Source organism: Mchenga conophoros, linkage group LG4 (genome assembly GCF_057382185.1).
Source record: "Mchenga conophoros isolate Kocher_MC1m ecotype Shallow Benthic linkage group LG4, M_conophoros_male_GT1.1, whole genome shotgun sequence".
In the NCBI taxonomy this organism is placed as follows: Eukaryota; Metazoa; Chordata; class Actinopteri; order Cichliformes; family Cichlidae; genus Mchenga; species Mchenga conophoros.
In genome coordinates, this window is record NC_140529.1 from 8,416,988 (window position 1) to 8,489,076 (window position 72,089).

A 72,089-nucleotide genomic window follows, 5' to 3' on the forward strand; every position below is an offset into this window, starting at 1 on the left:
CTGAGGTCAAGCTGAACAGCATGTCGATTGGCAATCGTGGGGAGCGTCCATATAACAAGTAAAAAGGGGAAAATCCAGTTACCTCGCTGCGGGTACAATTATAGGCATAAATCAGTTTGTTAAGAGAGTCCTTCCAGTTAGTTTTCTGACTCTCTGAGAGTGTTTTCAGCATCTGGAGTAGTGTCCTATTAAACCGCTCCACTTGTCCATTCCCTTGGGGATGGTAGGGAGTAGTCCTGGACCCAGCAACTCCACAGTAGTTTTTTAGTTGTGCAAACAGATGATTTTCAAATTCAGCACCTTGATCATGATGTATTCGTGCTGGAAAGCCAAATCTTAAAGCATAGTCATTAAAGATTTTGTCTGCAGCCGTTTTACCTGATTTGGAAGTTGTGGCATACGCTTGGGCGAAGCGTGTGAAATGGTCAATGACTACAAGGATGTATTCATAACCCCCTTTGCACTTGTCAAGGTGCAGGAAATCAATTGAGACAAGTTCAAATGGGTGAGTAGTGACAATATTAGTCAGTGGTGCTCTGCTCTCATGACACGGCTTCTTCTGTTTTATGCAAACACACCTTCTGGTCACATAATCCTCTACTTCCCGTTGCATATAGGGCCAGTAAAACCGGTCCCGTATCAGTGACAATGTTCTCTCTACACCTTGATGGCCCATTTCATCATGTAGCTCCTTTAGTACAGTACTTTTGTGTATTTCTGGTAGGACCAACTGTTTTCTGTTTGCTGTTTTTCTGTGCAAGATCCCATTCTCATCCATCTCCAATTTGTCCCACTCCCTCAGGAGACATATGACCTGTGGGCTGAGTTTTCTTAGTTCTGAACGTGATGGTTTTTCCTGTGTTAGTTTACACTGAATTACAGGTCCAATAGTCGGATCACTTCTCTGGTCCTGTTTGATCTGGCCTTTTGTCAGTGGAATGATGGAAACATCTGTGGCCATGGCTGAACACCTGACTGAGACACCCATGGACCATGACACATTGGAGTCATCCTGCCTTTCCACTGCCTGTGTGGTTGCTCCAATTACATCGTATGCCATTTCCTCTGTGCATTCATTCATAAACGTTTCCATGTCTACCGGCATCCTGGAGAGGCTGTCTGCATCCACATTTTCTTTACCAGGGCGATATTTAATTGTGAAGTGAAAATCTGCCAGTTCTGCTACCCATCGACACCCTGTTGCATTCAGTTTGGCAGTGGACAGTACATAGGTAAGTGGATTATTGTCGGTGTACACGGTGAAGAATGGTGCATAATATAGGTAATCACGGAATTTTTCTGTGATAGCCCACTTGAGAGCAAGAAACTCTAACTTGCCTGAATGCAGATGGTAATTCTTCTCAGCTGCAGTTAAAGTGCGGGAACCATAAGCAATCACACGAAGCTTTCCATTCTGCTTTTGGTACAACACGGCACCTAATCCCTGGTTTGACGCATCAGTGTGAAGGGTGAATGGCTGTGAAAATTCTGGAAAGCCTAGAACAGGGGGCTGAGTTAGACAGTCTATCAGCTGCTCTAGTGCTAACTGGTGCATGTCGGTCCACTCAATAGGTGTACTCGAAGGGACACTACACCTGTTTCGCTTTGTTTGCCACTTTAATCTTGTGTTTCGCTGGGTCTCAGCATCTGCAGGTCCCTTGAGCAAGTCATACAGAGGATTTGCAATTCTGGCAAAATCCTTGATGTATTGTCTGTAATAACTTAGTAGGCCCAACATTGCTCTTAGTTCACCAACAGTACCTGGCTGTTTGTTTTTCAAAGCTGTTACAGCAGCAGTGTTTGCGGAGTCTATCCTGCTTCCCTCTGCTGACACAATCCTGCCAAGGTACCTCACTTCTGTCCTAAACAGGTCACACTTCCTTGGTTTGAGTTTGATTCCGTACTCCCTGAGTCGGCGCAGCACTTTCCTGACATCCTCAACATGATCCTCAAACGTTCTGCTAAAGACAAGGACATCATCGAGGTAAGGCACACATATTTCATCCCTTAACCCTTCTAAGCACTCCTCCATGCAGCGTTGGAATGCTGCCGGAGCATTCATCAGTCCAAATGGGATTCTGACCCACTCATACAGGCCCCAGGGGGTCACAAAAGCTGTTAGGTGTTTACTGTCTTTGCCCATGAACCCCTGGTGGTATGCTTTACCCTGGTCCAGTAGAGAAAAGAGAGTGTTGCCACCTAAGTTGTCCATGATGTCTTGTACTCTGGGAATGGGGTGGCGGTCTGGGTGAGTCTTCCTATTCAGCTCTCGGTAGTCAATACACAAGCGCAATGTACCGTCTTTTTTTCTCACACAGACTACTGGAGAGGAGTAAGATGAGTTTGATTTTTCCACCCACCCCTGAGCTATTAGGTCCTGTAGGTAGTTTTTCATTTCCTGATACAAGGGTTTTGGTACAGAGAGATAAGTCCGTGTGACTGGCTCATTATCTTTCAACGAAATGTTCATTTGCAAGTTTTCAACACAGCCTATGTCACCTTAGATTTAGAGAATGACTCTGACTCTTCTCTTAACATCTGACTAACAGCTTGTCTCTGGTGGTCATTCAGGTGAGTCAAGTCAACAGGTGGGTCCCATTGTTCACTTTTAGGTGTGTTCTCACCTGAGCTCTTAGCCTGGATGGGACGGACTGATGCAGTAGGGAGGCAGTCAGTTTTGAATACATTAGTAGGATATATTGATGCAACAGACTGCACAGTTCCAATAACAGTCCTACTTGGCAGTGTGATGTCATGGCTGGTGGGATTTTGTACACTAATGACAATTTTTGGTGTCATACCAGTCTTTACTAAAACAAGGGTATCACAGAACTCGAGTCCTTCAGGCCACTGTGGGTTCTCATGAGGCTCGAAGATCAGGGTTCTATCTTCTTTGAAAGGCGGGGCTTGCACACGACACTCTATTTGGACGGAACTCTGTTTAGGCACTTCAACTCTCTCATTTGTGGTTCTTACACTGTGCTCACATGGCTGTCCCACTGTCACTGCATTAACAAAAGCTCTTGCCCTACTCTTTCTGAGGTGAGGAAAAGCTACTTTTACTGTTTTCATGAGTTTCTCTTTATTCTTAGTGTTTGTCTTATCCTGTACTCTGTTTGCAACTAGGTGTGAAATCACATTGAAGCCAATTATGGGGCATGACTGTTGGTTGCCTTTTAACACTAACACAGGTATTAGCAGATCTTTATCATTAGCAGTAAGTCTGAAGCTTACCTCGAGCCAACCAATATATGGTATTTCCGTCCCATTGGCTGCTTCAAGTTGCAGTTGTTCAAGTGGGTCTACTAGTTCTGCTATATCTCTTAGTTGGACATCAGGCAAATGGGTCTGTTTCCAGGCCGCATCTACAGCACAAATTTGTGAACCTGTGTCCCAAAGTGCCTGGATTCTTTGGTTGTGCAGAAAGCACTGAATGAGACATTTCTCTCCTACAAGCTCTTTTACAGTAGGCATCTTCACTGGATTACTTCTTTTCCTACACTTTGGTTTGCAACTTGACTGTGTTTCCCGTTTCTTAATAGATGAACATGTATGTGGCTTACAGTACCTTCTGTGCACAGACCAGTGTGTCTCTTGACAGTCTTTTGAGCAGTACAATGTTATTTTACAAACAGAACAACATTTTAACTTCATACTCTCTTCCTTTCCCTCACAGTTAGCACAATATTGGGACTTTTCAATGCTGTCGGTTGCCCCATGTCCCGTGGGAGCAACCTCCCTTAGTTTAAAGGGCTCCCTTTATCTGATTTTGTCAGTCTAGGTGCTTTACAACCTGCACGGAAATGCTCACTACTCCCACACCTAAAACAATGCTGGCAATGTGCCTCACCTGCCTGCACACATGCAAAACATCTGGGACGGTGACTTGGTGAGGGATAATATCGCTGTGGTGCGAATCTTTGTTGAAACTGTGCTGTCCCATGCACATGCCCAGGTCCATATGCTGAGTGGTATTCCTGTGCTGCTGCAGGAGGGTGCTGGTGGTAAAATGGCATGCAGTTTTGTTCAGCCTTAATGGGGAAAGGCTGCTGAGGTGCTGGGGTTGTCTTTTGAATGGTTTCTCTGATTTGGGAAACTTCAGCCCTCAAGTCTTTCAGCAGCACCATGTCAGCACGCATTTCCTTTATTTCTGTTAGAAGATCAGGGGGTGGAGGGGCTGGTTTCTCTTGAGCTGTGCTTCTCTTTCCCACTGGGGAATCATTAGACTGGACAGTATTTACAGCTGTTACTCGTGATGGAGCGGCATGTTTCTTTTTGTCCTGTCTTTCCTTTTCATTTGCGACTGCAATATTTACCTTCTCGAGCAACAACTCATCTGAAGTATTTGTTTGCAGGAGGTAAGGTTGCAGGTCACTTTTAATATTGTCATTCTGAAGGCCAGTCAGGACAGTATGCATAAAAAGGCTCTGGACTAGTGCTGGATCATACTTTAGACTGGACTCAACTTCCTGAGAAGCAAACAGGATTTTCTGTCTCAAGTCCATTGTCCTGATCAAGAAATTTTGGGGTGTCTCTTTACTACTCTGAACCTCAGAGGTAAGTTGTTTGTATAACTCTGTGGCACCTTTCTCCTGGTAATGAGACCTGAGGATTCTCCTAAGAGCAGGTAATGTGAGGTTTTCTTTTCCTTCAAGATAACTCCTTAGCTGCAAGCCTGGCGTGATAGCACGAATTACAGCAGCAGTGATTTCTGATTCTGGGTAGCCTCTATTAAGCCCGCTTTCAATTTGTCTGGCCAGACTGGAGAATGTTAGCCTGTCTTTTTGCCCCGGCTCTCCTATTTGGCCTGATATCTTAAAATCTTTGCGCCACATGGAACTGTTTGGTGCTGTTGGAACAATGTTTCTCACTGGGGTGCGAGGACTTAAGGCAGGATTCATGCTATTCCTCATCAAGTCATGCATTTCACCCTCTTTTTGTTGTAAGAGCAGTCTTAATGTCTCTAACTCCTCCTGGCTACTTTCCTGGTCCTGAACAGCTGGATCCACTGTTTCATTCACACCTTGTTTTTTATCCATTTGTATGTCACTTATAATGTCCTGGACATTAAGAAGTTCTGACATACCTTCATCCTCTCGGGTAGCCAGCTCGGTGCGTTCAAGGTGCTTAACTAAATGCGAGACTAGCTGACTGTGCGTTCTATTAATCACAAACTCTTTTCCGGGTCCTGAGATTTGAAGTACATCACATAATTTAGTCAGCTGCTCTAAAGTCAGTTGATACAGTGTTCCTTTAATCTCCAGCTGAAGCTTTTCTAATTCAGACCCCATGTTGTCAGAGGAGTTAGCACAAGCAGTCAGTTGAGAAATGATCAGACTTAGTTGGCTTTTACTGCCCCCTAGTGGCCACGTTTTCACTTCAGGATACAGATACCAACGTAGGTCTAGCGATGTCTCTGCTGCTTTACTATGCTCCTTTCTGATACCTGGGTCGTCTGGGGGGGATGATCAACGAGAGGATTTCTCTTACAGGTCAGGGATGGTCCTCGAATCAATCATCCCAGCGGTGCCTCCAAATGTTGTGCCCTTAAACAGGGGAAATAGTGAGGAGAGGTGAAAGAACGGCACAGACACGCAGCTCTCACTCTCACTCGTCTGTAATGAGTTTCAGAAGCAATACAACCAAAACAATATTCTTATGGATGCACTCAGTCTCAGGACAACTGTATCCAAACTAAGTCACTATTGTTCGCTGCATTAGCTGATGAGAATACTTTAGATAACATGAACTGTAGCATTAGACAAAAACATCTTTTTAACTCGCACATGTTAGCTGACACAGTCACTAACTTTTCACAGCAATGAAATAATACTTTAAGTACTGCATGTCTTTCAGTAGTTAACTTATACAGATCGTAACAGAAAAATCTTCACACAATATGGCGGAGTAATAGCGAAAACTAGCATACGCAGCAACAGAGATTAACTGGAACTTCTCAGCAAAATAGTCTGCAATTCACATCTTTCACTACAATGAACAATGATAACAATGTAATAATCAACAGTAACACACATTTATACAGATTTGTGCATGACAGTTACCTTAAACAGGGGAAATAGTGAGGAGAGGTGAAAGAACGGCACAGACACGCAGCTCTCACTCTCACTTGTCTGTATTGAGTGAAGGAGGAAGCGCGCGAACCCACCTACTGGAGCCCTGAGGCATTAACAATAGATCGACGCACAATCAACCCAGGCAAAACTTTCACTACTTATTTCCCTCTATATTCCCACTGCATATTCTATTCGAAAACAGTCAAAGCAACAAATAAAACATTAATAAGGGCATGACATGAAATGTAAGGAACAGAGATGTACAACTTCAAAACTAATCAAATTTATGATCCACCACATTTGCGATGCATGGCGCTCCCTTCACCCCACCAGTAAGGAATATACTTTTTTCTCACATGTCCATCACTCCTACTCTTGTCTGGATTATTTTTTGGTCAGCAGCTCACTGCTGAGCGACATTTCAGACACTGAGATTCATCCTGTAGCTGTCAGCGATCATGCTCCTGTATCTTTAACACTAATGCACAAGAATAATACTACGCCAAGAAAAAACTGGAGATTTAATATATCACTACTTAAAGATGAAGACTTTATTAAATATTTTAAAAAAGAGTGGACTTCATATTTGGACTATAATGACACTCCTGAAACATCAGCTTCTGTTCTATGGGAAGCAGGGAAAGCTGTGATGAGAGGTAAAATAATTTCTTTCTCATCACATAAAAAGAAAAAAGAAAACAAAAATATTCAGGAATTAGAAAAAAACATCAAATCACTAGAAGAAGCCTACGCGTCCCACCAAGATCAGGAAACATTGAACAAAATACGCAAAACAAAACTAGAATTAAATGAGATAATTGATAAAAAAAAACAAAACAGAATTCTTAGTACAAAGACTACGCTTACAAAATTATGAACATGGTAATAAATCCGGTCAATTTCTAGCAAACCAGCTAAAAATAAATAAAGAAAAAACAACTATATGTGCTGTTCAAGATTCATCTGGGAACACAATATATGATCCGATACAAATAAACAACATTTTCAGGGATTTCTATAAAACGTTGTATTCACCACAAATAAACCCATCTAAAAAAGAAATTGATCAGTTTTTGGACAACATAACTCTTCCAAAATTATTGGACACTCAAGCAATGGCACTGGATTCACCACTGACACCAGGTGAACTCCAGGAAGCCCTGATAAGTTTGCCCAATAATAAGGCTCCAGGTCCAGACGGCTTTCCTGCAGAATTCTACAAAGAATTCTGGTCGATTCTGGCACCAGTTTTCTACAGAGCATTGTTGGAAATCAAAGAAAAGGGCAGACTTCCATCAAATATGAATTCTGCAAACATTAATCTCCTGCTAAAACAAGGCAAAGACCCTGTATATCCCTCAAGCTATCGTCCAATATCCCTTATAAATGTAGACCTTAAAATAATCTGCAAAGCTCTCTCAAAGAGACTGGAGAAAATAACCCCCCTCTTAATTCATCCTGACCAAACTGGTTTCATAAAAGGTAGGCACTCATCAACAAATACACGTAGATTACTTAATTTGATAGACTACTCATACAGTAAAAACCTAGAAACTACAATATTCTCTTTAGACGCAGAAAAAGCATTTGACAGAGTAAATTTCTATTTGCAACTTTACACAAATTTGGTTTTGGATCCTCTTTCATTAACTGGTTAAAAATATTATATAACTCCCCAACAGCTTGTGTCAAAACAAATGACCAAACATCCTCCAGCTTCTGTCTCTTGAGGGGCACCAGGCAGGGATGCCCACTCTCCCCTTCACTGTTTGCAATTTTTATTGAACCACTAGCAGCAGCAATTAGACAGAATTCAGTAATTAAGGGCATAAAATGCAAGAACGTGGAACATAAAATCAGCCTTTATGCGGATGATGTGTTACTCTTTCTCCAAAATTCACAAACGAATATCTCTGGGGTGATTGAATTGATAAACTCTTTTGCAAGAATATCAGATTACTCAATTAACTGGTCAAAATCTACAGTCCTACCGATTAATTGCTCCCTCCATAATTCCTCTTCTACACCACTGCAATCGGGAAATATAAAATATTTAGGTATTAATGTTTCTCCCAAGCTTGCAGATCTAACTAAATTAAACCATATCCCACTTTTAAAGAAGGTAGAAGGTGATCTGGCTAGGTGGAAATGTCTACCCATATCACTCATGGCCGCTATAAAAATGATGGTCTTACCAAAAATAAATTATTTATTCTCAATGATCCCAACTAAACCGCCACAAGATTGGTTCAGATCTCTAGATTCATGTATGTCCAAATTCCTTTGGAAAAATAAACCCCCACGTATAAGCTTAAAAACACTACAAAAGACCAAGGATAAAGGAGGATTAGAACTACCTAACTTTCAGTACTACTTCTTAGCCAACAGGCTTCAGTTTATCTCAGGATGGCTAAAACATACCCTCTTAGATGAACCTTGGCTAGATGTAGAACAGGCACTTTGCAATAATCTAGAGATTTCAGATCTACCATTTATCAGCTCAAACATCCAACGACATGAATGCTTCAAAAGCGTCAACATCAGCTCTTCTCTGACAGCATGGTGGGAGTTTCTAAAATTGACGGACTCTTCATTAATCCCATGCAAACGTACACCTATCTGGAACAACCCTGACATATTAAAAAAACAATAATATGATAAAGTGGTAAAGGAATCAAATATTTAGAACATATACTAGAAGGAACAGAATTTATTTCATTTGACGGACTAGTTACACAATATGGGATCAACAAGAAAAGATTTTTAGAATATCAACAAATTAAATCCATAGTAAAAAAGAAATTTAAACCGGGTCAAGTTGAACTACAAACACCACCAAGTGTGGTTCAATTTCTTACTCTTAAAACCCCCAAATTACTATCCAAAATATACAGAATGCTTTCTAAAACAGATGAATCAATATCACTTCCTATTGCAAAATGGGAAGCGGATTTATCAGTTAACTTAGACCAAAACTTTTGGTCTCAGACTTGCTTAAAAACCTTTCATCTAATTAGAAATCCCAGTCTTCAATTAATTCAATACAAAATATTACATAGAGTGCACTATACAGGTCATCGGATGTTCAAGATGGGCTTTACGTCTACCAACAACTGCTCACACTGCCAAACCAATTAACCGGACAATTATATCCACGCTCTTTGGTTCTGTCCACCAGTTCAGAAGTTTTGGCGCGAGATATGTGAAGACTTATCAAAGTGTCTGAAATGTAACATTCCAACTTCCCCCTTAGTGTGTTTGTTGGGCAGCTTAGATAATGTCACTTCAGAAAAGAATATCGCCCATATGGTTTTCACTGCCCTATGTATAACCAAGAAAACAGTCCTCATGAACTGGAAAAATAAAAATAATCTTAATTCTAACCAATATAGAAATTATCTATTAGATTACATTAGTCTTGATACAGCCTCTGCCACCACATCAGATCAATTGCTCTGGGCTCCTTTGATCAGCTCAATCACCTAGTGGGGGTGGGGGGGTCATAGTTTGGTCCCGCCTTCACTGTTGTGATTGGTGTGGGGGTAGGGACAGGCTTAGGGCGTCGGGGGGTTCCCCGGAGGCATCTTTCTTGGGGGGCTGAACCCGGGGTAGCGGTCATGTCCAATTAGGGGCTCTGTTGGCTCTCAGGTGACGGTTTCCTCGTGGCTGCGTGCAGCGGGGCTAGGGGAGGCTCTGTGCTGATGGACGTGGGTTTACTGACCTGGTAGCCTGGTTGCCCCTGGGTGGGTCCGGGATGGGCGTGAGGTTCTGGGGGCGCTCCGTCTCTGGGCTGGGGCCCTGGCTGGGCCTCGGGGGCTTGGGTCCTGGTTGGTGTGTTGCCGGGGTTGTGGGCGGGTGGGTGCACGGGGGCCCAGCCCTGGCGCAGGGTGCCGCCGGTGCGTCGAGCCACCTGGGGGGCTCTTCAACTGGTGGGGGAGGTTGTCACATCTTGCAGGAGCTTTCCTCTCTTCAGGAACTCTCTCTGCAGGAGGGGGAGATACAGGAGAGGTGGAGGAAGATCTCAGCCTGGGCGTCTATTGTCTTATGTAGTCTGGAAGATGAGTGGATGGTGGGGTGGGTGCAGTTTTCTCTGTGGTGGGGTTGGGTGGACTGTCCCGGGCTCTGTGGGGCCGGGCGGCGCTGCTGCACTGGGCCCCGGTCCGGATGGGCCTGGGCCCCCTTTCCCTGGCGGGTTGCAGAGTATGGGGGTGCCTACTGGGGTCAGCAGGGGAGCTGGCCCCAGGGAGGGGTCACTTGCCCCTCTCTTCCTTCCCTCCCCATCTCCTGCTGCCTCCCTCTTCCCGCTCCACCACAACCACCCACACGTGCAGGGCCTTGGAGTAGGGGTGTGTCACCAGGGTGCAGAGGAGGCTACCCCCCCCCCCCCCCCCCCCCCCCCCCCGTCCCCTTCTGGCTGCCTCTGCCTCAATTTTATCCCACAACTTAGACATTCACATTACTCACACTCTCATTACACATACATATAGGATCTTGGGGGTGGGCACGCTACACGGATTCCAAAAGACCATCAGGGTGTACACCTCACCCCTGGCGTCGTTGCCCACCTCTCAATTTTGAATACACGTAGACATTGAGGGCTAACAGGAGGGACTATGCGCTTACCTGCTGCTCTCTGGCAGGTAGCTCCATGCCCTCCTGGGTTTTAAATGGACCTTAGAACACACATGCATCAACACTACAATGAGCGGGTGGAGGGAGGTTTGGAGTCTTCTCTCACCCCCGTTCTCTGCGGCCTGCTGGAGCGGGGGGGCTAGAAGGAGGAGTTGGCCGTCCGACTGCGGTCTGGAGTGTGGGGCCTCCCTGCTGCTGCGGAGTCGGGGCGGTCTGCCTCTCCCCACCGCAGGGAAAAGGGTAACACCACCTGGGTCTGGATGCAGTTCCCCCCTCCAGGGGCAAGGGTACCTAGACCCGGTTCGTAGAGTACGCTTGGGGAGTGTGATTGTGTGTACAGCGTCTCTTTATGTTTGTCTCCACGTTGGTTGAGTGTGGAGTAAGTGCATATGAGAGTATGAGGGTGGGAATGGATGTTTGTATCTGTGTGTGCCTGTATGTCTGTGTCTATATGTCAGGTTGGGTATCAGACGCCACCTCTCTGGGGACATCTCAGGCCCTCCAAGGTTTGGAGGCCTATCTCCCCCCACCACCACTTCCCCTGCCAGTGGCGGACACCCTCAGACATCGGTGCGTTGGTGGTTCTTTGTGTCTGGGGATGGGCATCCAGGTACACACCGGCTCACTCCTTGGCGGCTGCTTATCGGGGCCTGGAGCCTGGGGCTCGCTCGGGCCACTTTGGAGGTGGGGTGCCCCCGGCCTCTTGGCCTGGGGCTTGGTCACTCAGGCACGGCTGGCTGCCGGCGGAGCTCACGGGCGCGTCACTGCAACCCCCCTGGCTTCTGCTCCGCGGCTGCTGAGTGAGCCCTCATCTGGGACTCACCTCAGCTCTTTCTGGGACAGTGGCGCGGCTGCCCCTCTGTTGGTTTTCCTTGGTCTCTTGTGTTCTGGGGGCCTCTGGATGTCTGGAGTTTTGATCTCCTCCATAACTGCTTCATGCCCTGGAGGACGGGGCTGTGGCCCCCCCACACCCTCTAGCAGATCATTACATGAAGGAACCTTTTAAAAAAAACAAAAAACAACCGCGTCCATGCTCACAGGTGTACACACAGGTGATCACACCCACAAACTACACCCTTTTTGGCTCCTACCTCAAAGCACACTGTGTTCTGTTGATCTTATGTGCTGCACAATAATGTTTAATATTTAGTATTTACTGTCATATTCCCATATATCATTGTGATGTTGTTTATTCTATTACTCTTGTTCTCTTCTGCTTGTTTTCTTTTTTCTTTCTCAACAGGTGATCCAGGTGATCGATAGATGCATTTTTCTTCTTTTTTTTTTCTGCCCATTCTGTTGGTTTTTGTTTTTTGCCCTTCTCCCCCGTCCCTCTTCTCAGCTGTTTCTCTTTCCCTCTTTCTTTCTCCCCTTCTTTCCCCCAGTCAAGTCTGTCCCGTATTCAGTAAGTGAAAATAAAATAAACAATAAAAGGTGAATCAAATGGACCATTACGGCAAGGCTGGGATGGTCAATTTGGTAAAGTAAATCCGTTGGCCATCTTTCTTTGCCTTTAGACAATAATTCTGATGGCAAAAGAGCCAAAAGGGACAGGCAAAAAAAACAAAGAAACAAAAAAAAAAAGAGTTACCTGTAGGCATATCTTTGACCGACAGGTGTTACTTTCAATATGCTGAATATTCGTTCACACGTGCTGCATGTTAATATTTGCAAGAGCATCCGTGGAATTTCAACTTGTGTTTTAAATCCATCCAGCTCGCAGCTGCGTTATTTGATACAGGCACAGTTGAGCAAATAATTGGAAAGAAATTGGGTCTCGCTGGTTCCCACCAAGTATTTCTTACTGACCACTTAAACAAAAGTAGCTGGTTGTGCTAGGCCTAATGATGAATCAAATCAGTGAGAGCAGTAACCCTTTAATCCAATTCAGAAAACTTTCATAACAACCCGACAAGTTCTTAGTAACTAACCAATGAATCGAATGCTTGAGCAGCTTTCATTAGGCAGTGGTGCACTACTTCTATCCATAAATTTTGATTCAGTGAGCTAATTATTTTATCACTACTCCCCCACTTGTATCAACTGAACAAGCTTCAAGCTGAAACAACTGGGACAGGAGTCTCTTGTTTTTGTGTTGGTACAGTAGGTAGGTGCTTTTGTGCTGCAATGTTATATTGCAATATTTTTTTTTATTGAAATTACATTTTAAAGGGTTTATATAGACTGTGAGCAAATTAATTGTTGCAAGGAAGTTAAAGTAATGGTGCTATATTTAAACTGTTACACTGTTGTTGTTGTTGTTTTTATTAGCAGGAATAAACAAAGATTATTTTTATTCCCTTTAATGGTACACAGAGAAAAGACTCACCAGTGGGGTGAATAAAGTCTTCTGCTTTCGGCTGCCTCCTTCAGGAGATGCCACAGCGCATCATCTTTCTCCACATCACCCTATCCTGGGCATCCTCCTCTGTCACACCAAGTGAATAAAGTCATCTCAAAAAAGCAGACAACAACAATACCTGTGCTCTAAGCTCTTAGTACTAACTGTTCAACATGTATTGTTTCATCAGTGTGTATAAGTTAATAAGAACTCATATAGGTATATACACTGCTCAAAAAAATAATAGTAAAGGAACCATTTTAATCAGAGCATCGAGTCAGTTAAACTGCTGTGATATTGATCTGTTCAGTTAGGTAGCAGAGGGGGGTTGTTAATCAGTTTCAGCTGCTATAAAAAAAAGTGTATTGTGCCAACGTGTTTATTAAGTAGTCATAGTGTTATGAAAGCGTGTAAACTGCACACCCTCACACACCAGAGTGCATCTGTCACGGTTCTGGGTCAGTTTTGACCCAGTATTTTGAGTTCTTCTGTTTTGGTTTATTTTTGAATGATGGATTGTTTTCTATTTCTCTGGATTATGATTTATGTTCTGATTACTTAGTGATACTGTGTTGTTGGTCATTATTATTATTATTATTATTATTATTATTATTATTATTATTATAGTAGGTTTAGTTCAGTGTCAAGTCTGTCTCTCTGTGTCTAGTCCGTGCCTAGTAAAGGGTGTCTTGTTTCCTGTTTTACTTTGAAGAGTCAGGTTCATGTGTGATGTCAGCGTGTTCATTTTACTTCTCCCCTTGTCTCGTTAGCCCTTATTACTTCCAGCTGTGTTCCCCACCTGTGTGTAATCTCCCTGTGTTCTCTGAGTGTATTTAAGTTGTGTCTTCTGTTGTTGCAGTTGCTGGTCCTTCTGTGAATTTACTGTGCTTCATTCTGTGTGTTCTCCCTGCTATCAACCTCCATATGCCTCTGCTGACTCTCCTTCATGTTTGCTGTTCTATAGTTTAGTTTGTGTCAGTATAGATTCGTTTTGTTCCATTTTGCCATTTCCACCTTTGTTCTACAATAAACCACCTTCAGCGAGTGCCTGCGCGTGGATCCTCATTTATCTTTCCCCACATGGCTCACTCTATTCGCCGTGACAGCATCTTAGTTATGGTCAGAAATAGAGACACAGACTGTTCTTTCATTCCAAGACATTTTTGAAGCATGTTGTCTGATGTGGACTCCACACTTTTATCTAATTGTCACAATTCTCCCCAACATGAGTTACAGTGGAGTAGGTTGTAACAAGAAACACAGTGTATTTAACATTAACACACAAGGTCTGTGTTATTCTTCCAGGGCTTTGAATAGATGCCATTTATGAGATGTAAAAGTGGGAACTCTAACCAAAAAATTGAGTTACAGGTGCGGAAGCAAAAAGTGTTATAAACATAGTCAGTCTCTCCTATACTGCAGTAGTAATTTTAGCATTTTATTTTGAGGTAGGGTTTGCTAAACATAATGATCTGTGCTCTAACCTTGCTTGTCCCCAAATAAATACTACTGTCAAATTAATAAGTGGGTTTATAATCATTATAAAAGCTACTGAAGCAAAAACAAAATGTGCAGCCTCATTACCATCTGCGATACACTGTGTATTCTGACACCTGTCTGCCACAACCAGCATTACATTTTTCAGCAGTTTGAGCTACAGTAGCTCATCTGCTGGATCAGACCACATGGGCCAGCCTTCGCTTCCCATCACTAAGGCTTTGCTGTCCATGACCCTGTTGCAAGTTCACCACTGTTCCTTCCTTGGACCACTTTTGATAGATACTGAACACTGCAGACTGAGAACAGCAGATCTACAGTTTCAGAGATGCTCTAGCCCAGTCATTGAGCGTAAACAATTATGCCCTTGTAAGACTTGCTGAAATCCTTATGCTTGCCCACTTTCCTGCTTCTAACACACCAACTTTAAGGACAAAATATTAACTTGCTCTCCACTAACAAGTGGAATAATAAAGAGATAATCAATATGATTCCCTTCAGGTATAATGGAAAATATTATGACATATGTATGACTGGGCAAATCCAAGTTACACTTGATGATGATTTAAAATTAACAGTAGCTTCTTAAAAATTACTAGTTTGACGGCATTATTTATTCAAGGACAAGCAAGGGTGATGGCATCAGTAAAGAACAGCTCACTATTTTGTAAACATTATGTTGCATGCATAAACATACGCAAACTATACTTTATTTTCCATTAAGTTGCCAAAATTAAAACTCCACTGTACAGAAAAAAATAACATGATTCAGAAAATGCAGATGCAATATAATCTGAATTGTTATTCCAGCTGCCATAAGCAGAAAAGATTTAAAAAGGTTTTTACATAAGTTTAGTAGTATCTCTTTCAACAAAGAGTTCAACACAGTTTTAGAGTCAAAAACAGATAACTGCACTTTTAAATGAGGATATCAAGTGAGATCTATTCATTTAAATGTTGTCCTTACTAATAAAAGGATATATTTTACTAAACAAATTAACTAGCTTAAATAAATTTGTATTTGATTGATAATTAACTGAAATAATGTTAAAAAAATATTTCCTGGACACTTTTCAAACAATAAAGCCATTATAAACCCTACAACAGTATTTATTCAGAGACAAGCAAGAGTGATGACATCAGTAGATCATGGATTATTATGTTTAGATCAGCCTACTTCAGACCAACATGCCAAATCTACAACAGCAATATACTGAAAACAAATTATGATGTAGAAAACATACAAGAAACCTTGCACATGGTTTGTTATTCCACCTGCCACAAAGAGCTGGAATAATGGAGAAAATTGTAAACTAAGATTTTATTTTATCTCAGTTTAGCAGTAACATTTTCAAAACAACACAGTTCAAAGCAACACAGAGTCAAAAACACATGTCATGACTGTGCTTTCAAATGAGGATTTCAAATGGGATCTGTTTATTTAAATATTGGCCTTCCCAAAGAAAAAGGGATTTATTTTACTAAACAAATTAAGCTGGAACACTCATATCCAGACTGGATTCAGGGAAAAAACTAACTAGGCTGAGAATGCACAACCTTTACACACACACACACGCACTACAGCACATACCATCCAGGCTTTGAATCTTTTTGTGTTTTATTTTACTGTAATAAAAAACAAAACAAAAACAATTATTTACAATCATGGTTTTACATCTTCATCTTAATAGACGCGGACTAAAGCTTTCTTGGCTGCTGCCTCAAAGCACACTGTGCGCTGTCTATCTTGCGTGCTGCACAATATCGTTTATTATTTAGTAAATATTGATATCTATGACTAGCTAGTTTATTGTGATGGTGCTTTGTTTTCTCTATTATTATGTTGCTCTTTGTTGTTTGCTGTCTCCTCTGTTTGTTTTTTTTGTTTGTTTGTTTTTTTTCTCCATACAGGTGACCCAGGAGTTCTTTTTTTTTTTCTCTCTCTTCCCCCCCCTTCTCACCGTCTCTTCTCCCCTTTGGTTTTCTTTCTTTCTCTCCCCCTCTTTCTCTCATTCATTCCCCCTGTCCTATTTATTAAAAAAAAAAAAAAAAAAAAAAAAAAAAAGAGACAAAGGATGAACTGAAGCAAAAAAAAAAAAAAAAAAAAAAGAAAGTGTTCAGCTCGTCTGCCAGAGTCACGGCCACGTTGTCATACCGGTTGTTGGTGCTTTATAGTCCGTTATTGTCCTTAGTCCCCGCCACAGGCTCCTAGAGTCACTCTGTTGGAGTTGTGACTCTAGTTTCCTCCCGTAGCGCTGCTTCGCCTCTTTCACCGCCCTCCGCACGTTATATGATGCGGCTTTGTACGGGTCCATGTCCCCCGTCGTGAGTCCCGTGTTGTAGGCAGCGGTGCGGGATCTCAGAGTGTCGCGGATGGTTTTATCCACCCACGGCTTCTTGTTGGGAAACGTTGTGATAGTCTTTGTCTCCACGGTATCATCCGCTAGTTTCCCGATGAATCCCACAACCGCTTCCGTAAACATGTTGACATCATCATCGGAGCTGTTTCTGAACATGCCCCAGTCTGCGTCATCGAGTGCGTCCTGTAATGCGGCCACCGATTGATCCGACCAGCGCGCGACCTTCCTCTGAACCGGAACTTCCTGTTTCAGCCTTTGTTTGTATTTTGGGATGAGGAAGATGGCGGCGTGATCAGATTTGCCAAAAGGAGGGCGGGATTGTGCCTTGTAGCCGTCCTTGACCGTAGTGTAGCAGTGGTCCAGTGTCCTTTTACCTCTGGTGGGGCAGGTGATGTGTTGATAAAAGTTCGGCGCTGCGCGTTTGAGGTTGGCGCTATTAAAGTCCCCCGTCACAATAAGCGCAGCGTCCCGGTGTTGTGTCTGGTGCTGTGTGAGTGCCTCATGCAGCTCGCATAAGGCGGTGACCGTGTCCGCTTGTGGTGGAATATAAACGGCACTTACAATGACCGATGTAAATTCCCGAGGTACACAGTAAAAAACCAAGTGTCAATTTTACACTTACAGAGTTGATTTTAACTCTGCTTCAGATAACATTTGGTCCCACTCAAAATTAGAGTTAAATTTACTCTATGGCCAGTGTTAACTTTTCAGTGTTAATTGTACTCAATTTAGTGTCAAAATTAACAACAAAATGTGTAAAAATATTTAACACTGAGGGTTATTCACACTGTTCAGAGTAATTTGATTACACTTTATAGAGCTATTTTACTCCAAATTTAGTTTAATAATAACCCTCTGATGTGTAATAATATATCATTTTTATTTCTCTGTAGTGTGATTTTTTTCATATTCATCTTATGATGCTACATTACTAAATAACTGTGATCTATCCTACATTATGGAAATAACAACAAATATACAGGTTAAAGTAACAGCATTTATTATGTTTCTCAATTCAGTGTCATTTAATTAACGTAACAAACCTTTACAATTCACAGTTCTATGATGCTCACTAGAGAAAGCAATATGACATTTCCCCAATGTCGTAGTTGCAGAAAAGTAACAAAGTTGGTCAGGGATGAACTGTATGATGTACCAAAGACATAATGGGCCCTAAAGAGTTCATCAAGGGCTCCTACAGAACCTGTCGCATTACATGGAAGTGCATGCTTCTCAATCACAATGAAGGTGTGAATGCTGCTTCTTGTGGATCCCTGGGTAAGATGGTAGGGCTGACTGCTTCGGGTGATGTTGTCTAGATGCTGCTGTACACTGGTTCCAGCCAGAAAATGCAGATGCAATATAATCTGAATTGTTATTCCAGCTGCCATAAGCAGAAAAGATTTAAAAAGGTTTTTACATAAGTTTAGTAGTATCTCTTTCAACAAAGAGTTCAACACAGTTTTAGAGTCAAAAACAGATAACTGCACTTTTAAATGAGGATATCAAGTGAGATCTATTCATTTAAATGTTGTCCTTACTAATAAAAGGATATATTTTACTAAACAAATTAACTAGCTTAAATAAATTTGTATTTGATTGATAATTAACTGAAATAATGTTAAAAAAATATTTCCTGGACACTTTTCAAACAATAAAGCCATTATAAACCCTACAACAGTATTTATTCAGAGACAAGCAAGAGTGATGACATCAGTAGATCATGGATTATTATGTTTAGATCAGCCTACTTCAGACCAACATGCCAAATCTACAACAGCAATATACTGAAAACAAATTATGATGTAGAAAACATACAAGAAACCTTGCACATGGTTTGTTATTCCACCTGCCACAAAGAGCTGGAATAATGGAGAAAATTGTAAACTAAGATTTTATTTTATCTCAGTTTAGCAGTAACATTTTCAAAACAACACAGTTCAAAGCAACACAGAGTCAAAAACACATGTCATGACTGTGCTTTCAAATGAGGATTTCAAATGGGATCTGTTTATTTAAATATTGGCCTTCCCAAAGAAAAAGGGATTTATTTTACTAAACAAATTAAGCTGGAACACTCATATCCAGACTGGATTCAGGGAAAAAACTAACTAGGCTGAGAATGCACAACCTTTACACACACACACACGCACTACAGCACATACCATCCAGGCTTTGAATCTTTTTGTGTTTTATTTTACTGTAATAAAAAACAAAACAAAAACAATTATTTACAATCATGGTTTTACATCTTCATCTTAATAAGCGATCCATTAAATAAGAGCACCAAAGTTACAAGTAGAGCTGAATAAAACATAGTGCTTCAGCATTTTGTTGTGTCTGTTTTTCCTGTGCTGCCAGGATACAGTGGGAGAAATAATCATTTGATCCCTGCTGAATTTGAATGAAATTAACTGTCTCGAATTTTAATGTTCATTTGATTTTAATGGAGACAGAATATAAACTAAAAATCAAGGAAAAAACACATTACTTAAAAGTTAGAAATTGATTTACTTGTCATTAATTGAAATCAGTATTTGATTCCTTACAACCCAGCCAGAATTCTGTCTCTCACAGAATGACTGTGTGCGTATGTTGCACACAGATTACAATTGATTTAATCAATTACAGATAATCCTGATCATAACTTATTATGCGTATAAACCCTAAAATACTTATCCAAAGAATCAGTTGCTTCTATTCCAATCTCTCCACCACCACTGGAAGGATCAAAGAGCTCTCAAAGTACATCAGATAGTAGATCTGAACAAGGCTGGAATGGGCTACAAGACCATCAGCCACAGGTTTGGTGAGTATGTGACTCTTGGCAACTGGTGGTGCGATTATTCAGAAATGGAAAAATATTAAAAGACCATCAGTTGCCTTTGATTTGGAGCTACATAAAACATCTTGCCTCATGGAGTGAGCATGACCATGAGAAAGGTGTGTGGATAAGTCCAGAACTACACGGGAGGAACAATTGTTAGAAGGCAGTTGGTCCAACTGTCACCAAGAACACCACTAGTAACACGCTGCTGCTTATTGATGTTGGTTGACTTTAGCTGCTATTTCTCGTGTGAGTTTAGCGGCTATTTCTTGCACATCCCTCTGTACTGCTTGCTGATGTTGGCTGAGTTTGGCATCAATCAAATATAGTTTATCATTTTTTGATGCAGAATGGGTCTGATCAAAAGTAGATGTGTTTGCTGTATTTAAGTATGCCTGTGATATTTGCGAGTCTGTTATGCAGCCTTGTTCAAAACCTATGTCTGAATCAGTGTTGTTTCTGAGACAATCTGGTGTGGTGGGTATATCAACTATATTGAAATCTGATAGACTGTACTCGAAAACATCGCTGAAATCATTAGGCAGACACTCACTCGTGGTTATGCATGGACCGGCGATGAAGAATGGTTCCGAGTCTCCGTTGTTGCACAAAGGTTGTGGTTTTTCTGGTTGTTGTTGTTCTGGGAGTTCGATATCGCATAAATATTCCAAAAGCATCAAGGGGTCTTCATGGGGTCCATAATGGGAAGGGGTTGTGTGATTGCTGTGGAGATATACGTGTGTTAAAAACATTATAATATATATAGTGTATCATTTCAAAAACAGGATATGTTTGGCTCTTTTGATTTATTTATGACTATACTCACACTTTGTTCTGTGTTATTCTGGATGGCGTTCTTGACACGCTGGGTACTCTGTCTCAGATCTGATGTATTAGAACATTTGTAAATATTTAAACCTTTTTTCCTTTAAATTGGTTGTCATGTATACAGAGACTTGTATACATACCTAACGTAAGGCTTGGTCTTATTGCATCCGCTTCTGTAGGTTTTTGTGGTCAACTTATTGACCCTGTGCTGGGGGTATAAGCACAGTTAATACACGGTTTAAACAAAACACACTTATATCTAAAACATGTGTAACACTGTATTTACCTTGTGTTTTTTAGAGGTGTAATTTGACCTATGATCCTGTAGAAAGAAAGAGAAATATACATTTTAAATATTACTATATGAGAAAACAGGTATGATTGGTTCTAAACAACGAGCCATAAACTGTTTTGTGTGAGCGGGCGACTGTTTTTTAAAAAAAAAAAAAAAAGAAGAAGAAGAAGAAGAAGAAGAACCACGAACCTTGTGTATGTGAAATGTATGCTGTCCTGTTGTGCTGAGCTCCTAAAAATCAGGCTTTTGTTTTAGAAAAGAAAACAGATTGAACATGCTATGATATACTGCGGTATAAATTTAAAAATACAATAATAATTTTGTTTTAGTTACCATATATGAAGTCCATGTTAAAAAAAAAAGAACGCTGTTAGCTTTGCAGACCGTGCTGGTGAACAAAATGATGTGCTCGCTAGTGTCGATGTGAAATAGTGAGGAAAAATACAGGGTGTCTGGTTAGGGTGTTTTTATATAGGTGGGGCTAGTTTCAGTTGACCTCTGACATGATAAGATAAAAAGAGTAGGATGTAAAGAAGAAAGGTGGAAAGCCTATGGTGGTTCGGTTAGTCAGTAGGAGGTGTAATTGTCTGCCTGTAGAGATGAAGGTGTGGGATGTAAGAAAATGTGGTGAAACTATAGAGGTACGGTTCGTCCCTTGGATGTGTCATTACCCCCCGGGGGGTTGGACACAGTTTCAGTTGACCTCTGACATGATAAGATAAGATAATGCAACTGTTTGTAATGGCCTACAGTTGGGATGTTTGCTGAGACGCTCTTGATTAAGGAGCCTCTTTTATTGTTTCATGACTTCTTTTGCTGACTATTGGAGGCCTAACTGTAACCCCCTCGGTGTAATCATCGAGTCTAACTGTTGCAGAGTTAAGAATCTGTAGTTTTTAGAAGTAACACAAGAAAAGTTTATTTCTAAAGGAATACCTTTTGTTTGTGGTGCTCTATTAAAAAAACTATTAGCCTCTGTGTGTTTTTGGAGCGCTAAAGAAAAAAGTGAAATGCACCTAAAGTAGTTAAATCATCTATGTGTAATCAACAAGTCTTACTGTTGCAGTGTGTTTGTGACTAGTAGATAATTATAGGGCTAGTTGCATTAAAGGAACATTGGGGGTTGATACAGTGTGGCTAGGTGTGAATATGTGCTTTTAGAAGTATCACAGTTTATTTCTAAAGGGATACACCCTTTTATATCAGTGTTCTCATACAGGCCCTGCACCATCTTGAGTTCAATTTATCATCATGGGAAGCCTTAGGGGGGAATTTAGGGTTACCTGATCCAGCTCTGATTATATGCTTAGTAAGAAAAAGCATTTCATGAGTTTTAAATGCACTTAAGAACAACATGCAACAACACTACATATGAGCAGGCGGAGGGAGGTATGGGGTCTTGGGCTGTCTGGGTGGGGTCTGGGATGCGGAGCCTCCCTGCTACTGCAGCACCGGGGGCGGTCTGCTTGTCTCCACCAAAGGAAAAAGGGGAACATCGTCGGTCTTGCGTGCTACACAATACCATTCAATATTTAGTATTTACTGTTATTTACACTTAGCTAGATTATTGTGATGGTGTTGTGATTATTATGTTGCTCTCTTTTTTGCTTGTTTTCTGCTTTTTTTCTTTTTTCTTCTCTCAACAGGTGATCCAGGTGCCTTTTCTCACTGTCCCTCTTACACTCTGTTTTTCTTTCTCTCCCTCTCTTTCTTTCTTTCTTTCTCCCTTTCCTAACCCCCAGTCATGTCTGTCCATCTGTATCAACTGAAAATAAAATAAAATAAATAAATAATAATAACAAAGGTCAATCAAGGCTGTGATGATCCACTTGGTAAAGTAAATCCATTGCATCTTTCTTGGCCTTCAGACAGTAATTCTGATGGCTAAAGAATCAAACGGGACAGGGGAAAAAAAAGAAAAACCTTCTGTAGGTACACTGTACTGTATAAATGGATATATTGTTACTGACTTTACCACATACATTCAGTATTCCTTTGTCGAAAAGGAAAGTTTTCAGCCTAATCTTAAAAGTAGAGAGGATGTCTGTCTACAGAATCCAAACTGGAAGCTGGTTCCACTGGATTGTACACTACACTTAGGTTTAGCAGGAAAGGCGTAGACGTGAGAACACTGTCAGAAGCAGTGTTGGTCAAGTTAGTTGAAAAAAAAATTAGTAACTAATTTCTGATTACCTATCCAAAAAATAATCCCGTTACTTTTGTGATTACTTATGTTGAAATGTAATAAGTTACTTACCTACTTAGTTACTTTTAAAAAACATGATACACAACCTGAATATAGTCAAAGGAGCTGGAAGTCCAGACGCTTTTCTTTGCAAGCTCCTTTGACTACGATGACCTGGATGACTGAGAACCTTCACAGACATACAACCTGAATATAAATCAAAAGACCTTTCAGCCCAATTCAATTTTTTTTATAATCCATCATATAAAATGTAATCAAATAAAAAGACTCTCTTTAAAAATTGTTTCATTAGTTTTAATCTTTTAACTTTATGCACATTACATTACATCAAGCAAAAATTAAATTATATGCAATAGTCTTTGACTTGAAGAAATTTGTTTAACATTTAAACCTATTTTCTGCATATTCCAGCATATAAAATAAATAATGTTTTGTGTTTACATTCACTCTTTCAAGTAAAACACAGCAGAAAATAAATAAAATCAAAGAGTCAGGTGCACTGAGTCCTGTTGTTCATAAATCTATTTGAATATATTTAGCAGGAGTGTAGAAGGTGTCAGGGAATGTGTGTGTGTGTGTGGGGGGGTGGAGGGGTTTGCTGTAAAAATAAGTTTTCTTCCCACGCAGTGTACAGCGGACGCTAGTGTTTTTGTCACTTTTTATGGAATCAAACTCAAAGGTCAGTACTTCCACGCTTTAAACGCTGCACGCTCATACTCTCTCCTGCACTCTATATATTATCCATTGTTGATCTGCACACGTCTGTTAGACGTCTGTTAAACTGTAAGACTTGTAAGTGATTTGCCTAATTATAAAATCATTCTTTCATTTATTTTATTTGACTGATTTTATTGTTACAATAAGTGATGATGTTTATTTTGAAGATCAGGAAGTTGTGCGTTAGCATGGCATGTTGTTACCAGAAACTGGAAGTTAAAAAGTAAAACGCTGACACTGTCTTGATTAGCAGCAAAAACTGCCTCAGTTAGTGAAGCAAAGCTTCGTAAAAGTTCTTCAAAAGTGTTTCAGAAGTTATCGGCTAACATCTCAATAGTGAGATGAATGTTAGGCAGAGCTGCCAAAATCAGCACAGGTGGCTGCTATGAGCTCCATGAGGAAAGTCCAGTGATGTCCAGTGATGTCGAGCCTCACACAGGGAGGCTCGCCATCACTGGACTTTCCTCATCAGACAGACAGCGAATGATTTATTTGGTTTGTGGTAGGATTCCAACAGTCATCCCGACTGGCAACAGTGGACAGACAAAAAGAGTGCACTCCAGACTATGAATGCACCAGGCATGCAACTGCTAGACGGCTAGACTGTTCCTACTGATAACTAAAGTCACAGTAATGTGTATATATATATATGATATCACCCTTGAAACAATTGCAAAACCTGCTACACTGAACAGACAACGCCAAACAGCCAAAATTGAACTAAATTGTTCAGCACAGCAGAGAAAAATATACCAGCTTACACACAATATGTTAACAAAGATGTGACATTGATTAAAACTCACAGGATATACATGTGAGGCACACACACAGGTAAGCAAATGTATTATGAAACTATGAAGTTTCTTAAGACACAGCTGTCAAGCTATACAAAAAAAGGATTTGTGTACAGCTGAGCAGACCCTATCCGACTATGAATGATATTTCACCTGTTCCAGAGGCCAAATTTAAACAAACAGTCAAGTACCCATTAGAGCAGAAAGTGAAATTATAGTCCTGTTTAATTAAAATGTTAAACAGTGAAGTGTAGCTCATGAAAAAAATTCAACCATTGCCTTTATCTAGGCTCGCTGTCAGACTTGGTTGCATACGGTCTGCTGCTGATCCCGACCAGAACTCTTGTCTAATTCTTTCTCGTCGTCCTTGTTGAAGGTCTTCCCATCAGGCTCCTTCAACCATCTTAGCTTGAATTCTTCATTCGGGCTGTGCTCATTTAATCTCTGACTGAACTGTGAAACACAAACACCTCACTTTAGTCAACCATAGCTGTAAATATTGGCAGAAATGTAATAGAAATAAACAGAAATAGAAATAACAGAACTAGATGTAACATTTTTTTATTATAATGGTGAAGTTTTGGTTCACACTCAGATATAATTACCTTTTCCAAGATGTTCTCTTTTAGTCCCTCCATATCCACAGCAGTGTTAGTTGTCTTCAGCTGCACTTTCAACACCTTCCTCATAGACACAGCTGTTTCATTAGCAAAACAAATTAGAACTGAATTGTATCAATTAAGGATTAACGAGTTCTGTGAACATTAGATTGCTTTTAAAAACTGAGAGGAGAACTCACCAGTGAAACAGGCAAAGTTACGGGTATTTAAACAATTAGAGTTGATCCAGTTCACAGATGATGAAGCACCACAAGAAGCTGTCACTAACGTGGATGGTGCATTGGGAAACCAGTTGGTAAATGAAAGTGTGCTCCCATCTGACCACTTCCAGGAGTTTCTGTAAAGACCGATCCAAGCAGTGGAAGTTGCAATTGCCTTCAGCTGTGAACTCTCAGATTGGTTCCTCACACTGGCCAGGTCAGTGTAGTGGTCCCTGCAGTAGCTTTGAGCGTCCCCCCAGGACTTACTCACACCCACAAAGATGGAACTTGATGTGTCTGAAAACATTTGAACAGTGTTTTACTCCAAAGTCATTACAAATATCCAAACAAGTAATGGAAACCATGTTGTAATTTCTCAGCATGGTGTAAAACTGCAATTATTTATGTGTCATTTAAACCAGGACTATAGCAGAGTTAAAATATAATTTCAAATGATCTGGCTCTGTTACAAATAGAATCGCTTATGGTGATTCTGAAAATGAATACCATGTGCATTTTCCCTTCTTTTCATCTTTTCTTTGTATTTTAGTCCCTTCCTTTGAAGATGTGGAAAGAGACACATTTATGAGCTCTAAAAGACTTTTAAGGTTACTTTTTGTTTGGATCATTGATAACATATAAAATGGCCAAAGAAGTTCAGCAACGATTTCTTTTACAGTTTCAAACACAGCCTTAAAGGGAATAATTGATAATAATAATAATAACACTCATAGTTTGGTTTTCATTACTTTTGTTGTAGCAGTAGAATGGTAACAGGTTTTCACACAACTGGTCATCCCAGTTCCCATTTTGAAGCATTGCCACACAAGCCATGTAGCTGCTTATTCGATAACTGGGTTCCCCATTATTCCACATCGTGAAGTCAGCCTCTCCTTCATCAAAGTGATCCTGGCTCTCCAGAGACCATTTCCATGCTTCTGTGTCAGGTTGAAGTCCAAACCATACATAATCTGATGATCCTATGACTTCCCTGAGTGCGGCAAGGTCCTGCGCATTATGTACAGTCGCCAGGTCAGTGTATGTCTTCCTGCAGTAATTTTGAGCTTGAATCCAGTTCATTGGAATTTTAACAAGGTGATAGATGTGAGGTAAACATGCAGGTAGGAAACACAGTCCTGTGTTAACAATAAAGATATTTTACAGCACACTTCATACAGTATTTGACATATGTCAAAACAGAGGTTGATTAATTCATCAGCATTTTCAATTCACATATACAGTTTACACATTACACTATAATTTTTTTTATTTAATTTTTAAATGCTGTCCCTCCCAGACATGGATTCACACCAAAATACATGTGTAGTTTAGAGATATATACAAAAAAAAATAACACTGACCTGATAGGACTATCATAACTGCAATGCCTTTCATCATTTTGGACACCTCACTTGCACCAAGAATTAAGTGTCAGCATATCAGTGTTATTTTCAGTGTTCGGGGACAAAGAGTTGAAATGCTCTACTGTAAAAAAATGATCGATACAATAAGTGTTGCAATGAAAATAAGAGCAAAGTAAAATAAATAAAGTAATTACAAAATATTAAATAAAAGCACTTCAGTTCAGTATTTATATCCCAACGGTTATTCATTTAAAATTAAATACTATATATAATACTGCCTAAGTGTGCAAGATATGTAATATAAATATATATATATAGCTTGACAGCTGTGTCTTAAGAAACCATATGAAATCCCATAGAAACATACCCCACTAAGGTAATGACACAACATTACATCAATATATGAACACTTTTTACTCGGTATTAAAATGACTTTACCAACAAGAGATTTAATATTTTGAATAAATAAATACAATACATTAAATACAAAAAAAATCTGTAGCTATACCACGTGTGTGTTTTTTAAAGCAAATGTCCTGTTGTGTTTGTGCTTACCCGAAATAAATCCAGTTGCTATAATCTAACAAACGGCTGCGTAAAAGTAATCTCAGTGCAGTCAGTTGTTTGATTAGTGCAGTCCTCTGACTATAAAGAAATGCTCTTTATGTGCTTCATGTCTGTATTCTTAAATGAGGGACATGGGATCAGTCAACCAAATTTTGTTCATCACTCCAGCAAAATATTTGCATAACTCAATCTCTCTTCCAACAAGCTTTGTAGAAATGAGAGTGACTAGGCCTGTTGGGCTCAGTTGGTCACACCTGTAAACTTTTAAGGCACATGTTTTTGTGATTTGGTGCTATATAAATTGAACTGAATTTGGCTAAACTGAAGGAAAATTTTGTGACTATTACACAGGATTTAGTTTAATTATTAATCAGAATAAAGTGTCCTGGAGTTTGGCGAGGACCTGTTATAAGAAGTCTGTACTTCCAGACGTCATAATAATAATAATAATAATAATAATAATAATAATAATAATTTTGTACTTACACTAAGCCTATGTTTTTTATATTTAATCTTTATTCTCAAACTCTTAAACGCTACCAAAACAATACCTGAGAGAATAGACACTACTGAGAGCAGATAATGTCCCCAACTGACCTAAGTTTCAGTTTAAAATTGCATGTTTTAAGAACAATATTGGTTCTTTCCTTAGGGATTATGTTTTATAAGTGTAGTTTGTTAAACCACTGAATAAACCACAAACTGTCCATCTCTTTATATTGGGCCAAATCCAACATATTCTCATCCCAAAACTTAACATGCCAATGCTATGTGACAAATCATCGTATGTTACGTTTTCGGCCACCCAACCCACCCACATGCCCCACGTTTGGAAACATGAGAACTGTTTGGAATGACTCTACACATGTACATTTATTTTACTTTCTCATCATCAATCGCTTTGGAAAACACTATATAATACAATTAAGGTGAGGTTAGGGCTGGAATTTAAGGCTGGAACGTGTGTTACCGCCGGGAGCGTCGTTCTATTGGATTCCATCCACAATCTGGCGCGTATCTTAGGAACGCGAAAGGTTACCTTTCACGTTCTTCTGTGACGCCTCAAGAAATGACAAATTGTCCGTATGTTACGCATTGGAATGGGAACGGTCTGGCCAAATCACAACAACAGTTGCCTCAAGGTGCTTTAAATTATAAGACACTAAAATAATACAAAAAACATAATCAGACAATCATCTATGAGTATTTTATGGGTAATTGAAACTAGTAATATATCCTGGTTTTTGTTTGGTTGAAAGTCACTTTTAATGCCCTATTCAAATGCAGTTGATGTTAGTTTGATTGAAGTACACTATACTGCAAAATGTATTCGCCTTCACATACATACAAACTTGAGTGACATCCCATGAATTATTCTATTAGGTTTAATTCTATTAGCTGCACCCTCTGCAGCTATAGAAGCTTCAACTCTTATAGGAATGCTTTCTACAAGCATCCCAAAGGGGTTCTATCAGGTTGAGATCAGGCTTCTGTGCAGTCCAGTCATGGTCTTCCACACCAAACCTGTTGGAACAGTAAGGGGCCAAACTGTCCTCCATGAAATTGTCCAAAATATGGTATACTGAAGCATTAACCATTCCTTTCACAGAAACTTAGGGGCCAAGATCCATTCCTGAACATTAACGCCACGCCATAATCCCCCCCCCCCCCCCCCCCGTGCTCTGCATAATGCAGTCAGATCCAATCCAATCCAGGACACAAGAAATGCCTCCACCTGCATCGCTGTCAGCTATTTCACCCTGGAGGTCCGGCCTGATGGTATTGAATGCACTGGAAAAGTCCAAAAAGTATAGTCAGGCCTCATCAGGAGATGTGGTCTTAATATAGGTCAGAGCTGGTCAAGGATGAGTCTTTCCAGGGTCTTCACGAGGTGGGAAGTCAGTGCCACAGGCCTGTAATTCTGGGGAACACTGGGACGTGGCATCTTTGGTACAGGACATCATTGGGACCCTGTGTAGACTCAATCTCAATATGAACAGTTTATGAGAGACTCCACAAAGCTGGGGAATACAGTCCTTGAGGACATGGGGACTGACCCCTTCTAGTCCAGCAGACTTTCCTGAGTAGAGTCTTCTGATTTATCGGTAGGTCTAAAATTCTCTGCTCCCTGGTGGGACAGACCGTATACTGTGTGAACGTTGGCAGTGGAGTGAGGGTGACATGACTGAAGTCACCCAAGTTAGCCACGAAGGTACTTGGGTGCTGAGTCTGTAACCGGGCTATAGCAGAGTGAATAATGTTACATACAGCTGTGGCCTTAGCAGAGGGAGGACCATCACAAGGGTAAATTCCTTGGGCAAATAATATGGCCAACAGTGCAAGTTCAGTGTCGGGTCTTTGATTGTTATGCGAGCAGGGTTACACCACCGGTTGTTAACAAGAATGGTAAGCCCCCACACTGACCCAAAACAGTGGAAGCCTTCCACAGTTGTATTGTCATCAGGAATATAGTGGTGCGTCCATGATTCGGTAAAGCACATCAATCCACATGCCAGATATTCCTTCTGACTCTGTGCTAGCACTGTTAGCTTGTCCATCTTGTTTGCTAGCACCCAAAAATCCCCCAATTATAATAGATGGCAGCTTGTACCTCCTTCTCTCTTTCAGCCTTCGCTGTCTCACCTTTGCCTTCCTTCTCCCCGTCTGTCCTCCACCTTTGCATCCATGGTGTGTTTTCCTCCAGATTTCAGCTGGTACTTCTGTGACAGATAAGCCAGCTGGCATCAGGGTGATCAGCTGATCTCTGGAGTAAACAACGCTGCTGTGTGCACCTCGGTCCCATTCCGCGGTGGCAACAAGGAGAAAAAAAAAACTTAATCGATCCACATGTTTAAAGTACTTAGTAAAGGCCAAAGGAATAAGTAAAAAAAAGTTAAAGTAAAGAGAAAAAGCAGGAGCAACTGAAACAGGGTGCATGCTGGTCGACACATGCGCACATGCGCGCTTACTCTGAAACCTCATCAGTAGCATTGTTGGATTCTCCTCTCACAAGGTCTAAAGTCCAGGACCTTGGTAAGCTAAATGTGATAGCCTCAAGAGCTTACTTACATAGAAAAAGTTTAAAACATTATATTGCCAATCTATAAACGTATACTGAAAAATTCAAAATGTTACACTTTTTTTATATCTTGCAGCTGGATCAGACAAAGCAGTGAAACCATAGTGAACACATTCAACTACTGCCCATTATGTCAGTTGAATGGCTCAATATTATTTTTTAGGTTGATTGGGGGGGGAACTCTACTTACAGTTAGCAAATGCTTGTATATTTGCAAGAACTAAAGCAAAATTTGTTAGACATAACAGCCTTGGGTCAACATAAGATGAGTTTATAGATATAGATGCATAGATATATATGCCAGAGGAGCAAAACACCAGCTACTAGCAGACAGATAAGTCACTCTAAACTGCAAGACCAAACTGACCAACCTGTCCACTGCCTAGATTCATTACAAAAAAAACCTCACACCTGGATCCTGGAATGCTTAGAACTGTAAAAGATCAAGGAAGCAATCATCAGCCACCTCCTCTACATGAATGACATCAAGCTAAGAGTAAATGAGACATCGATTCATTGATTCACACCACCAGGATATATAAATGCGAATGACATCAGAATGTCATTCGCACTGGAGAAGTATAGTTGGATGGTAACAAAGAGAGTTAAGGTAGTCAGAACTGAGAGGATCGAACTACCAGAAGGCAACATTGTGGACAATAAGGACAGCTACAGGTACCTGGGAAACCCACAGGCAAATGGGAACCATGAAGAGGCCGCTTAGAAAGCTGCAACCACCAAATACCTACAGAGGGTCAGACAAGTCATGAGGAGTTAGATCCAAGCTATCAACATCTACGCCCTTCTGGTGATCAGTTAACCTGCTGGGATAATAAGCTGGCCAGTGGCTAGTGAGTATCAGAACCACTGTCCACCAAATCCAGCACCCTGTATGCTAAACAGAAAGAAGGGCACTAAAGACTACTCTTGATCTACAGCTAATCATGTGTTTAGCGAATAGCTAAGATAGCTAAGAACAGGAAATATCATGGATGGAAAGGCTCCTGAACGACATGTACACCCAGCAGATACATGTAGAAGACGTGGCTGATATCAAGAAATCCTACCAATGGATAGAGAAAGCTGGACTGAAAGACAGCACAGAGGCACTAATCATGGCAGCACAGAAACAAGCTCTAAGTACAAAATCCTAGAGGCTACCACCACCAGGCAAGACCCCAAGTGCAGGCTGTGTAAACCTGCCCCTGAGACAATCCAGCACATAACAGCAGGTTGCAAGATGCTAGCAGGCAGGGCATTCATGGAACACCATAACCAAGTGGCTGGCACAGTATACAGGAACATCTGTGCCTAGTACGGCCTGTCCCGAGGTCAAAATGGGAGACGCCCCTACACAGCAAATTCAAAAGTGTTAAATGTTTTGGTGTTAATAGTCTTCTTGCAAAAGTAGAGTTAATTTTACATTCTTTTAATGTAACTCTGAGGTGTAAAATGATAGTAGTTAAAATCGAGTGTTAAAAATGAGTGTTTCCATGTCAAATCTGGAGGTGTTACAATGGAAACATTAACTCTTGACCTCTTAACGCTGAACTCCTACAGGGGCTATGACACCAATAGAGTCAATTCACAGACTCCACCCCCAGCACCATAGGCTCCCATCGAAGCTGAAGTGAAGCCGTTTCAGAACATTTTTTCAAAGATTGTTTCAATTATTATTATTAGCTTTTACTTCTGTGGCTCTGGAGTTGAGACAAAGCTGTGTGAAAGGCATTAGCCATGTTGCTCGGCGATAGCATAATATTCTGTTTTAGCTAGCTGAAAGGTATTGTTTGCGGGCAAATACCACAGCCTTGAAAAAAAGCTTGCATGTGAATTTTCAGTCAAACCTTTGGTCAAATACACCTAAAACAATGTCTAGGAAGTGAAATGCAGATCCAGCATGTCCAAATTAACACTGTCGGATTTGATTTCAACACTATTAAAGTGTCTATATGGGTCCACACCAGAGAGTGTTAATTTAACTTTTTTTGGAGAGTTGGTACGTTAACTCTGATTTAGTGTTAAACACCAAATCTGTCTGGAGTTGATAATTTAACACTTGGTGTTAAGAGTTTATATATTAACTCTCAAAGAGTATTTTAGTTTAACTACGTAAGAGTTATCTTCTAATTAATTCTAAAAAGCGGGAATTTTACTGTTCTGAACTTCTAGAAATTTCTTTTGGAAATAAACATTTACTAAAAAGATTCTGAACTGTGCACCACAATTTCAAAACATTTTCTGAAAGATGTACAGTGTACATGTTCTCACTTTCATTAGAATTTTGTTTATCAAAAGGTCTGACATGGTAAATGCAAATAACAGCATTCTCATCACTTATTTCTTCAATACAATATGCATGTCCTTCATTCATCCCTTTGTGGAACTTCAACGCACTTCTGCTCTCCCCCATATTCCATCTTCACAAGCATATCCTGTGCGGAGATTGAATAAAAATTAGTTGACATTAATTAATGGCACAAATAATCCAGTAAACAATTGCAGCACAGTAAAAAAAAAAAAAGGAATCCTCTTTGAGCCATTACTTGTGTAAAGTATTTTCCCAAAAGACAAAGACACAGGCAACAGGTAATACTGAACTAAATGTAAAACCTCAACCTTTTTCATTTTTACCTAAACCGTGTGCACAAAACTCTGGAGGGATCTATGCTACCGTAGAATCCAGTCAGGACGTCAGCTACTGCTGTTTGCTCGTTTTTTTTTTTAATGGGCGATCATTTTCAGGCTTCAAGTAGCACCATTATACCAACATTTCACATTCTACACATTGTTTTAGGCGTATTTGACCAAAAGTTTGACTGAAAATTCACATGCAAGCTTTTTTCAAGGCTGTGGTATTTGCCCGCAAACAATACCTTTCAGCTAGCTAAAACAGAATTGTCATGGACCCAGCTCTGGAGGACTCGGGGTCCGTGAGCAGTTTTGACTGTTGATGTTATTGTTGTTATTATTTTTATTTTGGTGATGTGTGTGTTTTCTGCACTATGCTGTGTTAGTCTGTGTCCCACTCACATGTATAGGCAGGGTATGGGTGTGTATGTCTGCGGGTGTGGCTGGAGGATGGAGCTCAGCCACCTGCAGGCCTGAGGGGTGTGGCCCTGCGGAAGGACTGGCCACACCTGAAGTTCATGCCACACCTGTTGGTGATCAGGGCTCGTCGGGGGAGCTACTTAGGAGAGAGTTTGAGCTCCCACCGGCGCGGGATCATTGAGTTATCTTACCAAGAGGAGGAGTGGTCCGGAGAGGCAGCACGCACGGGGGTGCGGAAACTCAACAGCGGGGAGCACGAGCACAGATATCGGAGGGAAGCACACACACGGGGTTCGAGGGAGCAACGGGGAGTTATTGTATTTACAGCCTTTTCACTGTAAATAAAGAGCACTGTTTGCATCGCAGAGTCTGCGTTTTGGGTCCTCCTTTCCCCACATCCCCACGGTCTGCCAGCCAGACCGTGACAAGAATATTATGCTTTCACCGAGCAACATGGCTAATGCCTTTCACACAGCTTTGTCTCAACTCCAAAGAGCCACAGAAGTAAAAGCTCATAATAATAATTGAAACAATCTTTGAAAAAATGACTTACCAAGCATGGCAAACAACTCAAATATGTAGAGCAAAATGTTCTGAAACGGCTTCACTTCAGCTTCGATTGGAGCCGTGCTGGGGGCGGAGTCTGTGAATTTACTCTGTTGGTGTCATAGCCCCTCTAGGAGTTCAGAGTTAAGAGGTCAAGAGTTAATGTTTCCATTGTAACACCTCCAGATTTGACATAGAAACACTCATTTTTAACACTCGATTTTAACTACTATCATTTTACACCTCAGAGTTACATTAAAAGAATGTGACTCTGCTTAGAGTAAAATTAACTCTACTTTTGCAAGAAGACTATTAACACCAAAACATTTAACACTTTTGAATTTGCTGTGCAGACTTCCAGATACAGACCTCAGGTGGTGGTGGTGGTGGTGGCCAACCAACCAGACATAGCAGTGGTGGACAGAGATGGGCAGTAACTTACATTACTGTAATCTGATTACTTTTTAAAAATAACGAGTAAAGGGATTACTATCGCAAAACCGGTAATTACATTACTGTTACTTTACTGTAGGAACACTGCGTTACTGCGTTACTATAACCGTGATTTTTTTGCGAGAATGTCTCATGACAATGACGTAAGCGAGTGCGACGTTCGTGACAACAGCTGTGTGCAGATCAACAATGGATAATATATCGAGTACGGGAGAGAGTATGAGCGTGCAGCGTTTGATTCCATAAAAAGTGACAAAAACATTAGTGTCCGTTGTGCGTGGGAAGAAAACTTCTTTTCACGGTGAAAAAACCCCCTAAACAAGCACCTAGTGCACAACGACGTAATGGGAAACTCACAGAGAAACTCGCGGATTCTTCCACTGACCGCTGCGGCACTCCTGCACCAGGGCAAACCTCCGCCTACCCCACTCCTGCTTTACAGGTGAAAATAGAGCAACAGGATCGTTAGTCTTTGACTTTATTTATTTTCTGTTGTGTTTTACTTGCATCTATTTGAAAGACTGAGTGTAAACACAAAAAATATTTTATTTTATGTGCTGGAATGTGCAGAAAATAGGTTTAAATGTTAAACTAATTTCTTCCAGTCAAAGAATGGTGCATATAATTAAATTTTTACTAGATGCATAAAGTTAAAAGATTAAAACTGATAAAACAAGTTAAAAAAAAGTGACTTTTCCATTTGATTACATTTTGTATGATGGATTATGCAGAAAAAGTAGAATTGGGCTTAAAGATATCGCTTTATTACCTATTCAGCTTGTAAATCGTGTTTTTAAAAAGTAACTAAGTAACTAAGTAATTACTTTTGAAAATAAGTAATCAGTAAAGTAACAGGATTACTTTTTTGGGGAAGTAATCAGTAATTAGTTACTGATTATTAAGGACATGTCCTACTGATAACTTGACCAACACTGGTGGTGGACAAGCAGAGGTAGCGATATGGAATGACAGGGACATCAGAAAAAGGAACACGAGAAGCTCGAGAAGATGTGGAGGGTGAAGGTAACAGTGGTCCCCGTGGTAAAAGGAGCGCTCGGTGCAGTGACCCCCAAGCTAGGCGTGTGGCTCCAGCAGATCTCAGGAGCAACATCCAAGGTCTCTGCCCAGAAGAGCACAGTCCTAGGATCAGCCTGGGACCCAAACGTCTTGTTATGCTGTGTGGCAGGCAGGATGTTAGACCCAAGTGCAGCACTTGAATGAAGAGGGTTGACTGAGAGAGGCAGCTTTATTTAGGCTGTACAAAAACACGAACATTAAACCAGAAAGAAGAAACAATGAACTAAAGTAGGAACTGGGAAACTAGAACTAAGAATTTCAAGGTTACACTGAGGAAACACAGCTACAAAAAGCACGGAGGAAAATACCCAGTACAGAGAGGGTACAGCACAACAACAGGGAGAGGAAAACACAGAGCTTAAATACACAAGGTAGTAATGAGGGAATGAGACACAGCAGGGAATAATGAAACATAACAAGATGTGGAGGAAGCAAAACTGAGTGTGACTAGACATGACACGTGGAACACGGGGAAGGCCAAGTAACAGAAACCTAGAGACTAGAAACTAAGAATATAACATAAGCAGAAAACAAGAACCAAAACCATGAATAACAAATAATCAAGGAATATAAATTAACAAAACACAAAAAACTGGGTCACAGACCCAGTACCGTGACACCTCAAGCTATATTATTTATTTTACGTTTACTTTCAGTTTACTTTGAATAACTGAAAATGGAGCAAGACTCCAAAAACATGAAAAGCAACAACATGTTAAATGAATCTAAATTAATCTCAACTGCATTAATCTAGGTGCTTCTGGAAGAGTTGCAGAATTTAAAAAAAATTATTAACTGAGCTTTTTTGAAAACACACATGTAATCTCTGATGGTATAAGTTTAAAAGCAGAATTCTCTGAGCAGAATTAAATATTTTGGTTGTGTGAACAATTTTTCAAAACTGTGCTTACAAGCAGGGATTTTAAATGTGTCCTGTTTATTTCAATATTCTCCTAGCAACAAGAGAATGACTTGTTTTACTAAACAAATAAACTGGATGACCTAACTTCCTTGCATTCTTGGAAAAATTATGACACTCACACAAAGCACACAAACAACAGAAGAACTTGTTTTACTAAACAAATTAACTTAGATTACTTAATGTCTTTACTTACTGTTAAGAAATCAGTTTTACCCCGGTTCTTTTATTCGTCGAGGCATCCAGAGACGGCGCTCAGTAGTTATTTTCACAAAACCTTTATTCATCTTTATTCATCTTCATTTAAGCATGCACTTCTAGAAGGGAAGACGAGGCCGGTGTCCCTCTCCAAATCTTCGCTCCTTTGTCTGTGAAACAAAATTCAAATTCAAATTCAAATTTTATTTGTCACGTACACAGTCATACACAGTACGATATGTAGTGAAATGCTTGGACAACTGCTCGTGACCTAAAGAAAACAAAAAAGGAAAAGGCTATGAATAAGATAGGAAATAAATATGAAAAATTAAAAAGGGTAAATTTAACTAGGAAGGAATAAAATATAAATTAAGGTTAAAAATGAAATAACTGTACAACACAAATTAGAATGAAGGGTAAATTTAACTGGGAGAATAAAATAAAATATATAAATTAAAGTGGAAAATAAAATAACTGTACAACAAAATACACAATATAGAACTATGTAAGAATGTATGAAGAAATATAAATAAATAAATATATATATACACACACACAATAACAGCAGCTGTACAAGTATTAACTGGAAATGAAGAATATAATGTCCAGTGTTGTGCAATCCACATTATGTCTTGTGCAGTGCAAATATGCTTAAAGTGATTTAAGTGATGAAGTGAAAACAATGTCCAGAATGTCCAGTGTGTGTGTAAGAACTATATGTGTGGGTCAGTACTGTGTGGTGGTGTGATTGAGAGACCGTATCGCCTGCGGGAAGAAGCTCCTCCTCAGTCTCTCTGTGTTGGTCTTCAGGGAGCGGAATCGCTTTCCTGACCTCAGCAGAGAGAACAGTCTGTTGTTGGGATGGCTGAGGTCCTTCACGATCTTCCTGGCCTTGGTCCAGCACCGCCTGCTGTAGATTGAGTGCAGGTCAGGGAGCTCGGAGCGGATGGTGTGCTCAGCTGACCGCACAACCCTCTGTAGAGCTCGTCTGTCCTGCATGGTGCTGAACCAGGTTAAGATGTTTCCCGTCAGGATGCTCTCTATGGTGCACGAGTAAAAGTTCCTGAGCACCTTGGAGGGCAGTTGGAAGTCTCTCAAGCGTCTGAGGTGGTAGAGACGCTGACGGGCCTTTTTCACCATGGTGTTGATGTAACAGGACCATGACAGGTCCTGCGTGATGTGAACTCCGAGGTATTTGAAGCTGTCCACTCTCTCCACTGGGCACTCGTTGATGACAGGGGTCTGGTAGTTCCTCTCCTGCTTAGTGCTGAAGTCCACTATCAGCTCCTTTGTCTTACTGACGTTTAGAAGGAGGTTGTTCCTCTGGCACCAGTTCTCCAGATTCCTAATCTCCTTTAGGTAGGCCGTCTCGTTGTTATCAGAGATCAGTCCCACCACGACGGTGTCGTCAGCAAACTTGATGATGGTGGTGGAGCTGGTAGTGGCCACACAGTCATATGTGTACAAAGAGTACAGCAGGGGGCTCAGAACACACCCCTGGGGGGCTCCAGTGCTGAGAGTGGTGGAGGCTGAGACATGTCCGCCCATCCTTACTGCCTGTGGTCTGCCAGTTAGGAAGTTGGAGATCCACTGACACATAGATGAGCTGAGTCCCAGATGCTCCAGCTTGGTGGTGAGTGTGGAGGGAATTATGGTGTTAAATGCAGAGCTGTAGTCTATGAAGAGCATTTTAACATAATTCCCCCTTCTAGTGTCCAAGTGAGTGAGTGATGTGTGGAGGAGATGAGAGATGGCATCGTCTGTGGAACGATTTGGACGGTAAGCGAACTGTAGTGGGTCCAGTGTGTCTGGTAGTGAAGAAATGATGAAGTCTCTGACCAGGCGTTCAAAGCACTTCATCACTACTGAGGTGAGGGCTACAGGGCGATAGTCATTGAGAGAAGCAGGGGGGGTGTCTTCGGGACAGGAACAATGATGGACTCTTTGAAGCATGTGGGGATCACCGACTGAGATAAAGAGATGTTGAATATCTCAGTGAACACAGGAGCTAGCTGGTATGCGCAGTCTCTGAGGATACGACCTGGGATGCCGTCTGGTCCTGCTGCTTTCCTGGTGTTCACTCTTTTGAAGGCTCTCCTTACTTCATGCTCGGAGATGACGAGCACGTTTCCGGTGCTGGCAGTATCTTCCTGTCTGCAGCCGTTAGCGCCGCTAGCACTAGCATTGTTGGAGTCCTTAGCTGCAGCCTCGAAGTGAGCATAGAAAGTGTTCAGCTCGTCTGCCAGAGTCACGGCCACGTTGTCATACCGGTTGTTGGTGCTTTATAGTCCGTTATTGTCCTTAGTCCCCGCCACAGGCTCCTAGAGTCACTCTGTTGGAGTTGTGACTCTAGTTTCCTCCCGTAGCGCTGCTTCGCCTCTTTCACCGCCCTCCGCACGTTATATGATGCGGCTTTGTACGGGTCCATGTCCCCCGTCGTGAGTCCCGTGTTGTAGGCAGCGGTGCGGGATCTCAGAGTGTCGCGGATGGTTTTATCCACCCACGGCTTCTTGTTGGGAAACGTTGTGATAGTCTTTGTCTCCACGGTATCATCCGCTAGTTTCCCGATGAATCCCACAACCGCTTCCGTAAACATGTTGACATCATCATCGGAGCTGTTTCTGAACATGCCCCAGTCTGCGTCATCGAGTGCGTCCTGTAACGCGGCCACTGATTGATCCGACCAGCGCGCGACCTTCCTCTGAACCGGAACTTCCTGTTTCAGCCTTTGTTTGTATTTTGGGATGAGGAAGATGGCGGCGTGATCAGATTTGCCAAAAGGAGGGCGGGATTGTGCCTTGTAGCCGTCCTTGACCGTAGTGTAGCAGTGGTCCAGTGTCCTTTTACCTCTGGTGGGGCAGGTGATGTGTTGATAAAAGTTCGGCGCTGCGCGTTTGAGGTTGGCGCTATTAAAGTCCCCCGTCACAATAAGCGCAGCGTCCCGGTGTTGTGTCTGGTGCTGTGTGAGTGCCTCATGCAGCTCGCATAAGGCGGTGACCGTGTCCGCTTGTGGTGGAATATAAACGGCACTTACAATGACCGATGTAAATTCCCGAGGTACACAGTAAAAAACCAAGTGTCAATTTTACACTTACAGAGTTGATTTTAACTCTGCTTCAGATAACATTTGGTCCCACTCAAAATTAGAGTTAAATTTACTCTATGGCCAGTGTTAACTTTTCAGTGTTAATTGTACTCAATTTAGTGTCAAAATTAACAACAAAATGTGTAAAAATATTTAACACTGAGGGTTATTCACACTGTTCAGAGTAATTTGATTACACTTTATAGAGCTATTTTACTCCAAATTTAGTTTAATAATAACCCTCTGATGTGTAATAATATATCATTTTTATTTCTCTGTAGTGTGATTTTTTTCATATTCATCTTATGATGCTACATTACTAAATAACTGTGATCTATCCTACATTATGGAAATAACAACAAATATACAGGTTAAAGTAACAGCATTTATTATGTTTCTCAATTCAGTGTCATTTAATTAACGTAACAAACCTTTACAATTCACAGTTCTATGATGCTCACTAGAGAAAGCAATATGACATTTCCCCAATGTCGTAGTTGCAGAAAAGTAACAAAGTTGGTCAGGGATGAACTGTATGATGTACCAAAGACATAATGGGCCCTAAAGAGTTCATCAAGGGCTCCTACAGAACCTGTCGCATTACATGGAAGTGCATGCTTCTCAATCACAATGAAGGTGTGAATGCTGCTTCATGTGGATCCCTGGGTAAGATGGTAGGGCTGACTGCTTCGGGTGATGTTGTCTAGATGCTGCTGTACACTGGTTCCAGCCTACAACAACACATTAAACAACAGTATTAAGTGACTATCCTCTGACAGTAGATTAGCTCAACTCACTGTCCATGAAAATAGAGGTGATGGAAAGTATATTTTAAACAACATACCTTTGGGAATTTGATGAGGTTATTGACAGCTTGAGATGCAGACATCTTTCCTGGTCTCTTTCGCCCTTGTGCAGATGGTGGTAGCAGATGTAGCAGCAGCAAGATAGTAGACAAGTCACTGTCCCAGCCTACAGACGAATAAACAAAGAATTATTCCAAAAATACATTGAATTGACAGAATTACCTATATAACCAACAATGGCAAATAAAAACAGTCACAATCATACCATTCTCAACTTCAGTACCTGACTCAGCATTGCACATCTCCAAGAGCTCTGAGGTGGGGACAAGTCCATGACTTTCCTTTACAACCTCTGCTTTGAGATTGGTGAGCCACCTCTCCAAGAATTTGCTCCCAGTGACCTCACAAAACAGGAGTCGGAAATCTTGTTCTATCTGTAATGCAAAAATACAGAACATAGAGAGGTGTTTGATTGAATCCTGCCTACAAATTACATCAGTATCATTTAAATGATAAGTGAACTTACTTTTGGGAGATTTGCAAACTGAGACGCTTCTTTCCTCCACAGCTTTTCTTTGAATGGTCTTCAACCGCCATGCAATGTATCCTGAACTGTTCTCTGGATCGTAGTAATGTTTCTATGTAATTAAATAAACGAAGAAGGACTATGTTATCAACATTTCTGAGGGCAATTATGTATTTAATGTTGAAAAGTTCCCTTTACTTACATATCCATGTTGTGAATATGGGTCTTCCAGATATGGAGACAGAGCAACAATGCCCTGCGCATACATCACTCTTACGCTTTTAGGGGGAGATGTCCTAATGTATAAATTCAATAATTGGCATTAAACATCACAATTAAAAATAATACAATGTTTAAAATGTTTCTTTATATCTTACATTTTTGATTCTTACCCATGTCATTCTGTCATCTCAGCCTCAAGTATGTTTCTCATCCATCTTCTGGTTGCATCTCTCAGAGATTTGGTTTTTCCATACTCTTAAACCTTTCTATAAGATAGGAACATTACTTAATATTACTTAACATGTCATTAACATTGCTATCAGTTAATTTACACAAAATACATATTTCTTACTAAATAATGAGCAAAACTCTAAAGTAGTGTATGCCTTTGGCATTTGCTTAAAATAATATAAACCAGTAAAGTTAACTTTATGGTAATGCTACCCACTTTTTCTGAAAGTATGTTCGCTTATGTAAGCTAATTAGCGATTATTAGCTTATTGATAAACGGTAATTTAGTTGTTCAAACTGTGCGATTTGACATGTGACAATGATATTATTTAGACAGCATTTAGAAGAAATACATATTTAAAATGTTTTAGGTTCATATTAACGCAGTGAGAAGATAACGAACATCTTAACTTTTAGCAACTGCTAGCATGTAGCTACTGGAATGCCATTAAACCTATGGGTAAATGCTGCTAACATGTCCTCACTCGACATCAGTGAAACTATAAAGAGCTACTTAGTTTAAAAATACCTTTTAAACAATGTTACCAGTATGGGAATGTTAACTTCACTTACCTGACTGTGGCAGCTCTTCGGAGAAAATTCCATGCGCATTAGAGCTCTGAGGCCACACACGCCTGCGGACTGGTAATAATCAACACTGTGTGGAGTGAAGTCTTCACTGCGTGACTAACAAACTTTACACTGACTTTTAACTCTGATGTTAGAGCTGGTTTACTCCTCATAGAGTTGTAAATACTCTATCTAGGTTAAAATAGGTTTACTCTGAAATATCGACACTCCATTTTTTACTGTGTAGATAAAAAGGACGACACATGATGGACAGTAGTTCCAGATTTGGTGTGCAGGAGCGTGTGAGAGGAACAACGTTCGCACTGTTGCACCAGTTGTTGTTCACCATTAAACACACGCCGCCTCCCCTTGACTTCCCCGAGTCCCGTGTCCTGTCCATGCGGTGAACCGAGAAGAACTCGGCCGGCTGGATGGCGTGGTCCGGCACCGCTGGGTTCAGCCATGTCTCGGTGAAACAGAGGAGATTGCAGTCCCGAATGTCTCTCTGGAACTTTACCCTGGCCCTGAGGTCGTCAAGCTTGTTCTCCAGTGACTGGACGTTGGCGAGCAGGATGCTAGGCAGAGGTGTGCGGTGTGCACAAGCTCTCAGCCTGTTTCTGACGCCGGCTCGCTTCCCTCTAGGCCGCCGCCGCTTCCCTTTGTTCTCCCTCAAGATCTCACTCGGCCAGCTCGGATCCGGAGTTAAAAACTTCGAATTGTGAGTACATTGTATACCAATAGAAACAAGAGTGTCACTGTCATACCTAATGTACCCAATGGTGATGATTTTGCCGATTTAGAAATGCTGAAAACTAACTTAAAAAACAAAGACAAAGAAAAAGTGGTCGGAGCAGTCGTGACAGCAGCCGACCTCACCGGCGCCATCTTAAAGGACAGTTTTAAAACACAGTTTTATAGGGGCGACCCTATCATAAAACCCCCCACGGTGTGCTGCAAACTCTGTGTCTGTGTCTATGTGCACGAGCACATGAATGCCTACATGTGCGCGTTCCCGCGTGTCTATGTGAGTGCTCGTGTGTGACTGTGTGCGCATACCTGTGTGTATGTGTGTGCACATGAGTGAATGTGCGTGTGGATGTGCGTGCGTGACAGTTAAAACACTGTGGGTTTAGGTGACTCCCTAGAGGTCATAAAACCCATCTCCCTTCCAGACCACAGTTATCCAGTTACAAATGTTGAGACCCCCACCCAAACATCCTCTGGGGAAATTCCACTCAGCATTAACTCCTCTCTGTTTTACTTACACAGTTCAAGTGGGGGAGGGGTCTCCTACAATCTACTCCTAAGTTCACGACACAGTGAGGCCTTTATTATATTAAGGGCAGTATCTCTACAACAGTTCTACATTATATTTTAACACATTTCTAAACTCTAAATCAACTAAATATTCTACAAACCCCAGGAACAAAACTGAAAAGCTACCTTGAGAGTAGAGTAGATTTGACTTTGCAAGCTCTCAGGCAAATATTACGGACTCATTACATTGAGAAAGATGCCACAGAGTTGTATCACTCGCTCACACGCGCTGTACAGGAGCCAAAAGAAACTCCAATCCAGTTTTTGATGCGAGCAATGGGTTTGAGACAACAACTTGTTCTTGCTTCAGAGAGAGTTAAGTCTGGTTTAAAGTACAGTTCGGAGCTCATCCAAAATCAGTTTCTCCAGACAGTACTCACTGGCCTCCATGATGACACCATCCGAGCTGATGTGAAGCTATACCTGCAAAATCCTAAAATCACAGATGAGGTTCTTCTGGAAAAAATGACTGCGGCATACAGTCTGGAAATGGAAAGAAAGAATAAGCTGTCAGCTGCATCAAGAGCAAAGATGATAAAAGTTGCAACAGTAAGTGGGGAAGATCAAGAGGTGGAGAAAGAAAGCAGTATGCACACATCAGACAGTAAGAACAGGCAAGGTGGAGCGGTCAAACGAGACACATTAATGGATAAAGTTGATCAAGGCAACAAGGCTATATGTGAGGCTCTGCAGAACCTCACCACTCACATTGCCAGCCTCCAGCAGACCGTTAAACCTCAGCACATGAGAATAGCCGAACCACCTGACCGGAAATACCAATCACAGCCTAGGAGCACAAACATTAGACAGTGCCAGCAGTGTCAATCATCCAATACAGGAAACAAATGTGACCACTGTTACAAATGTGGCAGTACGGAACACTGGGCAGCAGGTTGTCGTAGGAAAAAGTGCTCAGCTAATTCAAGTAAGATCGAAATCATACTTAACCCTGAAGGGGAGAAGCACCAAACCGACCCATTCAGCCTCAAAGCACCCCTCACTGGTAAACAACAACAAATGGCGAAGCTGGTAGGCAAAAGAGGCCAGGTCCGTGGCTTCTTAGGAGGTGTAGAGAGACCACAATATTGTGGGACACCGGCTCACAAGTATCGATAGTGGGGACGAACTGAATCAAATCAGTGAGAGCAGTAACCCTTTAATCCAATTCAGAAAACTTTCATAACAACCCGACAAGTTCTTAGTAACTAACCAATGAATCGAATGCTTGAGCAGCTTTCATTAGGCAGTGGTGCACTACTTCTATCCATAAATTTTGATTCAGTGAGCTAATTATTTTATCACTACTCCCCCACTTGTATCAACTGAACAAGTTTCAAGCTGAAACAGCTGGGACAGGAGTCTCTTGTTTTTGTGTTGGTACAGTAGGTAGGTGCTTTTGTGCTGCAATGTTATATTGCAATATTTTTTTTTTATTGAAATTACATTTTAAAGGGTTTATATAGACTGTGAGCAAATTAATTGTTGCAAGGAAGTTAAAGTAATGGTGCTATATTTAAACTGTTACACTGTTGTTGTTGTTGTTTTTATTAGCAGGAATAAACAAAGATTATTTTTATTCCCTTTAATGGTACACAGAGAAAAGACTCACCAGTGGGGTGAATAAAGTCTTCTGCTTTCGGCTGCCTCCTTCAGGAGATGCCACAGCGCATCATCTTTCTCCACATCACCCTATCCTGGGCATCCTCCTCTGTCACACCAAGTGAATAAAGTCAACTCAAAAAAGCAGACAACAACAATACCTGTGCTCTAAGCTCTTAGTACTAACTGTTCAACATGTATTGTTTCATCAGTGTGTATAAGTTAATAAGAACTCATATAGGTATATACACTGCTCAAAAAAATAATAGTAAAGGAACCATTTTAATCAGAGCATCGAGTCAGTTAAACTGCTGTGATATTGATCTGTTCAGTTAGGTAGCAGAGGGGGGTTGTTAATCAGTTTCAGCTGCTATAAAAAAAAGTGTATTGTGCCAACGTGTTTATTAAGTAGTCATAGTGTTATGAAAGCGTGTAAACTGCACACCCTCACACACCAGAGTGCATCTGTCACGGTTCTGGGTCAGTTTTGACCCAGTATTTTGAGTTCTTCTGTTTTGGTTTATTTTTGAATGATGGATTGTTTTCTATTTCTCTGGATTATGATTTATGTTCTGATTACTTAGTGATACTGTGTTGTTGGTCATTATTATTATCATTATTATTATTATTATTATTATTATTATTATTATTATTATTATTATTATTATTATCATTATTATTATTATTATTATTATAGTAGGTTTAGTTCAGTGTCAAGTCTGTCTCTCTGTGTCTAGTCCGTGCCTAGTAAAGGGTGTCTTGTTTCCTGTTTTACTTTGAAGAGTCAGGTTCATGTGTGATGTCAGCGTGTTCATTTTACTTCTCCCCTTGTCTCGTTAGCCCTTATTACTTCCAGCTGTGTTCCCCACCTGTGTGTAATCTCCCTGTGTTCTCTGAGTGTATTTAAGTTGTGTCTTCTGTTGTTGCAGTTGCTGGTCCTTCTGTGAATTTACTGTGCTTCATTCTGTGTGTTCTCCCTGCTATCAACCTCCATATGCCTCTGCTGACTCTCCTTCATGTTTGCTGTTCTATAGTTTAGTTTGTGTCAGTATAGATTCGTTTTGTTCCATTTTGCCATTTCCACCTTTGTTCTACAATAAACCACCTTCAGCGAGTGCCTGCGCGTGGATCCTCATTTATCTTTCCCCACATGGCTCACTCTATTCGCCGTGACAGCATCTTAGTTATGGTCAGAAATAGAGACACAGACTGTTCTTTCATTCCAAGACATTTTTGAAGCATGTTGTCTGATGTGGACTCCACACTTTTATCTAATTGTCACAATTCTCCCCAACATGAGTTACAGTGGAGTAGGTTGTAACAAGAAACACAGTGTATTTAACATTAACACACAAGGTCTGTGTTATTCTTCCAGGGCTTTGAATAGATGCCATTTATGAGATGTAAAAGTGGGAACTCTAACCAAAAAATTGAGTTACAGGTGCGGAAGCAAAAAGTGTTATAAACATAGTCAGTCTCTCCTATACTGCAGTAGTAATTTTAGCATTTTATTTTGAGGTAGGGTTTGCTAAACATAATGATCTGTGCTCTAACCTTGCTTGTCCCCAAATAAATACTACTGTCAAATTAATAAGTGGGTTTATAATCATTATAAAAGCTACTGAAGCAAAAACAAAATGTGCAGCCTCATTACCATCTGCGATACACTGTGTATTCTGACACCTGTCTGCCACAACCAGCATTACATTTTTCAGCAGTTTGAGCTACAGTAGCTCATCTGCTGGATCAGACCACATGGGCCAGCCTTCGCTTCCCATCACTAAGGCTTTGCTGTCCATGACCCTGTTGCAAGTTCACCACTGTTCCTTCCTTGGACCACTTTTGATAGATACTGAACACTGCAGACTGAGAACAGCAGATCTACAGTTTCAGAGATGCTCTAGCCCAGTCATTGAGCGTAAACAATTATGCCCTTGTAAGACTTGCTGAAATCCTTATGCTTGCCCACTTTCCTGCTTCTAACACACCAACTTTAAGGACAAAATATTAACTTGCTCTCCACTAACAAGTGGAATAATAAAGAGATAATCAATATGATTCCCTTCAGGTATAATGGAAAATATTATGACATATGTATGACTGGGCAAATCCAAGTTACACTTGATGATGATTTAAAATTAACAGTAGCTTCTTAAAAATTACTAGTTTGACGGCATTATTTATTCAAGGACAAGCAAGGGTGATGGCATCAGTAAAGAACAGCTCACTATTTTGTAAACATTATGTTGCATGCATAAACATACGCAAACTATACTTTATTTTCCATTAAGTTGCCAAAATTAAAACTCCACTGTACAGAAAAAAATAACATGATTCAGAAAATGCAGATGCAATATAATCTGAATTGTTATTCCAGCTGCCATAAGCAGAAAAGATTTAAAAAGGTTTTTACATAAGTTTAGTAGTATCTCTTTCAACAAAGAGTTCAACACAGTTTTAGAGTCAAAAACAGATAACTGCACTTTTAAATGAGGATATCAAGTGAGATCTATTCATTTAAATGTTGTCCTTACTAATAAAAGGATATATTTTACTAAACAAATTAACTAGCTTAAATAAATTTGTATTTGATTGATAATTAACTGAAATAATGTTAAAAAAATATTTCCTGGACACTTTTCAAACAATAAAGCCATTATAAACCCTACAACAGTATTTATTCAGAGACAAGCAAGAGTGATGACATCAGTAGATCATGGATTATTATGTTTAGATCAGCCTACTTCAGACCAACATGCCAAATCTACAACAGCAATATACTGAAAACAAATTATGATGTAGAAAACATACAAGAAACCTTGCACATGGTTTGTTATTCCACCTGCCACAAAGAGCTGGAATAATGGAGAAAATTGTAAACTAAGATTTTATTTTATCTCAGTTTAGCAGTAACATTTTCAAAACAACACAGTTCAAAGCAACACAGAGTCAAAAACACATGTCATGACTGTGCTTTCAAATGAGGATTTCAAATGGGATCTGTTTATTTAAATATTGGCCTTCCCAAAGAAAAAGGGATTTATTTTACTAAACAAATTAAGCTGGAACACTCATATCCAGACTGGATTCAGGGAAAAAACTAACTAGGCTGAGAATGCACAACCTTTACACACACACACACGCACTACAGCACATACCATCCAGGCTTTGAATCTTTTTGTGTTTTATTTTACTGTAATAAAAAACAAAACAAAAACAATTATTTACAATCATGGTTTTACATCTTCATCTTAATAGACGCGGACTAAAGCTTTCTTGGCTGCTGCCTCAAAGCACACTGTGCGCTGTCTATCTTGCGTGCTGCACAATATCGTTTATTATTTAGTAAATATTGATATCTATGACTAGCTAGTTTATTGTGATGGTGCTTTGTTTTCTCTATTATTATGTTGCTCTTTGTTGTTTGCTGTCTCCTCTGTTTGTTTTTTTTGTTTGTTTGTTTTTTTTTCTCCATACAGGTGACCCAGGAGTTCTTTTTTTTTTCTCTCTCTTCCCCCCCCCCTTCTCACCGTCTCTTCTCCCCTTTGGTTTTCTTTCTTTCTCTCCCCCTCTTTCTCTCATTCATTCCCCCTGTCCTATTTATTTAAAAAAAAAAAAAAAAAAAAAAAAGAAAGTGTTCAGCTCGTCTGCCAGAGTCACGGCCACGTTGTCATACCGGTTGTTGGTGCTTTATAGTCCGTTATTGTCCTTAGTCCCCGCCACAGGCTCCTAGAGTCACTCTGTTGGAGTTGTGACTCTAGTTTCCTCCCGTAGCGCTGCTTCGCCTCTTTCACCGCCCTCCGCACGTTATATGATGCGGCTTTGTACGGGTCCATGTCCCCCGTCGTGAGTCCCGTGTTGTAGGCAGCGGTGCGGGATCTCAGAGTGTCGCGGATGGTTTTATCCACCCACGGCTTCTTGTTGGGAAACGTTGTGATAGTCTTTGTCTCCACAGTATCATCCGCTAGTTTCCCGATGAATCCCACAACCGCTTCCGTAAACATGTTGACATCATCATCGGAGCTGTTTCTGAACATGCCCCAGTCTGCGTCATCGAGTGCGTCCTGTAACGCGGCCACCGATTGATCCGACCAGCGCGCGACCTTCCTCTGAACCGGAACTTCCTGTTTCAGCCTTTGTTTGTATTTTGGGATGAGGAAGATGGCGGTGTGATCAGATTTGCCAAAAGGGGGGCGGGATTGTGCCTTGTAGCCGTCCTTGACCGTAGTGTAGCAGTGGTCCAGTGTCCTTTTACCTCTGGTGGGGCAGGTGATGTGTTGATAAAAGTTCGGCGCTGCGCGTTTGAGGTTGGCGCTATTAAAGTCCCCCGTCACAATAAGCGCAGCGTCCCGGTGTTGTGTCTGGTGCTGTGTGAGTGCCTCATGCAGCTCGCATAAGGCGGTGACCGTGTCCGCTTGTGGTGGAATATAAACGGCACTTACAATGACCGATGTAAATTCCCGAGGTACACAGTAAAAAACCAAGTGTCAATTTTACACTTACAGAGTTGATTTTAACTCTGCTTCAGATAACATTTGGTCCCACTCAAAATTAGAGTTAAATTTACTCTATGGCCAGTGTTAACTTTTCAGTGTTAATTGTACTCAATTTAGTGTCAAAATTAACAACAAAATGTGTAAAAATATTTAACACTGAGGGTTATTCACACTGTTCAGAGTAATTTGATTACACTTTATAGAGCTATTTTACTCCAAATTTAGTTTAATAATAACCCTCTGATGTGTAATAATATATCATTTTTATTTCTCTGTAGTGTGATTTTTTTCATATTCATCTTATGATGCTACATTACTAAATAACTGTGATCTATCCTACATTATGGAAATAACAACAAATATACAGGTTAAAGTAACAGCATTTATTATGTTTCTCAATTCAGTGTCATTTAATTAACGTAACAAACCTTTACAATTCACAGTTCTATGATGCTCACTAGAGAAAGCAATATGACATTTCCCCAATGTCGTAGTTGCAGAAAAGTAACAAAGTTGGTCAGGGATGAACTGTATGATGTACCAAAGACATAATGGGCCCTAAAGAGTTCATCAAGGGCTCCTACAGAACCTGTCGCATTACATGGAAGTGCATGCTTCTCAATCACAATGAAGGTGTGAATGCTGCTTCTTGTGGATCCCTGGGTAAGATGGTAGGGCTGACTGCTTCGGGTGATGTTGTCTAGATGCTGCTGTACACTGGTTCCAGCCTACAACAACACATTAAACAACAGTATTAAGTGACTATCCTCTGACAGTAGATTAGCTCAACTCACTGTCCATGAAAATAGAGGTGATGGAAAGTATATTTTAAACAACATACCTTTGGGAATTTGATGAGGTTATTGACAGCTTGAGATGCAGACATCTTTCCTGGTCTCTTTCGCCCTTGTGCAGATGGTGGTAGCAGATGTAGCAGCAGCAAGATAGTAGACAAGTCACTGTCCCAGCCTACAGACGAATAAACAAAGAATTATTCCAAAAATACATTGAATTGACAGAATTACCTATATAACCAACAATGGCAAATAAAAACAGTCACAATCATACCATTCTCAACTTCAGTACCTGACTCAGCATTGCACATCTCCAAGAGCTCTGAGGTGGGGACAAGTCCATGACTTTCCTTTACAACCTCTGCTTTGAGATTGGTGAGCCACCTCTCCAAGAATTTGCTCCCAGTGACCTCACAAAACAGGAGTCGGAAATCTTGTTCTATCTGTAATGCAAAAATACAGAACATAGAGAGGTGTTTGATTGAATCCTGCCTACAAATTACATCAGTATCATTTAAATGATAAGTGAACTTACTTTTGGGAGATTTGCAAACTGAGACGCTTCTTTCCTCCACAGCTTTTCTTTGAATGGTCTTCAACCGCCATGCAATGTATCCTGAACTGTTCTCTGGATCGTAGTAATGTTTCTATGTAATTAAATAAACGAAGAAGGACTATGTTATCAACATTTCTGAGGGCAATTATGTATTTAATGTTGAAAAGTTCCCTTTACTTACATATCCATGTTGTGAATATGGGTCTTCCAGATATGGAGACAGAGCAACAATGCCCTGCGCATACATCACTCTTACGCTTTTAGGGGGAGATGTCCTAATGTATAAATTCAATAATTGGCATTAAACATCACAATTAAAAATAATACAATGTTTAAAATGTTTCTTTATATCTTACATTTTTGATTCTTACCCATGTCATTCTGTCATCTCAGCCTCAAGTATGTTTCTCATCCATCTTCTGGTTGCATCTCTCAGAGATTTGGTTTTTCCATACTCTTAAACCTTTCTATAAGATAGGAACATTACTTAATATTACTTAACATGTCATTAACATTGCTATCAGTTAATTTACACAAAATACATATTTCTTACTAAATAATGAGCAAAACTCTAAAGTAGTGTATGCCTTTGGCATTTGCTTAAAATAATATAAACCAGTAAAGTTAACTTTATGGTAATGCTACCCACTTTTTCTGAAAGTATGTTCGCTTATGTAAGCTAATTAGCGATTATTAGCTTATTGATAAACGGTAATTTAGTTGTTCAAACTGTGCGATTTGACCAAGGCTGGACTGGGACAAAAAATCGGCCCGGGCATTTTGACTAGAGACCGGCCCACCAGGATAAAGATTGACAATGTGACGTCATTCAGGTGTAAAACCGCAAAGGATTCTGGGAACTTGTGGCAAGAGGTACTAGCGCACGCAGGCTTTCAATTGAACTCAGTTACACAGCGATAAAAATAAACCCAAAAAATGGCAAGAAGCTGTTGTATTATTAACTTCAATAGCCGGTCGCATGACAGCCACGGGAAGCCGACGGGTAAAGAGATCGTTTTTTTTTTTAATCGGATTACGTCGTTGAAGAGAAATTTTTTAAGCCATGTTTCCGAAGTAAGAGCCGACGGATGGTCTGGATATACCAAATATAACGTCCCAGAACACTCCAGCTCACAGGTTAGTCTGCTCCAAGCATTCCCACAAAGGTCAGAGTTTTGTAGTAGTTAATACGTCATTTTCATAACATAATTGGTGATATAGGTTACAAGCAAGTCTGGCGCTGAACAGAAATTGTCGCGCTATGCTTCTTTGTTTATTGTGCATAAATAGTAAATTGTCCTGACACAATATTGCGTTTCGCTTCTGTTATTACCATGGTACACTGACAAAAACATATACTTTTATTCACAGGATAAAACAGTTGTTTTGTATCACTAATTGCCCAGTACGATTACAGCATACAATATTATTGTCACTGCTACATTTCTGTAATGCTACCAGAAATTATTTCCACTACTAATTAATTGAGCTCAAAGGTCCTATTAATAAACGGTTAACGAATGTGTATTTATGACGACGATTTGTGAGACTGGTAAATTTACCTTTGTTCGTACGATGGTCTTTCGTTCTACACAGTGCATTTCAAGGTCCTGCACCCATCCATCGGTAAACTGTACCTGGGCTTCTTGCAGTGACCTGAAGTTACTAAACTTCATGAGTGTATGCACTCACTCCAAGAACCGTATAATTATAAATATGAGCGTGGTGAAAGTTGGGCAGCACGCTGACGTCTTTTGTCCCTCTGTGTGCTCGTAAGGGTCTGACCCTTTCACTCCTTTGATTTTTTCCTCGTATCTTTTCTTTGTCTTTTCGTCGAGTCTGTCTTTGTACGGACCGTCATTCTTCCATTCTTCTCCTTTTGTTTTGTACATTCCTTTGTTGTGCGGCAAAGAAAAAACAAGAAGGTATTGGAACCGGAGAATGAACGTTTTGCGGTGCTGCAAATGCTTGCATTTGATGGGTACTTGGATTGTTTTGCCACGAGTTCCCGGCATGCAATGTGCGAAAATCACGTGATTGCTAAACAAGGGGGAGGGTGCATCCGGCCTCCTCGGCTGTAATTGGTCCAGCCCAGAGTCGATCATGACCAATTGGCCAATCCAACACCTTTCATTATATATACCCTAAAAAAAAACCTAAAAAAAAAACAACCCATCGGCCCATAAAAACAAAACATCGCCAGCGGCCCACCGGGCAAATGCCCGGTATGCCCAATGGCCAGTCCAGCTATGGATTTGACATGTGACAATGATATTATTTAGACAGCATTTAGAAGAAATACATAGTTAAAATGTTTTAGGTTCATATTAACGCAGTGAGAAGATAACGAACATCTTAACTTTTAGCAACTGCTAGCATGTAGCTACTGGAATGCCATTAAACCTATGGGTAAATGCTGCTAACATGTCCTCACTCGACATCAGTGAAACTATAAAGAGCTACTTAGTTTAAAAATACCTTTTAAACAATGTTACCAGTATGGGAATGTTAACTTCACTTACCTGACTGTGGCAGCTCTTCGGAGAAAATTCCATGCGCATTAGAGCTCTGAGGCCACACACGCCTGCGGACTGGTAATAATCAACACTGTGTGGAGTGAAGTCTTCACTGCGTGACTAACAAACTTTACACTGACTTTTAACTCTGATGTTAGAGCTGGTTTACTCCTCATAGAGTTGTAAATACTCTATCTAGGTTAAAATAGGTTTACTCTGAAATATCGACACTCCATTTTTTACTGTGTAGATAAAAAGGACGACACATGATGGACAGTAGTTCCAGATTTGGTGTGCAGGAGCGTGTGAGAGGAACAACGTTCGCACTGTTGCACCAGTTGTTGTTCACCATTAAACACACGCCGCCTCCCCTTGACTTCCCCGAGTCCCGTGTCCTGTCCATGCGGTGAACCGAGAAGAACTCGGCCGGCTGGATGGCGTGGTCCGGCACCGCTGGGTTCAGCCATGTCTCGGTGAAACAGAGGAGATTGCAGTCCCGAATGTCTCTCTGGAACTTTACCCTGGCCCTGAGGTCGTCAAGCTTGTTCTCCAGTGACTGGACGTTGGCGAGCAGGATGCTAGGCAGAGGTGTGCGGTGTGCACAAGCTCTCAGCCTGTTTCTGACGCCGGCTCGCTTCCCTCTAGGCCGCCGCCGCTTCCCTTTGTTCTCCCTCAAGATCTCACTCGGCCAGCTCGGATCCGGAGTTAAAAACTTCGAATTGTGAGTACATTGTATACCAATAGAAACAAGAGTGTCACTGTCATACCTAATGTACCCAATGGTGATGATTTTGCCGATTTAGAAATGCTGAAAACTAACTTAAAAAACAAAGACAAAGAAAAAGTGGTCGGAGCAGTCGTGACAGCAGCCGACCTCACCGGCGCCATCTTAAAGGACAGTTTTAAAACACAGTTTTATAGGGGCGACCCTATCATAAAACCCCCCACGGTGTGCTGCAAACTCTGTGTCTGTGTCTATGTGCACGAGCACATGAATGCCTACATGTGCGCGTTCCCGCGTGTCTATGTGAGTGCTCGTGTGTGACTGTGTGCGCATACCTGTTTGTATGTGTGTGCACATGAGTGAATGTGCGTGTGGATGTGCGTGCGTGACAGTTAAAACACTGTGGGTTTAGGTGACTCCCTAGAGGTCATAAAACCCATCTCCCTTCCAGACCACAGTTATCCAGTTACAAATGTTGAGACCCCCACCCAAACATCCTCTGGGGAAATTCCACTCAGCATTAACTCCTCTCTGTTTTACTTACACAGTTCAAGTGGGGGAGGGGTCTCCTACAATCTACTCCTAAGTTCACGACACAGTGAGGCCTTTATTATATTAAGGGCAGTATCTCTACAACAGTTCTACATTATATTTTAACACATTTCTAAACTCTAAATCAACTAAATATTCTACAAACCCCAGGAACAAAACTGAAAAGCTACCTTGAGAGTAGAGTAGATTTGACTTTGCAAGCTCTCAGGCAAATATTACGGACTCATTACATTGAGAAAGATGCCACAGAGTTGTATCACTCGCTCACACGCGCTGTACAGGAGCCAAAAGAAACTCCAATCCAGTTTTTGATGCGAGCAATGGATTTGAGACAACAACTTGTTCTTGCTTCAGAGAGAGTTAAGTCTGGTTTAAAGTACAGTTCGGAGCTCATCCAAAATCAGTTTCTCCAGACAGTACTCACTGGCCTCCATGATGACACCATCCGAGCTGATGTGAAGCTATACCTGCAAAATCCTAAAATCACAGATGAGGTTCTTCTGGAAAAAATGACTGTGGCATACAGTCTGGAAATGGAAAGAAAGAATAAGCTGTCAGCTGCATCAAGAGCAAAGATGATAAAAGTTGCAACAGTAAGTGGGGAAGATCAAGAGGTGGAGAAAGAAAGCAGTATGCACACATCAGACAGTAAGAACAGGCAAGGTGGAGCGGTCAAACGAGACACATTAATGGATAAAGTTGATCAAGGCAACAAGGCTATATGTGAGGCTCTGCAGAACCTCACCACTCACATTGCCAGCCTCCAGCAGACCGTTAAACCTCAGCACATGAGAATGGCCGAACCACCTGACCGGAAATACCAATCACAGCCTAGGAGCACAAACATTAGACAGTGCCAGCAGTGTCAATCATCCAATACAGGAAACAAATGTGACCACTGTTACAAATGTGGCAGTACGGAACACTGGGCAGCAGGTTGTCGTAGGAAAAAGTGCTCAGCTAATTCAAGTAAGATCGAAATCATACTTAACCCTGAAGGGGAGAAGCACCAAACCGACCCATTCAGCCTCAAAGCACCCCTCACTGGTAAACAACAACAAATGGCGAAGCTGGTAGGCAAAAGAGGCCAGGTCCGTGGCTTCTTAGGAGGTGTAGAGAGACCACAATATTGTGGGACACCGGCTCACAAGTATCGATAGTGGGGACGAACTGGAGAAAGAAACACCTGCCTGATGCTGAAATGAGGTCAGTGGAAGAGCTGCTCGAAGAGGGAGCTTTAGAGCTCTCAGCTGCTAATGGGACCAGTATTCCATATGAAGGATGGATAGAGACTGAGTTCAGCCTGTCCAAAAATGCTGTGGCTGGGATGACCAACAGGCCCGTCCAAGTTCCAATCCTAGTCGCCAGCGGTGACATTGAATGCCCCATCATCGGCTTTAATGTGATAGAAGAAGTAGCTTTGAGAAATGACACCAGCAAAGACTGTATCCCCCCCAGGGCATATGCTGGACAGATTGTGCTCAGCATTCGAGGTGGGGCGCAAAACTGCAAGAGCTGTCCTGTCTGTCCTAAAGAAACAAACGCCTGACAGCCATCCCCACATAGCCCGAGTAGGAAGGCGACCTGTGACCATCCCGAAGCGTGCAATGTGGTTGGCTAAATAAGAGTGTGTTGAGTGGGTCACATGCAGTGTTGGAGTAGAACTGTGAGACACCATGGCCAGCAGACCTAGTTGTTAGAGAATAGCTAATTCAGCTCCCCTCAGAAGGTGATGCTAAAGTTGCAGTGACTGTGGAAAACATGACTGACCATGATATCACCCTCTGTGGTCGCACTACACTGGGGTGGCTGCACAATGTTGATGCTATCTACATGCCACATGTAAAATGTATGGAGGGTGAGCTTTCTAAGACATCAGACGGAAGTACTTCCTTACCCACAGTGCAGTCCAGTCAGACAACAAAAACTGAGCCCTGGGACCCACCAGTGGATTTGAGCCATCTGACAAGTGACCAACAGCAGCAGGTAAAACAGATGCTGAGGGAGGAATGCAATGTTTTTGCAAAAGATGACTGGGACACGGGATGCATTAAAGATCTAGAGCTGGAGATACAGCTAAAAGACAAAGTGCCTGTGCAAAAGACATATAATGCAATCCCCAGACACCTTTATCAGGAGGTAAAAGCACACATACAAGACTTACTCAATCAGGGCTGGATCCAAAAATCTTGTTCTTCATATTCTTCGCCTGTGGTATGCATCAAGAAGAAAGATGGTGGCCTTCGCTTGTGTGTAGACTATAGGCTCCTGAATGCAAAGACACTGCCTGACAGACATCCCATCCCAAGAATACAGGAGATCCTGGAAAACCTTGGGGGCAACTCCTGGTTCACAGTATTGGACCAGGGAAAGGCTTATCACCAGGGTTTCATGAGTGAGAACAGCAGACCCTGTACTGCATTTATAACACCATGGGGACTCTATGAGTGGGTTAGGGTCCCATTCGGCCTTACTAATGCCCCAGCAGCATTCCAGCGCTACGTGGAGGGATGCCTGGGAGACCTCAGGGATGAAATGTGTGTCCCATATTTGGATGATGTACTCGTCTTTAGCTCAAGCTTCGAACAACACATCCAAAATGTGAGGAGAGTGCTACAGCGACAAAGAGAATGTGGTATCAAATTAAGGCCACAGAAGTGTGACTTTTTCAAACGTGAAGTCTGCTATGTGGGGCGAGTGGTTTCAGCAGAGGGATACAAGATGAACCCCAAAGAAGTTGAAGCAGTGCAAGCACTGAAACAGGAGAAACCATCGACCGTGAGAGAGGTGAGAAAGTTGATGGGTTTCCTTAGCTACTACAGACCCTACATACAGGACTTCTCAAGGGCAGCCAAACCCCTCTATGAACTCTTAGCAAAGCCCAAGTCTGAACACAAGCAGCGTGGAAAGAGTAAGGAGTGCCACCGCAAATCTGCCCAGCTGCCACCATCCCATCCAATCCAGTGGATGACAGTTCACCAAGAGACATTGGACAAAATAATAAACCAGCTGACAAACCCACCAATCATGGCATATCCAGATCTGGAGAAGCCATTTGTTCTTCATGTAGATGCCTCTGAGGATGGTTTGGGTGCAGTCTTGTACCAGCGTCAAGGGACTGCCCTGAGAGTCATAGGCTATGGATCACGGACACTGACAGCTGCAGAAAAAAACTACAAGCTACATTCAGGCAAGCTGGAATTCCTGGCACTGAAATGGGTCATAACAGAACGCTTTCGTGATTATCTGTTTCATGCGCCTCATTTTACTGTGTACAGTGACAATAACCCGCTGACATACGTCATGAAGTCAGCGAAACTTAATGCAGCTGGACACCGCTGGGTGGCGGAGTTGGCAGATTATCGGTTCACTCTTAAGTACAGGCCAGGGGCAGCGAATCGAGATGCAGATTTCTTATCAAGAAGAGGAAAGCCCATTGAAGACATCATGCAGGAATGCACAGAGGCATGTCAGCAAGATGACATTGAATGTATTGGGAAAGCCCTAGAGAGAGAGAAAACAGGAGAAATGAACTGGATCTCAGCTGTCACCTGTAATGTCAACGCGCTGCCAGAGGGATGCATCGTCTCAGAACCAATTCAGCCGTTTGCAGTTGACGACATCAGAGACGCCCAGGATCCAGACATAGCCATAAACCGAGTTTTGTCCCTGAAAAGAACACACACCTACCTGAAGCATAAAGAAAAGATGGCGGAGAGTGAGGCAGTTAGATACCTTCTTCGGCAGTGGCCCCATTTGCAGATTGATGGAGATGGCATTCTGAGGCGTGAGACCACCAGGAGAAAACAGTTTGTTGTTCCTGATTCATTAAAGCCCATGGTCTATAAACATCTACATGAAGAGATGGGACATTTAGGAGCAGACAGGATGGTTGCTCTCGCCAGGGAGTGCTTCTTCTGGCCTAAAATGAGGCAGGAAATGGAGCACTATGTCACTCAGGTGTGTCGCTGTATAAAGAAGAAGAAGCCTAACAGAATAACCAGAACACCAATTCAGAGCATTGAAACCTCTGCGCCGTTTGAGATGATATCCATTGACTATCTGCATTTGGACAAGTGCACAGGAGGTGAAGAATACATACTCGTAGTTGTGGATCATTTCACCAAATATGCCCAAGCATATGCGACAAGGGACAAGTCTGGGAAGACTGCGGCAAGAAAGCTCTTTGAGGACTTTATCATGCGCTTCGGTTTCCCATCCAAAATACACCATGACCAGGGGAAAGAATTTGAGAACAATCTTTTCCGCAAGCTTCAAGGCTACTGCGGTATCAGCCATTCTCGTACCTCCCCGTACCACCCACAGGCCAATCCTGCAGAGCGCTTCAATAGGACCCTCCTAGGTATGCTCCGGACACTTGATGAATCTCAGAAGTCAAGATGGAAAGACCATTTGAACAAAGTAGTTCATGCAGCTATTGGGAGGATATGATTCATGTCATCACCGAGAGGAAAGGTCCTGATAGTCCAGTGTATGTGGTTGAGCCATTGCAGGGGACAGGAAGAAGACGAGTGTTACACCGTAACCTACTGTTGCCATGTCCTTACCTGGTTGAAGAGTCTGGGGTGTGTGAAAGCAGCCTGAAAGAGAAAAGCCGTGGAAACAAACAGAGACAGTTAGCAAGAAGACATCATCAGACCAAGCCCGATACTGACCAAACAGACACAGGCAGTTCTAGTGAAGATGACTGTCACATGTGGACAGCACTGAGATATGCTGATCCACCCCTCAACCCAGAAACAGAGGATTTCTGCCCCCGGAGTGACGCACTCGGAGAGAAGTCTGAGCCTGCTTTCAGAGCAGAGGGGCATCCTGAAGAGGAACAGGTGGAGGAGAGACGCAGTTTGGAGGAGGAGGTTGAAGCTCCAGCTGTTGGACCCGAGAGTGACCAGAGTGATGCTGAGACATGGAGACACAAGCCAAAGAGAATGAGACAGCCCCGGCGTGTCTACACATATGAAAAACTAGGCCAGCCAACCGTCCAGCAATGGAGCACATGCCCTGTCAGTGTGAACAGCCCTTCAAGTGGCATCCATCATTCCTCTGTCCCACCATCATTCATGTATCCTTTACAGTATGAATAGATATAACAGAAAAACACAGAGTCAACTTCACATGAGAGTTTAATCTAAGCGTAACATTACAGTTGCAGTTCATGTTGATGTAGTATTGACACATGTTACAGTTAAAAGAGAAACAGGTACTCTGAGCATTATTACTATAATAAATAGAGGGAAGGTTTATCATTCTAGCGTCAAAGAGTAAGACAGTAGTGAGTACAATATGGGTTTACTGAACTCATGGTTTTGAAGTGTGTAATCACATGATGTTGGGGTGTAAATGGTATTTTCCTTGTCCCACTGCGAAGATTCGGCGGGCCCACCAATACTTCGAGGGATAACCCACCCTTCAGTACAAAAGGACTATGAACATTTAGTTTTGTATCGTGACCATGAGAGACTTGTCCTGAGATACTAAGAGATGGTATAGCCTCTCACCCAGTAACGTGTAATATGTGTGGAAATACTTGTTTGCTCACTCATCTTTGGTAAAATGTTCTATTTTTGGTAAATTGTCAAAGATTAGAAAGAAAATGTGTGGCAACATTTTTCTTTTGTGGGGGAGGGTGTTGCGCTCTAAAAGTAGTTATAAAACTTAAATTTTTCTGAATTGTGGGGAAAATCTTTAAAGACTATTCTTATTTAATTGTGTTTTGTTTTTGGACACATTTCTAGTTAATTTTTGTAGTTTACTGGCTCCAGGAGGTCAGAGTTCAGATGTGTGATGTCATCAGTAAGCGCAGAAAAAAAACAGTGTCTGAGACGTGAGGGGGCGATGTTTTGCTGATGATACGCTATTCTGCCTGTAAACTCCAAACCTGAACTGAGGAGAATAAAGTTTCAAGAAAAAGGAGAATGGAGTCATGTCTCTCTGAGGGTGCAACACAAGGAGAGCTTAACTTCTGTCTTGCTAGCTTGCCCTGCGCTCTTCCTTCTGATTACATTAACTCAGTGGACCGACACATCAAATTCACCAGGGAGGATATGAAAAGTGGCAGGTTAGCCTTCTTAGACTGTGAGATTTCCATCAGTAATGGGGGACATCTAAAAGCTGACGTGTACTGTAAACCTATACGGATCAGTATTTAAGGTTTGACTCTCATCATCCACTGAAGCACAAACTGGGTGTCATCAGGACGCTACAACACAGAGTGAACACCATCCCCACAGACACAGCAGCCAGGGAGGCAGAAGAACAGCACATCAAGAAGGCCCTGAGTAAATGTGGTTATCCCAGCTGGACTTTTGTCAAAGCAGGAAAGGCACCTAAAGAAAGCTCCAGCCGATCCAGGAGAGAAGGAAAACCGCTGCCCAAGTGAAAACCTGTAGTGATCCCATATGTGTCCGGAGTATCGGAGCAGTTGAGATGCATTTTTTCTAAACACCTGGTCTCTGTGGCTTTTAAACCCCAAACCACGCTGCGCCAAAAATTGGTCCACCCCAAGGATCGGGTGCCCCGACACAAACAGAGTAACATAGTGTACGCTGTTAAGTGCCAGGAGGATTGGCAGGATTTATACATCGGGGAAACCAAACAACCTCTGGCGAAGCGGATGGCACAACACAGAAGAGCTACCTCGTCAGGCCAGGACTCTGCAGTCTATTTACACCTACAGGCCAGTGGACACTCTTTCAATGTTGAGGATGTAAAATCCTGACAGGGAGGACGCTGGTTTGAGCACAGAGTCAAGGAGGTCATTTACGTGAAAAGGGAAAGACCATCTCTGAATCGAGGAGGGGGCCTAAGGGTACATCTTTCGCCATCTTACAATGCTGTGATTGCAGCCATTCCCCAACTCTCTGTGAATGGTACTCATGGCCATTGATCAGTGGGCTTTGATCAGTGGGTTTTGGTCAGTGGTTGTTGATCAATGGTCATGAGAATTTGCATAATTAAGATTAAGGAACTGACCTCACAGCCCATTGTTCCTTCAGTGGGCTGGTTTCAGTCATTATGCAAATGTACCGTTTATAAGATTGAAACCTGCAGTCAGCTGAGACTGAAGAAGTCACTTGAATGAGTGACGAAATGTTTCTCCCACAAAACGCTACGCCCAGATGAACAGAATCAACTTTTGGAAGTCTTCATTTACATGTCTCCTGTGTGAGTCTGTGTTGCCGTGTGAGTTTACATTTCCGTGTGCTCCCTCGCCCTCTGTGTGTCCTAGTCATCTCCATGTTCCCCTCATTTAAACAAGCTCCCTCCCCAGGGCCTGGGGGTTGTTTTTCCTGCTGGTCAAACTCTGAGTTGGCTCCCTCTGATGAGGTCTGGGTGCAACTCAGCGCTATCTGGAAACAGTCTATGGACAATAAAGATGGTGTCAAACAGCGACCAGGACTGTTTCTACCTCCTCTTTCTCTTCCCCTCCTTTTTTGTGAGTCGTTTATTTTTTCAAACTCAGCCAACATGTTTTTACCCCTTTTGTTCTTTTCTTTGCTAATATTGGTATTTAATCACTTTATCTCATTTAACTAATTATGCAACTACATGCATACCCATTCATTTATTTTATTTCTATTTTGATATCTTCAGTTTACACATATGTTTGTATGATTACATGTGTGTGTTTATGTGTGTGCACAGGCATATACATATGTATATATTTGTGAAAGTCTCTATCTGTATACATATTAATGTAGATGTATGTGAATTTGTCCACATTTGTGAACTGGTATGTCTGCAGATTAACACATATCTGTTGTGTATTAGTTTAAATAAAATAAATAAACACACAGTGTGTGTCAGGTGACAGTCTGGGTTGACCAGCTATGTCACGATCCTGGGTCTCTGACGCAGCGTTTTCAGTTTACGTTTTGAGTTCTTAAGTTATCCCTTTATATGCTGAGTAAACTGGGTTATGTTTTGATTGCCTTAAGTTTAGTTATGTTTCACTTAGGTCTTCTGTGTTAGTCTGTCATGTTTCTTGTCTTCTTGTCCATGTTGTCAAGTTCGTGTTGTCATGTCTGCGTTCCATGCATGTTTCCTGTTTTATTTTGAAGGGCTGTGTCCTATATCAGTGTAGTCGGCTTTGCTTCCTTTGTCTCGTTATTTCAGATTAGCGTCAGCTGTTTCCAGATGTGTTTCCACTTCCCCTAATCACCCTTGTGTGTTTTTAGTCTGCGTGTTTCTGTTCAATTTTTGTTAGGTCGTCTGTTTTTCTTCGTCATGTCTCCATGTTGCCAGGATTTTCCACGTTTAAGGTTTTGCTCTTTGTGTTCAGCATTCAGTTTTCCCAGTTTAGTTCTAATTAGTTTCCCCCTAGTGTCCGTGTGCCTTTTGTTTTGTAATGTTTTTTATCACCCTTATTAAACGGCTTGCTTTTTGTTAACATTCAAGTTTTGTTCCAATTTCCTTGGTGTCTGCATTTTGGCTCCTCTTCACAAATTCATACAGTGTGCTGCTGCACACTGTGACAGGCTAGATCTGATGTCAGCGCACATAGTCTGTTTTAACATTCAGATGAACTGTTCAATACTTCAGTGTTGTTGAAACTGGAGTTTCACTGACCTTGAAATTCTTCGTAAAGTGTTATTTAGTGAATATTAACTGCTTCAGCTGTTGATAAAGGGAGTAGCTGTGTGCCTGTCTGTTTGCAGGCAGTTTGCTGTGTGAAGTTGTGAGTCAGCTGAGGGAGGCACTGTTGGCACAGACACTTTTGCGAATGAGTATCTTTATTCAATATTAATTTTAGTATGGATTAATATTTGAGTATCATATTACCTACTACTGAGACTTACCGCAGTTTCCCACCCCAATATCCCGAGCAGTCTGTCAGACAATCGTGCATTGTTCAAAGCCTCATTTTTATCCTTTTTTTCCCTCTTATGTAGATCAATCTGCACCCAACTGCTGTTTTATTCTGGTCCACTTTGTATGGTTCTTCTGCTTTAACTTCTCTATGATTCCCTGATTGTTTCCAACTATGACTCCTCCTCACCTGGCTCCATCCTTTGTGATTATCTGCTGTACCTTAAGGGGTGGAATTAAGAACCAGTGAAGCTAACAGGTGGTATTAAATTCCGGTTCTTTTGGATTCTTTAGGGCCAAGAAAGACACGGCTCAAAAGTGGTCTTTTTACTTTAAAAAATTATCTTTAATTAATATATCCTGGATATGGAGACCTGAGCACAAAACACACAACCCCAGGTCTGAAGCACAAACGGAAGCCTAGTTATTTATATAGTTGCTCTCGACGTCACACCACACTTTAAGTTTCGATCAAACAGCCTAGTTGGTTTCACTTTCTAGCTGCAAAAGCACGCTCTGCAAAAGCATGTAATTTCCTGTCAGCCTTCAACCTAGTTTTACACTGAAGTCTGGGCCTCTCATAAAACACACTAATCAGCATTCACCTTTCCCTACTACGCCTCCCTAACTTATTTTGTTCATCAATTGTTCTCTTAATTATTCAATTTTGGTTCAACCTATCATGTTTGGGGCTCCCTAATCAAAAGGATTAACCTAATTATGTGAATAAGCATGTTAGCATCTATCCATCGGCACTCAAGGTCCTCCCTACAATATATCAATTCAGTCAGTTACGCTGAACGACGTTTTTGACGTTTTTGACTTTCAATTGACCGAGTGACAACTCATATCAGCACAGTTGCAATGTGTGTATAAAAAAATCATTTATATATACTATTCAATGTTACTCATTTCAGTGAACAACCTTTTAACACCTTTAACACACTTAAAGTGCCGCTTTCACATCCCTCCAGGTGCTTCCTGTTGCTCGCTCTCTTCTCTCTTATCTGATTATCAACATCCTGTACACAAAACTGTTGCTTCTGCAAGTGCGAAAGTTTCCAAGCAGAATGTGCCTTAACTCTGACCTACAAGTCACAGTACATTTTATCTGTCTATGCAAGCATCTTCATTGACCTTTTACACCGTGACACCTTTCACAATAGATTAGAAGAAAATCATTATAACTGCTTATTCTACTAAAAGATCAAAGAGAAAGCAAACATTTTAATCCATTAAGTTTAAGCCTAAAAGCAATTACTCATGCGTAAGTTTTATCATAGCTAAATTATCAAGCTCCCTTGATAAAGCCCCTTATCTCAAATTAAACCCAAAATCGCCCCTTCTTGACAGCAAAAGCTTAGTCAAATCATTTCTCTAAAACTCTCAGCAATTCTCCTCTAGGGTATATTTGCCCCGGGCCTCCAAACCTGTATTTAGGAAGAAAATCAGTCTAATCATCATGTTAAATCTTTTACACCACTGGCTCCACTCAAACCTGCCTAGAAACAACACCTGTGTGTTAACACTAACTTCATTTTAAAACTCACATTTCCTGTGTTATAACATGTTCTTGATACAGCATATTTTCATTTCATTTTGCTCTTCTTAATGTAACAGTACATTCTAATTATACTTTACCAGACTTAACCAAAATATATGTGCTTTCCTTACTTTGCTCCTGCTTTAAAGGAAAAAACCTTGGTCACTTCGACAAGTGTTTGTTATTCTATAACTGCATTTTACATGAAAAGTCTAGCAATCTCCTATGTGACTCATAAATATTACTTTTGTTTTAGAATTTTCTTAAAGCAAACATCAGCAACCCAAAATCAGCAGCCAAAACATTAAGTCTGCAAAGCATTCCCTTTCTCTCCCCAACAGAGTCAATTGTTTGTCCCCCTTTATTCATGCTAACCCTCATTCACTCAATTACACACATTCACTCAAAAGAAAAACAATTGTCTATCATTTTTGGTCTGGATTGACACGCGGTAATCCTTTTAGACCGGAACTCCCAGGTTCCCACAGGTGGCCTTCTCCTCAGCCAGTTGTAATCTGGAAAAGATTTTCAGCACTGTTAATTCAATCTTGCAGGCCTGCTTACAAAAAATGAGAAAAAAAAGAGAGCTGATTATTAGCTCATCAAAACACAAAACATAATCACCTGACAGGTTTTCTCTAAGTGCACTGTTACAATGTTAAAGGGCCCATGTTTACTAAAACCCCCTCTCTTTAAAATAAGAAAACAACCCAAACCTCACTGACACAATCAACCCATCACTCAAACAACAACCCCAAAGATCTTAAACACAGAAAATGTTGCTTATTAATCTATCGATATGTTATGGGAATTAGAACTTCAGGGCCACAAAAGTTTTGCTATACTCTTTGTTTGACTAATACTTAGTCTGAAATCAGACTTAAAATCACTCTCACTGTTCATTTTCCCCACATCATATCTCGTTGGTTGGCCTCAGATTCCACAGCGTCCTGAGAGTCGAGGTCAACTGGCATAATTTCACAGAAAATCTTGTTAAAAGCCACACAATTTGCACACAGTAATGTTCCCCTTTAAGCACTTTAACATACTTAGATTTAGCATAAGATATAAACCCGTTATAACGTGTCCTCATTAAATTATAAATTTCTTGTCCAACTCTGTACTTCTGAACAGACCTGACCACCTTATTTAATTATCCTATATTTTACCATTATCTATTTTACCAACTAATTATGTGTTAACCTATAACTTTCTTCCGACCGCCGCATGTGGAAAATTGATCCAGGTCTGCTTTGGACCTAAAAATAACAAAACTGAGACATTTTCCTTATTATCATCAGTGCTTAAACGACCCACTTCTCTCTCTCCGGCCAAAAATACCAATTTATTTCATGTATTCACCTTGATAAATGTAAGCGTGTTCTTCCTTGCATTCATATTATGTGGTCATGTTAATAGAGTGTAAGCTGCTTCTTCACTGCATATGTATTTTATAATCAGGTTTAGCTCATGCCTCTTTGCACTGAGCTGTGGATTCAAACTATCTCAATTCTGCTTCTCCCCAAAAAATAATTTCACATGTAACCATTTGTATATGTGTGTTTTTTACCTTTTTAACCTCATTGTTGTGATGTGGTGAAAATTTCTAAACCTTCATAAGTTCAGCTTTCGATCCAATTTTCCCATATGCATTCACTATATAATGTCCAGGTTCACCTCTCACTGTTCTCACAGTTTCCTGTGGGGCCTCGCAGATCAACACAGGCCCAAATCAGCTGTTTCTTCTCTCTTGATCTTTTCAGTCTTTTCTTTGAGGATTACTCCAAGCATGGCAAATATGAAAATCAGTGTTCAGTGCTTCCACACAGTTGTTTATCCCACTGTTCAACTTCCCAGCTTGGAGTTCAGGGTGCATGTTCCATCAAGTATTTTCTTACATGATGCTGCTGGAGTCGTCAGTGTTATAGTTCAGTTGCACTGTCTTTTTGCTATTAATTCTTCAAGTACACGGTGTTCTGTCTGTCTTCTGTCTTCATCAGGAGATTGACTGTCCTTTAAGCTTCTTCTCAGGATAAGGAGACAATGAGAGGTGAAGCTGTCGAATTTTAAGCCAAAGCCTGGCCTGTTTTCATCCCAATTCTGTTACTCTATGCTTTTGCCGCTGAACTCATGTTTTCAGGTTGAGAAGAATCCACCTGTATTGACACACTAAAACCTTCAATTAATATCCTTTTCATTTCTTTTCTCAAGACATCCATTAGCTTCATCTGCCTAGATTTTAACTCTTCTCTCTCTCTCTGGGTGCACACTTCACACACCAGCCAGTTTCCTTTTATGGTCATGCAAAGTTCCTGTCACACACACAGCTTCCTGTCACACAACTACACAGACTCATATTTTTCTGTTTCTCTCTTTCCTGTTTCTACAGGCTAATCGAACTCTTGTTATTTTAGTATTTACAGTCTCTAAACCCTCTGTAATTCTGCTAAGTCTTGATCTAAAAACAATGCACCCTTATTTCACAATCTTCAGCGTGCTCAGCAGAGCTCTTTCAGACATCAGGACAGTTTTCCACACATGTCACCATTCTTTCAATTCAGTTTCGTAGCATCATCCACGCAATACTTTCATCAGCATGTTACACTCCCCCCAAAACTTCCTTAAAAAATAAAATAAAATAAATCGTCTCTCACACACGCACCAAGCCCTTTTTCTCTCAACATAATGTGCACCTTTCATTCATCCAAATAACAATTTTACACTCCATTTATACATTCACACATTTATATATAACAAAAGACTGCCACTAACTGCCAAGATAAATGATTTCCATTACCATATTACATCTTCACTTCATCTTCAAAACCTTAGTACCGGTACACTTAACTTTTCGACCATTTTAAAAGCCTCTAAGGCCCAGGTTCGCCCACCCTGCTGGTCAATCACCCCGCTTCGGGAACGCCCTCTCCACTAACGGTCAAATTTCTAGGCCCTAATTAATTTATAACCGCTTCCCGCAGCTCGACAGGAAGCTCCACCTCCAGCGTCTAAGTATCCCACTTGCGCCTTACAGCTTTACTTAAAGCTTACCTGTCAATCACATTAAATGGTCACGGCTGGGGCCGCGCCCCTGTCGGTCAAACCGTGCAATAAAAGTGGTGCTTGACCACTGATTATTAATGACTGTCCCTACCTGTCGCGGGTATCACCCAAATGACGCTGTCGTCGCAGGAAATTGCAGCGCGTCCGCCGCAAGATGGAGCCATAACATTCAGAACATTTTGCACCCCTAGAGAAACGTCCTACAATTTAAATAATTCTGGAAGCATCACTGTGGACTCTAACCGCCAGTTTGTTATCTGATGCCCGGGTCCCACCCTATAATCAATGTGGGAATAAAATTCCCTGACCAAATGTCCTAATCTAATCTCTTTTCTTGGCTGACGTAACGCACACATAACACACCAACTTCTAACATACGTCACAACAATTAAAAATCCACCCCAGTATTAACAACAATGAGCTTTCACCAAATAAGCCCAAACTTTACTTTTATTTATCCCAAATTACCCAAAATTATCATGGACATGTCACCTGAAATCTACTTAACAGATTTTATAATTTAGTTTAATTTCCACTACTGAGCCAATTTAATGGTAACAATCTTCAATTCAGTGGACAACTAATTTAGAATTCATCCAGTGTGCACAATTTTCAACAGGCTTGCGCTTACCTATTATTCTTTTAGACCGGTCTGTTGTCCACCTCGTATCAGATCGCACCTTAAGGTCCAAATTAGAACCCTCAGCCGCACAAGAATCCGGGTCACTGGCACCAAGTATTAAATTCTGTTTCTTTTGGATTCTTTAGGGCCAAGAAAGACACGGCTCAAAAGTGGTCTTTTTACTTTAAAAAATGATCTTTAATTTACATATTCTGGAATATGGAGACCTGAACACAAAACACACTTTCTAGCTGCAAAAGCACGCTCTGCAAAAACATGTAATTTCCTGTCAGCCTACAACCTAGTTTTACACTGAAGTCTGGGCCTCTCATAAAACACACGAATCAGCATTCAGATTATATATTTTATTTCCTAACAGTGGTCTGAAATTATTAATTTTATTATTGCTAAGTTGTGAAACTGTAAATAAACAAATTTATTTAAACAGTTTCAGTTTCAACACATCACTCCCAGATTAAGATTTCACCAGTTTCATCTCCATAAAAGATGCAGAGCATCATGTTGAATTGTTGGACATGAACACACTGATTTCAGAACTTTTATACAGTTGTACAAGACATTCAAAGCTGAAGAACCTGGTGCTAATTTGTTTACGTATGCTATACTGATGCTATCACTATCCAGTTGTGAGTGTGTAGGCATCTGCGCCATTTACTTCAGGGTAAAGAGGAAATGATGTCCTTCATGAAGCCTCCTGATTGGCAGAGCTAACTCAAAATTTCGTCTTATTAGCTTAAAATTTTGAGATACCTAACTCAAAGAGAAACAAGCTTCCATATTTATGGAACTGAATGAGTCCCCAGCATCAACACTTTGTCTTGTGTTGTCTTTTGTCAACTTTGCCGTTTTGAATAGGAAATGATTAACATAAATATGGCACAAATTAATTAATTTTCAACAAAGCCAAAGCTGAACTATAGACCTTATGCTGCTGTAATATGCAACATAATATGTCTTTCTAAAGAAATATTTTAAGTTATAATATTTCAAAGTTTTTTAGAGTCCATTATAGTTCAGTTTGGATTATGCCTATTGTTGTATTGCCAGCTTTTATGATTGTTATTCATTCATTTTTACTTCAATTTGAAAAACTGAAGTAAACTTTCAGTTTTACTTTCAGTTTGAAACACTGCAGCCAATGCATGCTTTTAACAGCATTGGCAATGTGTTTGGGTATTTAAAAAAATTTTTTTTTTTTGTTATTTCTTGATTTTAAAACATCCCCTGAAAATGGATAGAGGATAGACTGAGCTGGAAACAAATGAAAAAGTTATCAATATCCAAAGACAAGATGTTGTTAAGGAGTTCAGAAAGGCTGGAAACTATTGTTCAAGACCACGTTAAAAAGTGCAAGAAATTCTGACTCCTTGGAACAGACTGGTGCACAGTACTATGACAGTAAAAGAGTGAAAAGAACAGCAATACTATGCATTGACTACACACTGCATAGAAAACTGCATAAAAAAATGCACATAAACCTTCAGATAAGGCAATGTTCTTCCATGCTCATCTGGCTGTCTTGTAATTGTACAAGAAGGTGTAAATGCCATAAAAGACTGCAACTAATCTCCTGTGCCCTGTCAACGTTTACATACAAATAATAGGAAAAAAATAAGAACAGTGTATAAACACAGGCATGGGCTGCTCAAGTCATCTTTGAAGGTTCTTTGAAGGAAAAGAGATCAAAGGATCTTTGTCTGTTTTAGATGAGTTTTTATTTCACTTTACACAGAGGAGAAAAGTGAAAATACACAACTGGCTCAAACAAAGGCTGACAGTTTTATAAGTACGGGATAGAACAATTGAGAACATCAGAACCATAGAAAGAAACCTAAGCTTCCTTTTATACTTGATGTGTCTGTGTTAACAGATGGAGCTGTTACTGAGACAGTGAGCTCAGGTTGAATCAAAGAAAACCTGTTTCTAGCATCTAAAACAGCAGCACCGCTCCTGTAACCACCATTAAAACCTTTAAAAGCTAGTTCATTATCAAACACACCTTTTAGCTGCTCTATCCACCACTCTTTGTGTTACACAGCAAAAAAAAAAACCCTGAAGTTGTATTACAATATGCAGATGTACAGTTAACTTATTCTGATAATATGTTTAAATTATACAGCTGTTTACATGATGCACACCTGCAGCAAACAGGGGTGAGTCTAAATCAGGGCATGAGGTGTACTAGACCAGATTTATTTTGAGGTTTTTCATAACATTTAACAGATCGAAAGTGAAATAACAGAAATCACTGCCTCAATTAAAGTGTGTTAATATTTAAAATATACAAATGAAAGCTTTTTTTTTTTTACAAGCCAATAAAAATGTACATGGGCTTGTAAAACTCTGAACCACTGACCTGAAGGATTTTAGGTTGGGCACAGGAATTATATAATATAATAACATCTTGTGTTCAGCAGCACAAAAACGTTGCATCAAAGCACAGGGCAAGGCTCACTTCTCTTCATTGTAACCACCACATTCTCCTTTAAAGGCTTACAGACACAAACTACCACATTCACTCATTGACACATTCACTTAAACATGCAGAAACACATGTACAAAAACTCATGAAGCCTTCTGAGAAGACAGAGTAAAGATTATTTTTATGCCTTAGTTTGGATTGCATATTTATCTTATTTTATTTGACTCTGAGTCCACTGGAGAGGATTTATATATTTTTGCATTTAAAAAATAAAATTAAATATGGCACAAGTTTTGATTTTTTTTTCTGACAAATGAAGCAGATGGTAAACAACCTTCCTTGAACAGGGCACAGACAAAGAGGCCAGGTTCACCTTAGGAAGGCTCACACTAGCTTGGGTGAGCCTTTTCCCTTACTGTCTCTCTGTGTTGCTTTTCAGGTTTGTGGTAGGCAGAGGTAATCAGTGCAGCTGGACAGGCTCCCAGGAGAGCTGACTATCTCAATCTTTGCTCTCGTTCCTCCCACCCAGCACTGTGCTATTTGTTCACTAGACCTCAGCCTGGTTATTTGAGGTTTTAGTGTACGCAGCAGCATACACTAAACATTTATCCTACTGCTGACATGATGAGCAACACAGCTCGTAAAGTTAATTATAGTTTTGATTCTTTTTGGTTAATGAAATTTTGTCATTTGGGTTAAATTTAATTTTTCCTATTAGCTGTGACTTATGTGCCATGACCATGAGTGAGATAAAGAGAAGGAAGTGACTTGGTAATTTATATCGAATTATAGAGCAGTGTGTGATTGGTTGATTCATCAGCAGCTTTTAACTTGGGTTACACATTGCTAATATAGGAAATTCCCCTTTTACCAGTAGCAAGAATGTTTAATAATTACTCCCTAAAGTCACAAAAGATGTCTTGTGATCGTGTGTTATTACCTTATACAAA

The 72,089-nt window shown here is 41.0% G+C and overlaps 1 protein-coding gene, 1 long non-coding RNA gene and 1 pseudogene across 2 annotated transcripts; all 3 read right to left on the bottom strand.

Annotated features, from left to right (window-relative positions):
- Nucleotides 1-24,703: 24,703 nt before the first annotated feature.
- Nucleotides 24,704-26,540, bottom strand: LOC146575488 (putative C-type lectin domain family 20 member A; the record flags this gene model as incomplete). The annotated part of the gene is made up of 4 exons (XM_085272491.1): nt 24,704-25,024; nt 25,177-25,268; nt 25,371-25,688; nt 26,141-26,540. Coding segments are annotated over 4 exons (966 nt in total), but the record flags the coding sequence as incomplete, so codon positions are not given.
- A 13,563-nt stretch (nt 26,541-40,103) lies between these two features.
- On the bottom strand, nt 40,104-42,121 carry LOC146575489 (uncharacterized; annotated as a pseudogene).
- Nucleotides 42,122-50,595: 8,474 nt separating this feature from the next.
- On the bottom strand, nt 50,596-51,078 carry LOC146575490 (uncharacterized). The gene is made up of 3 exons (XR_014892135.1): nt 51,029-51,078; nt 50,827-50,938; nt 50,596-50,734 (listed from the first exon to the last, which is right to left on the bottom strand). It is a non-coding gene; the product is annotated as an uncharacterized LOC146575490 (long non-coding RNA).
- Between the last annotated feature and the right edge of the window lie 21,011 nt (nt 51,079-72,089).